This window comes from Sminthopsis crassicaudata, chromosome 5 (assembly GCF_048593235.1).
Source record: "Sminthopsis crassicaudata isolate SCR6 chromosome 5, ASM4859323v1, whole genome shotgun sequence".
Lineage (NCBI taxonomy): Eukaryota > Metazoa > Chordata > Mammalia > Dasyuromorphia > Dasyuridae > Sminthopsis > Sminthopsis crassicaudata.
The window spans coordinates 237823204-237895292 of NC_133621.1; the positions used below are offsets into that span (position 1 = coordinate 237823204).

Genomic DNA, 72089 nt, shown 5'->3' on the forward strand with positions numbered 1-72089 from the left:
ATTAAATATAAATATCTTAATATTATATTCCCTGATACTCTCTCTCATACCCTGCTCCTATGCTCTAGTCTTTCTCTATCTTTGACCCTTCTTTGGACTCTCTTTACTCTACCCCTCTGGGCTAGCTATTGATGAGGGAGAATTCACCATTATTAGCCTATTCCATCTTCATACTATGCTGTGCTTGGTTATTTTCTTCTTCCCCCTTTCGCCCCTTGCTCTGGGGATAATATTGAAAGCAATACTACAGTGGATCGGAATGAATATTAATACTAAGAGTTAAGGGTAAACATACCCCTCCCCTCCTCAGATAAAGAAACATTTGGGACCAAAGAAACAGAGCAATGGAGTTGTGTCAATAAAAATCTCTCAGGCTATGATGGGTAAGATTCTCCTAGGGTCTTACTAGACCCCAGGCTCAGAAAACAGTCACAACATTACTCCTAGAACTTCACTCACCATCTCTGTAAAATGTCTGACCACAACAGTCATCTTTGACCACCCCTTTGTCCTCTGTCTTTTAGAATACAAGCTCCTTGAGGGCAGGTATTGTCTGACCACAACAGTCATCTTTGACCACCCCTTTGCCCTTTGTCTTTTAGAATACAAGCTCCTTGAGGGCAGGTATTGTCTTGTTTTTTTGATTTTACACCACCAAGATTGCTTGGAACAAAGAAAGTGCTTACTAACTTTTTTTTTTTTCATTTATTCATTCATTACTCTAGGACCATTTCTATTTAATGCCATTGAGCATAAAGAAAGAAATAATTTTTTTCAATAATTTAAATTTATACTTTAAATTTTGAAATACTTTTTATTCACTGGATTTTCCCAACAACCCTATGAGGCTGGTACTACAGGTATTGCTATCCCCATTCTATAGATGAGGAAACTGAGGCTCAGAGAGATTAAGGAATTTGCCTGTGTCATTCTATAAGTACAAGTTATGGGATTTGAATTCTGGTCTCCCAAAACCCAACTCTCTAGCAACTCTATTCATCATGTCATGCAACAAAATCCTTTTCATCTATTGAGATAATCACATGATTTCTATTAGTTTTATTACTAATATGATCAATCATGTTGATAGTTTCCCTAATATTGAACCAGTTCTGCATTCCTGGTATAAATTCTAGTTGGTCATAGTATATTATCCTTGAGAGAAATTGCTATAATCTTTACTAATATTTTATTTAAAACTTTTGCATGCATTGGATAATTTTTCTATAATTTTCTTCTTCTGTTTTGGATCTTCCTGGTTTAATGATCAGAAATATATTTGTATCATGAAAGGAATTTGGCAGGACTCCCCTTTACCTGTTTTTTTCCAAATAATTTAAATAGTATTGGAATTAATTATTCTTTAAATGTTTAGTGCAATTCACTTGTAAATCCATTTGACCTAGAAATTTTCTTCTTAGAGAGTTCATTAATGGCTTATTCAATTTCTTTTAATATAATAAGTTTATTTAAGAATTTTATTTCATCTTCTGTTAATCTGAGAAATTATGTCTAAAAATTGCTTTGGCTGAATCCCTTAAGTTTGGGTATGTTGTCTCATTATTGTCATTCTCTTGGATTAAATTGTTGATTTTTTCTATGATTTGTTGTGTGTTCCATTCATTCTTTAGGATGAAATTAATTAATTTACAATTCATTTTTGGTCTATCTTTCTATGGTTCTTTATTACATGCAATTTTTATTGCATCATGATCTGAAAAGTATGCATCTAGTATTTTTGCCTTTCTGCTTTTGATTGTGAGGTTTTTATGCCCCAATACATGGTCAGTTTTGTATAAGTGCCAAGAAAAAGGTATATTCTTTTCTATCCTCATTCAATTTTCCCTAGATGATAGACCTATCATATCTAATTTTTTTTTTAAATTGTATTCATCTCCTTAGCTTCTTTCTTTTTTAATTTGTAATTAGATTTATCTAGTTTTGAGAGAGGGAGGCTAAGATTTCCTGCCTGCCTCCCAGTATAGTTTTGTTTTTTCTTCACGTAATCCACTTAATTTTTATAGAAATTTGGATGCTATACCACTTGGTGAATATATGCTTAGTATTAATATTACGTCATTGCCTATGGTATCCTTTAGTAAGATGTAGTTTCTTTCCTTATCTCTTTTAACTAGATAAACTTTTGCTTTTGCTTTGACTGAGACCTAGATTGCTTTTTTTACTTCAGCTGAAGCATAATATAATCTACTCCAGTCTCTTGACTTTATTCTGTATATGTCTCTCTGTTTAATGAGTTTCTTGTAAACAACATATGGAAAGACAATAAACACTTTACCTCTATTGTATGGGAGGTGATGTATTATGTATTTCCCTCTATCCTGTTTTTCTCCATTTGTACTTTTCTCTCTCCTTCCATCCTGCTCCTCCTCAATTTTCTTGATCCTCACCTCCTTCAATCTGTCTTCCATCACCTTTTCTATCCTCTTTCCCCTCCTACTTCTATCCTATCTTCCATCAACCTCCTTCCTTAAAGATCCTATAGGGTAAGATAAATTTCACCAAAAATGTCAGAACTAATAAGTTGGAAAAATATCAAATGTTCATGGGTAGGCCAAACAAATATAATAAAAATTACAATACTACCTAATTGAATCTATTTATTGAGTGACATTCCAATCAAACTTTCAAGTTTGTTCCATTCCATTCCATTGTTTAGAGATAGAAAAAAATAATAACAAAGTTCATCTGGAAGAATAAAAGGTCAAGAATTCAAGGGAATTAATGACAAAAATGCCAATGAAGATGGCGTACTTGTGCCAGATCTAAAACTGTATTACAAAGCAGTGTTAATTAAAACCATTTGATACTGGCTAAGAAATAAGAGTAATAAATCAGTGGAATAGGTTAAGTTCACAGGACAAAATAGTCAGGGACTATAGTAAGCTATTGTTTGACTAACCCTTAAACCCAGCTTTTGGGATAAAAACTTTGCATCTGACAAAAAGTGCTGAGAAAATTAGAAACTAATATGACAGAAACTAGGCATTAACCCACACCTAACATTGTATAACAAGATAAGATTGAAATAGCTTCATGATTTAGACACAAAGAATAATATTACAGGACAAAGGATAGTTTACCTCTCAGATCTATGGAGAAGGAAGGAATTTTGACCAAAGGTGAATGGGAAATCATTATTGAATTTAAAAAATAGATAATTTTGATTATATTAAGTTAAAAAAGTGTATAAACAAAACCAATGTAGCCAACATTGGAAGAAAAGCAATAAACTAGGAAAACATTTTTACATTCAAAGACTGTGATAAAGGCCTCATTTCTAAAATATAGAGAGAATTGACTCAAATTTATAAGAATTCAAGCCATCCTCCAATTAATAAACAGTCAAAGGATATGAACAGACAATTGAACAGACCAAAATGCATCACTGGAATTTGCCAAAAAGGGCCCAGGCATAATTCCCATTTTGTTTGGAGATTCCCAGGAAGTGGTCACTCTGGGTTTTTTGTTGTTGTGTTGTTTTGTTTTGTTTTCCTTTTTGCTGAGGCAATTGGGGTTAAGAGACTTGCCCAGGGTCACACAGCTAGGAAGTGTTAAGTGTCTGAGGCCATATTTGAACTCGGGTTCTCCTGACTTCAGGGCTTTATCTACTGCTCCATCTAGCTGCCCCCTCTGCTTTTTCTTTTTACTGTTTTTCCTTGAAGGTGGGTAGGTGTGAAGTGAGTTAGAATATTTTGTATCTATGTTTGAAATGTTTCTACCCTATACTTATATACCCATTACCCTCTTTGTTTTGGCAACTATTATTATCCCTATTTTACAGATGGTGAAACTGAAGCAAACAGGAGTTAAGTATCCTGGGCAAGTCATTTACCCTATTTGCCTCAGTTTCCCTATTTGTAAGACAGGATAATAATATTGCACTTAACTTTTCAAGGTTGTTAAGATCAAATGAGATAATTATAAAGCACTAGGCATAATGCCTGACAGTGTTACAATTATTGTACGTACTATCCACAGGATATTAATAATGAATAAGACAAACTGATAGAAGACTCTCATAAGAATGTGACCTAGAGGGGGCAGCTAGGGGGCAGCTAGGTGGCACAGTGGATAGAGCACCAGCCTTGAATTCAGGAGGACCTGAGTTAAAATCAGGTCTCAGACACTTAACACTTCCTAGCTGTGTGACCCTGGGCAAGTCACTTAACCCCAGCCTCAGGGAAAAAAAAAAGAGAGAGAGAGAGATCACATAAATGACCATTGCTGTCATAACTTAAACCATATAAAAATTGTGTGGTCCAAGTAATTAACATACCACTTTGTTTCTATATACCTACGCTTCCCATATTTGTAAGAGACTCTGTCTCGATTGAGAGGAGTATCCTGTACCTAATACTATCAGTAAACATCTTTGCTTTGAACTTATAATTGTTTATTTGAAGTAAATGAACTGGAAGATGTATGTGGAGGAAGGGGGGAAGCACACACGACCTTACACGACTTGTCACGATGAAGGGTGGTAGTGTTAAGAGTCTGAGATCACATTTGAACTCGGGTCCTCCTGACTTCAGGGCTTGGTGCTCTCTCCACTGCGCCCCCTAGCTGCCCCTAGTGTTAAATTTTAAAATAACGTAAATGATTCTGCCTAAGCTTCTAGATCTATAGGTACTAAAAAGGGGAGAAGGGCTTTTTCTGTAATCTTTTGGATCCTTCGCAGACTTTAAAACTGGGTAACTTTCAAATTTTCACTCCTTCCTTTATAACAGTGATTGAGAGAACAAGAACTCAGGTTTCATTAATCACTTTCTCATTCAGAGAAAAATAGCTGTGAGACATGGTTTCTGGTGGCTTTTCGACAGTTTGGCAGTTGCCAAACCATCAGCTCCTGCCAAGTCTACATCCCCACATTGGGTGGCCAGGCTTCTCAAGGGGTCCTCGCCTGCACCACCGTAGCCAGAATTTTTGGAGAACCTGGTGCAGCGTAGCAGCCAGGCTGGCTCCCTCACACTCAGGCACTGAGGTAGTGTGACGCAAGCTATAGGGCGTGCAGTTCCGCCACGCAAAGGGGAAGAGGGCGCGGAAAGGAAGAAGAGGGAGGAGGAACTTGTGGCTGCGACTGCGCATTGGCGTTCGGCTTTCAGCTCGTCAAAGTTGGGCGACTGGTGGCCGCTGTAGAAGCAGCCACGGCGGCCACTGCGGGCCAGCTGTGGCTGGAGGGAGACATGCGGCGTTACCTACGAGTGTTAGTGCTCTGTCTGGGTTGCGGCTTTTGCTCGTTGCTTTACAGCCTCAATCAATTCGCTGTGTCTCTGGAGGAAGAAGAGTCCGGCGATGGCGGGAAACTAAAGGCCGCAGCTGCTTCCTGGCTCACTGTTAGCGAAGGGATAGCTGGGAAAGGAGCGCGAAGCGTAGGCCCTAAGGAGAGTCCCGGCGGGTCCCACAGGTAAGCTGTTTGTTGTTTAACTTTTCTTTTCTTACGTAAGAGACCTCGCCCTCTAGAGGGTTGAAGGAAGTTAAGGACTCTCTTCCTTTGGACTGGGCTGGTGCCTTGTTGGGTTCTGCGGCAACGCCCCTCTTCCGTCAGTATTGTGCTGCTGCTTTACTCCCCTTCTTGTCCCAGCCGCACAGCGAAGCACCGGAGTCAAGCCTCAGATTTCGCTCCCTTGGCTGAAGTGTTTTCCAAACCTCTGCCCAGATGTGATCTTTAATACAGCCCCCAATTCGTAGTAGTGATTTTCATGGATTTTCAAGTAATTAAAAAGAATTCAAGTGAAGAAGAAAAACGTAAGCACAAGGTAGTCATTTTCAATTTCATTAACTGAAAGGGAGTCCCAGATGTTTTTATGTTATGATTTTCGAGCCCAGGCCTCTTTAACATTGCTAGTAATTCTACAGTCTGAATACTTTACATCTGTTTTTGTACTGTTGTTGCACTTTTAAGTTTAATAATATTTCCCAATTGAAAAACTTCCCCTTTGATGTTGAAAACCAAAATAATGAACAAATCCATGTATTTAATGAGTGAATTTTAAGAAAACTGCATTTTAAAGATAAGTTGTGGTGTGTGTGTGTGTGTGTGTGTGTGTGTAAATTGTTATATTAACTTGAATTTCCTGGAGACTTAAAACCAAAATAATCACTTCTACTTTAGTATAATCCAACTAGTATTTATCCAGAAAGAATTTAACTAAACCATATGCTTATTGGTCTTTTGCCACAATCTCTTGGGAATGATGGAGGTTATTCCTAGACGGGGAGCAGAGTTTAAAGTTTGCATAAAGAAGCTAGGCAGCTCCTTTGTCTGATGAATTCCTATGATATCTGAAATCTCCCTGCTTATAAGTGTAAAAAAAAAAAAAAAAAACAACCTAAAGCTAAAGAAATGATTTTTGGACCTGTAGTATAGATACTTTGTGCAGATATGAATATTATGAGGAATGATATTTGAGGGAAAATATACCATATTTCTACGTCATAATAATAAAACATAAGCAATAATAGAGATGAAAATATCATTACCAAAAACTACAAAATATATAAAATAACTAGGAATCAATCTTCTGAAAGAAGATTTATATAGATTAATTGGTAAAGCATTCCTTAAATAACAGCCTAAATAGCTGGGAAAAGATTCAGCAATATAATAAAAATGACAATACTTTCAAAATTAATTTATACTATCTATGACATACTAGTCAATGCTATGCCAACAGAATCCTTTAGAACAGTTCATTTTAGAAAACCAAAAAATTTAGAATATCAGAGGGAATGATGAAAAGAAAAAGGCATCAAAGGGAAATAAAATATCCAGACAGCAAACTTTATTATAAAGCAGTATCTGGTTTTGGTTAAATAAGAGTGAGATTGCTTAATGGAATAGATTAGACTAGGGAGATTAAAGGACAATAGAACTAAATTATTCAGTTTTTGATAAAGTAGAAAGACTTTCCTGTTTGATAAAATTTGCTAGAAAATACAATAGTCTGGCAGAAATTAGGCTTAGATTAATAACATACCACATTCCACAATACATTCGGAATGGTTTTGTGATTTTAATATTAAAGATTTTGATGTAAAAAGACTAGAAGAGAAATAGATCACAGCTATTGGGAAAGAGATCTATTCTTAACCAAACTAGAGATACAGGCAATTTTAAAAGATTAAGTGGATAATTTTGATTACTTACTTGAATCTCCTTCCTACACAGCATTAGTGCATTTAGGATAAGATGAAAAGTGTTGACAGGGGGAAAATCATGTCAAATATCTCTGATAAGGATTTAGTATCCAACATATAAAAATTGTATATATAATCAATAATAATTTCCCAGTAGAATAATAATCAAAGAATATGAACAAATAGATTAAAAGAACTGCAAACTGTTCACAACCACATGAAAAATTACTAAACCTTAAAACTGTCTGCATATTAAGGGGGAATGGGGGAAATCTGACAATCAAGTACAAAAAATCAGAAATATTAAATACATCCTTTTCAGATCATATTGCAATAAGAATTACATTTAAAGAAGACCATGGAAAAATATATTGAAAATTAATTGGAAACTAAATAATCCTAAAAAATGAGTCGTAGAAACAATCCATGATTTCATTAAAGGAATGGTAATAATCATATGGCATACCAAACTTTATGGGATACAGCCAAAGCACTACTGAGGGGAAAATTTATATCTCTAAACGTTTACATTAACAGTGTTTAAAAAAATAATAATAATAATCAGAACAATGATTTAAACATACAACCAAAATAATCTAGGAAAAGAGCAAATTAAAAATTCCCAATTAAATACCAGATAGAAAATAATTAAATGAAAGGAGAGATTTAAAAAAATTGAAAGTAAAAAACGAAACATTGAACTAGTTGATATAAAATTTTAAAATAAAATTCTAGCAAGTGAGTACCGCAATATATCACTAGGATTATACACTATGATCAGATGGAATTAATGCCAGGAATTTCCAAATTCAATATTAGAAAAACTATCAGCATAATTGACCTTGTTAATAACAAAATCAGTAGATATTATATGATTATCTCAAATAGATGCTGACAAAACTTTTTACAAAATACAGTACTAATACAAAAATGATAGGGAGAATAGGAAGAAAGGAACCTTTCTTTAAATGATAAATAATATCGATCTAAAATCATTAGCAAGCCTTATCTGTAATGGGAATGTTAGAAGCTTTCCCAGTAAGATCAGGAGTGAAGAAAGAATATCCATTATCACCACTAATATGTCTGTATTATACTAGAAATGTTAGCTATAGCAGAAAGAGAAGAAAATGAAATGAAAAGAATTAGAATAGACAATGAAGAAACAAACTCATTTTTGTAAATATGATGGTATTCTTAGAGAACCCTAGAAAATCAACTTTAAAAAAACCTAATTGAAATAAATAACACCTTCAGCAAAATTGCAGGATATAAAACAAACTCACAAATCGTTAGCATTTTTGTATTATTATCTACAAATCTCAGCAGCCAAAGATTAGAGAAACTCCATTATAATAGCTGTAGAAAATATAAAATAGTAGGGACATTCCCTACTGAGACAAAACCAGGAACTATTGGTATACAATTACAAAACAAGTTTTCACAGTTAGATCTTTAAACAACTGTAAATATATAAATCGATATTGAGTAGGACAGTCCAGTAGAATAAAATAAAAATTACAAGTTCTACCTAAATCATTTTACTTCTATAGTGCCATATCAATCATACTATCAAAAATTATTTTATAGAGTTAGGAAAAATAATGAAAAAATTCATCTGGAAGAACAAATGGTTAAGAATATCAAGGAAATTAATGGAGAAAGAATAATCAAAACAAAATGGCCTAGCTGTTCCAGGTCTCAAATTATATTATAAAGTGGCAATCATCAAAACAATCTAGCTAAGAAATAGAATAGTATATCAGTATAATGGCCAGGTATACAAGACATAATAATCTAGTGTTTAATAAACCCAAGAATTCCAGCTTCTGGGATAAGAACTCGCTATCTGACAAATTGCTGGGAAAATTAGAAAAGAGTATGACAGAAATTAGGTCTAGACCAATATTTTACTCTAAATATCAAAATAAGTCTAAATAGGCACATCATTTAGATACAAAGACTGATACCATGCAAAAGTAGATTGGGAAAGCAAGGAAGTTTATTTGTTAACTCTATGGCACAGGGAAGAATTTTTGGTCAAATGAGATAGAGAGCATCACGAGATGTAAAATCAATTACTTTGATTATATTAAAAGTTTTTGATTTAAAAGAAATTAGAAAGGTGAGGAAAATTTTATTACTCTTAAGTATACCTCATAAAGGCCACATTGCTCAAATATATTGAGAAATGAATCAAACTTATCAGAACAGAAATCATTCTCCAATTAATAAATGGTCAAAGGACATCACGTGGTAGTTTTCAGATGAAGTAATCAGAGCCTCTTATAATCATATGAAAAAAAATTCAAATAACTTTGACATTGCATTTCAAACCTATCAGATTGGTTGATATGATAAAAAAAGCAAAATGACAAATTTTGGAGAAGATGGAAAATTGGGACGCTAATACATTGTGGATGGAACTGAAAGGTTATTTGTCTTGGATACATAGCTAGCATATGAAAGTCAGCAGCTAAATCCAGGGATTCTTGACTGCAAGGATCTTCTATTTACTATGCCTAACTGCCTTTACACAAACATACATATCTATCTGCCTAACATTTTTGTGGGCTGGTGAAATTGAAGTTTAATTTTTTTTTTTATCTAGAAAAATATGTCAAGTTCATTTGTTTTTTTTTTAAATCTTTGGGAGGTCAGAAAATACCAGGCTCTCCAAATTTGTCCCACAAACTAGACAGAACATTTATCCCACTTCAAAAAGATTATATACTGGGAGAGATAAATAAAGTCAGAGTAAAGTAGTTGTCCTCCTGAGACCTTTTGGATAGGACTTTTCCTAGGAAGGACCTAACTTTCTTAGACTAAGGCATAACTCAATGAAGTCTTACTCTGCCCAGTCAACAAGTCCTGAGGACAACGCTAGGTCAATGGCAGCTTGGACTTCTGGAACTTTAATCTCACCAGACCCTGTGGAAGTAGAATGGTTTAATTAGGGGACTGTTGAAGGACTCTCCATTGTTTCAGGATGCTACCCAGCTTGTGATCAGATGAGGTCCCAGGCTAAAACCATGGATAAGAAGAGGAGTGAGTACATGCTTGGTGAGTGCAGTAGCAGAGAGGAAAGAACCCTGCTGGCTAATGGCATCTGCAGAAGAACAAAGTCCTTGGTTTCATTTCCAAATCAGAGTAAAGAATTGAAGTTTACAATCCAGAAAGGATTTCAGAGAGGAATAAGAGTATTTTGGGGGACAGTATGGTTGGGGGCCCTGACTATGGCTTAAAGGTAGAGAGATCTGTCAGAGATTGCCACCCCCCACCAAATCCCAAAGAGCTCAGAAAATAACAGTAAGAAGGACGTGAGACCTGGTTCACCATTCCCTACACCTCAAGATAGAATTCAGTTATAATAATAATAAGCTTCTAAAACTAGAATAAAACAAAATGAAATAAAAATGAGTAGACAAAGGAGAAAGAACTTTACCATAGGCAAGTACTGTGGGCTTAGAGATCTGTTCATACTCAGAAGAGTATGCAGTTAAAAAAAAAAAATACTCCTACTTGAAAGAGAAATACCAAATGGTCAAAAGCCCCAAAAGAGTTCTTAGAAGAACTTTAAAAAGACTTCAAAAATCAAATAAGAAAGTTTGAAGAAAAATTAGGAGAAAAATCCCCTTAAAAATCCAAATAGATCATTTTTATATAACACTAACAAAACCCTACAAGAAGAGATGGTAAGGAATACCTCATTTAAAATAATTGTGAACAGCACAAATTACCTGGAGTGTACCTGCCAAAACTAATCTAGGAACTCCATGAACATAATTATACTTTTTATATAAATAAAGCCAAATTGAAATCATTGGAGAAATATTAATTGTTCACAGGTAGGCAAAGCCAATATAATAAAAATTAAGGTTTACCTAATCTATTTATTCAATACTATCCCAATCATATTACCTATATATATATATATATATATATATATATATATATATATATATATATATATATATATATATATATATATATATATATATATATATATATATATATATGTTTTACTGAGTTAGAAACAAATAATGCCATAATTCATTTGGAAGAACAAAGGGTCATTGTTTACCTTAAAAACAAACAAAAAAACCTATGACAGTTTCTTTCAAAGCTCATTTGCTTGCCTATGCTTCCTTCTGAACTTCCTTCTTTTAATTAATTAATAATCCTTTCATTTAATTTTTTTCATTCAGTAACATTTATTAAGTTGAATATTGGAGAGCATACAGAAATAAATTGTAGTAATTTACCTCAAGGAGTTTATAATCTGATAAAGGAGAAAACATACACAGATAAATATACAAATTTCAAAGAGAATAAAGACATTATAAAGTAGTGTGTGTTTGTTTATTTTCCTCAAATCAACAAATATTTATTAAGCACCCACTACTACTATATGCCAAGTAGGTACAGGGGACACAACAGAAATTAAGTAATTCTCTGCCCACAAGGAGTTTATATTTTATCAGGGGAAACAATATGTACATATTTAAATTTACATTGACTTACTTTAGTCTCACACCAAGTTTTCTTCAAATATGTTTTTCTCTCTGCTGCTGAATTAGGTCCCTTCCCCTCTTTAAGATTATGCAAAATAAGTTCACATTCTGAATTGCTCTTGCTCTCAGTTGTTATATTTGTTCTTGGCAAGGGGATCAAGTGTTTTCTGACCATGGCAATTTTCTATACTGTTTAAGCTTCATAGTTGTGGCAGTTCATTTATATTGGTTAAACTCATGTGGAAAATGGTCATAGTTTTATGCTAATACTTTTTCCTTTATCCAGTTTCTATTTTGGTCAGTTGGTAGTTTTTTTTGAATAAGCCAAGTTGAAAACATTGTAATGGTACATAGTATTTTTTTCTCATCTTTATCATTTCCTTTAGTTTGGTTCATTTTAATCTCTAATGGATAACAAATAATCTGACTACACAAAAAAGCTGATCAGGAATTGATTCCCACATTAGTAATTTTGTTAGTTTAGTAAACTTTCAGATGAGGAAATTTCCTCAATAATATAGTATAAAGTGTTATGAGATCAGAGGTCTTACTTAAAACAACAAGAAGACACATTTCAGGGGCTGCTGCCTTTTTTTTCACTCTATCCAGATTCTCCTTTCTTGTTTCTCATTTGAGTTGTACATTGCATTCTAACTTTTCAAATAAATTTCTTAGTTTCTTTGAACTCTTGTGTTTGAATTTTTAAATTCCTACTCAACTTTAGGCTTAAAAACTTAAAATCAAGAGTGCATAAAAGTCTTCATTTCCATTCAAAATCCATCTCCTGCCCATCAATTGGAGAATGGCTGGGTAAATTGTGGTATATGAATGTTATGGAATATTATTGTTCTGTAAAAAATGACTAGCAGGATGAATACAGAGCGGCTTGAAGAGACTTACATGAACTGATGCTAACTGAAATGAGCAGAACCAGGAGATCATTATAGACTATATGAGGATATATTCTGATGGAAGTGGATATCTTCGACAATGAGAAAATCCAATTCAGTTCCAATTGATCAATGATGGATAGAACCAGCTACACCCAGAGGAAATGGGTGTACACACTGGGAAATGAATGTGGACTCCTTGCATTTTTCATCACAGGTTATTTTTACCTTTCTGAACCCAATTTTTCTTTTGCAACAAGAGAACTATACGGATCTGCACACATATATTGTATCTAAAATATACTTTAACATGTTTAACATGTATGAGATTGCCTACCATCTAGGGGAAGGGGTAGAGGGAGGGAAGGGAAAAGTTGGAACAGAAGTGATTGCAAGGGACAATGTTGAAAAATTACCCATACATATGTTCTGTCAATAAAAAGCTATAATAATAATAAAAAAAAAAAACTCGAGCCCCTCTCCCCCCCATAAAAGTATAGCTAGCTTTTCAGGGTAAGTTGTTCTTGTTTTTAAGCTTTCGACTTTTGGATAATATTTCCTTTCATTTTTAGTAGAATTGGTTACCATGTCTTGTGTGATATTGATTGACCTTTCTTGAAGTCCTCCTTTTTGAATGGTTGTGTTATTTTTTTCTTAGTACTACTTTTACATTTCTTTTTAGGAGGACATCAGTAGATTCTATCCCTACCCTCTGGTTTTACTGAATTTGTGCAGTTTTCACTGATCATTTCTTTAAATATGGCGCCCAGGCTTTTTTTTTTTTTTTTTTTTAACCATTGTCTCAGAGAATCTGATTCTTAAATTACTACTCACTGACTTGTTTTTTAGATCAATTAAAAATATGTCAGACATTTTTCCCATTTTGTTCAATATTTTCAGTCTTTTGATTTTGTTATATTTATTACTGCCTCTTTGGTATATTGTAATTATTCAGATGAGGTTTATTACTTTCTATTCTAGTTATATTTATCTTCCAATTTTTCCTTCTGAGTTTTTAGTTTTTGATTTTTGTTCCTTTTTTGGAGGGGAGAGGATTTTCTTTGGGGGAGAAATCCTCTTTTCATTTGAGTCTCTGCTTGCTGATGTTGTAGTTACTTTAAAGAAATTCTTTTTTTAAAGTTTTGTGTTCCAAGCTCTATTCCTCTTTCCCTCCTCCACCACAAGGTGGTAAGCAATCAGACAGACATAGGCTATACATATATAATTATGTAAACCATTTCCATATTAGTCATTTTTTTACATGAAGACTAGAATAAAAGAAAAAATGAAAGAAAATAAAAAATAGCATGCTTCAGCCTGTATTCAGCCAGTATCAATTCTTTCTTTGGAGGTAGGTAGTATGCTTCATCATTAATTCTTTGGGATTGTCTTGGATCATTACATTGCTATGAAGCTAAGTCACTCATAATTCATTAAACAGTATTTCTTTTACTATATACAGTGTTCTCCTGATTCTTTTTACTTTACTTTGTTGCAATTACTTTTGCCATCTTTTGAGGATTCTCTAGATTTACAACACATTTTGATTACTGGTTAATGTCTTATTTACTCATCTCTGGGTTCTGTACCTCACAATAGCAGCATTGTGCCAGAACTATCTTGCTTCCTGGTTGCTTTTGTGGGTAATTATAGGCTCTCTATAATTTCTTCTTTGGTACTCTGGGTACTGGGTCAATCCAATCTCTTTTTCCTGAAGTTAGATTCCATGGATTATTGATATTCAGAGTGCTAGATCCTTATAGGCAGTGTTAGGGACCTTAGAGCCTGTGGGCCTGAAATAACTGAATACCTTCATATTTCAATAATTAACTGGTACTTCCTCAGGCTTCTAAGGTTCCCTCACTGGGGCTTTATGACAATACTGGGACATGAATATCCCAGAGTATTAAGATTCCTTTGCTCTGTGTTTTTTTTTTTTTTTTTTTTTTGCTGCCACAGTCATTCAGGCTATGTGCATCCTTGATTACTCTGGGAGCCTTTCATTTTGTTTGCCAGTACTGATACTAGTTTTCCTAATAGACCACCTTTCTGTGGGTTTTTGATGGAATTTTTATATAGTTCTCTTGTCAAAGAAGACAGTTTTTTTTTAATTAAAACTTTAATTTCAAAACATATGCATGGATAATTTTTCAACATTGACCCTTGTGTATTAAACATGTTAAATCCAGCATAAGTATGCATATTTATACAATTATCTTGCTACACAAGAAAAATCAGATGAAAAAGGAAAAAAAAAGAGAAAGAAAAGAATGCAAACAACAACAAAAAGAATGAAAATGCTGTGTTGTGATCCACACTCAGTTCCCGCAGTCCTTTTTTTAGGTGTAGATGTCTCTCTTCATCACAAGATCATTGGATCTGGCTTCAATCATCTCACTGTAGAAAAAAGCCATGTTCATCAGAACAGATCATCATATAATCATCTTGTTGCTGTGTAATGATCTCCTGGTTCTGCTAAGCATCAGTTCATGTAAGTCTCTCCAAGCCTCTCTAAAATCATCCTGTTGATCATTTTTTATAGAACAATAATATTCCATAGCATTCATATACCATAACTTATTCAGCCATTCTTCAACTGATGGTCATCTGCTCCGTTTCCAGTTTTTTGCCACTACAAAAAGGGCTGACACAAACATTTTTGCACATGACATCTCATTTTTTCTTTCTTTCTTTCTTTTTTTTGGCTGAGGCATTTGAGGTTAAATGACTTGCCAAGGGTCACACAGTTAGGAAGTGTTAAGTCTGAGGCCATATTTGAACTCAAGTCCTCCTGATTTCAGGGCTGGTGCTCTATCCACTGTACTACCAAGCTTCTCCGACACCTCATTTCTTAATGAATTCCTTGATTCAATGTGGTAGGAATATCAGATTTTTGATAGTATAAATATGTGAGTGCTGGGTGGTCCATTTCCTATTTTGGCAGCCCTGTTAGCTGGGAGTTCAGGTCAATTCTTTTTTAAAAATAAGAGAAAGATCAGTTAATATTAGGAAAATATTTTTGATGGGATAAATATCTGATTACATTTTTGTGATTTTATATGAAGAAGTAAATATAAAATTTCAGGCAATTATTTAGGACTAAGTATTCAGGACTATAGAATGTATTAATTTCTGATTTATGATAGTAATTTATTTTTGAACAATTTGTTCTACCACTGTAGTTTAAATAAAAGTGAAAATTACCCAATTGCCTAACTTTGTTATAAGATAAAAACAATAAATCATTATGTTACTATTTAAATTCCCTAAATAGCAAATGAAAATATATTTATAGGACTTTTATTTCTGTCTTATTTTGTTAGGTATAATAAGGATGTATCTCTCTCTTATTGGAATCCCTATTGGATGCTGCCCTCTGATGTTTGTGGAATGAACTGCTTTTGGGAAGCCACTTTTAGGTAGGAACTTAAAATTTTAGTAATAAAAAGTAGGTAAGAGTAGGCAAGAACATATAATAAAAACCTGAACTACGGAAGGGAATTATTTTGATAATTTTTCCTCAGTAACTTAAACATTTTCTTTGAAGTACAATTAATGATTTTTCTGTTTTAGCTCCATTCTTTTTTTCCTTTGCTCTTTAAATTCAACAAATATCAGGTTCCTGTTACCCCAGTACTTCACATAACATTTTATATGTAACATTGATGTAACAAAGGCTTACTAAAATTCTCATTGTCTATTTAACAGATCCTGTCTGATTACCACGAGTAAAACATTCTGCTAAATTCTCATTCGTAGAAAGACAGAGTCTGTGCTTTAGGAATTTATAATCTTACATGATACAGGTGTGAAATATGATAAGATACAAATATATAACAATTCTATTTTTAAGGTGACTTACTTTTGCTTTTTTCATATTTCCTTAGCTACTATCCTAGTAATCCTTTTGTCATTATCAACTGGTAAATCTTCATTCCTAACACCCTATCTCCAATCTGAATTTTCTCTACTTTTTCCCGAGCCCTCAAATCAAACTCTTGGTGATAGACTACAAATTAAAATGGCTTACATTTTAGGCATTTTACATTGGTGGCAATGTAAAACCATTTTTATTTATTTATTTATTTTTTTGCTTGACTCATTTGAAATTTTTGGGGGGGGAAGGGAGGAGTGCCAGGGTTTGAGTTCCAAACTCTTAATCTTCTGTAACGTGCTCTCTTGGCAGTTACAATTACTAGTCTGTCCTAGACCCAACAGAGTACCTTTGACCACTGACCTTTGCAGTGTCAACTCTACCCGGCTCGCCTCCTCTGAGGCCTTCAAAGGTCTCTGGCCATGCCCTCTTGAATCTATAGCTTAATAACCAGTAGCGCACTCAAGAACAGCCATGTGTAATCTTAAAAGCCTTTATTATACCTACTCACATAATGCCCTGACTGTTGCCCTGACTTGTTGGTTCCCTAGTGAACACCTGGTCAGAAGACCCACATGTTCACTACCAAAATCCTTACCTCTTTTGGCTATCCATCTTGGCTTGGCCACCCAGGCTAGGGAGCCAGGGTGAAGAGCGCCAGGTTAAAGAGAACGACTGCTGCCTGCAGTGGGCTTATAAAGGGCTTGTGAGGTCACACACACAGCCAATCAGTGAGAGAGTCACCCATTACGAAGTTATCTCATCGTGGCCAAGATCCCACCTACAAGGCAGTCCTAATATCCACAGAAATTACTTCTGGGCCTCAATCTCCCAATGCACTGTGTCCGCCCATTTAAAGGGCCCTTACAATCTTCCTCCCAACATTATTAGAAAAAGTCAACATTTAATATAGTTGTATATGTGAAACTATGCAATGCATAGTTTCATTTAAGTTATTTTTCTGAGGTGGGTAACCTCTTTCTTCATAAGTTCTTTGTAGTTGATTTGAATAATCATATAACTTAGAATAGCTTAGTCATTCACATTTATTCTTCAAATAGTATTGTTGTTACTTTGTATAACATTCTCTGGATTCTCCTTGTTTTATTCTTCATTAGTTCATGCAAGTTTTTTCATGTTTTCATAAAATCAACCTCATAATTTCTTACAGCCCAATAATATTGCATCATATTCATTTACCACAACTTGCTCAGCTATTTCATACCAATTAATAGGCGTTCAGTCAGTCAGTCAGTTTCCATTTCCTTGCCACCAGAAAGAGAACTGTTCCAAATATTTTGGAAATTGTAAGTTTTTTTTCACTTTTCCTTGATTACAGATTACTGCAGGAAAAATACCTAATTCTGGTATTGCTGGATCAAAGGATATATACAGTTATAATTTTTTTTTTTTTTTTGCTGAGGCAATTGGGGTTAAGTGATTTGCCCAGGATCTCACAGCTAGGAAGTGTTAAGTGTCTGAGACCAGATTTGAACTCAGGTCCTCCTAACTTCAGGGCTGGCGCTCTATCTCCACTGCACTATGTAGCTGGGCAGTTTTATAATTCTTGAAGCATAATTCAGAATGCTTTCCAAAATGGTTCAATCATTTCACAGTTCCAACAGTGTATTTAGTGTCCCAATTTTTTTCTACATCTTCCTCAATGTTTTTTATTTTCTCCTATCATTTTTAGCCAGTCTGAAAGGTATGAGATAGTATCTCAAAGTTGTTTTAATTTGCATTTCTCTAATCAATAATGATTTAGGAGATATTTTTTCATATAAGTATATTTAGCTTTGATTCTTCTTTCAGAAACTGCCTGTTCATATTCTTTGGCCATTTATCCATTGGAGAATGACTTCTATTCCTAGAAATTTGTCAGTCTTCTATATATTTGAGATACAAGACATTTAACTGAGGAACTGTCTCTAAAATTTTTCTCCCAATTTTCTGCTTTCCTTCTAACTTTGCCTATATTGGTTTTATTTGCCCCAAACCTTTTTAACTTAATGTCATCAGAATTAGTCATTTTATATCTCACAATGCAATCTCTTGTTTATGTTTATTTATATTTTTCTCCTATCCATAAATCTAATAGGTAATATATTCTATGTTACTACACAAAATATATTTTTTAACACAAATATTTGCTATAATTTTTTTTCCTTTTGTTTTTCTCTTTGTAATAAATCTGATTGACAGTGTCATAAATTTCTTTAGTTAATAAATTGTTGATAATTGATAACTATTTATTAATAAATTTTAATAAATTATTTATTAAATATTAATTTTATATTTAAATATAAATTATAAATATTTTATATTTATTTAATTATAAATTAATATATTAATAAATTAAATATTAAATATTAATTAATAAATAATTGTTAATAAAATAAAGTAATAAAGTACTTACAAAGTGCCAGGCACTGTGCTAAGTGTTTTATGATTATTAAGTCATTTAGTTCTCACAATAATTCTGGGAGGTAGGTGCTGTTATAGTCTCCATTTTACTGATGAAGAATATTATACAAACAGGTTAAGTGCCCATGTTTACATAGCTATCAAGTGTTTCTTTAAAATCAAATCTTTCTGACTCCATGCCCAGGACTCTGTCCCCTATACTACCTGTCTGCCCCATGAAGCACATGAACGAGGACATAGAATGTTAATTGAATGGTTAGGATTCACTGTCTGTACTTTCTTACTATCTAGTGTCTCTTCATCATTTTTTAGTTGAAAATATAACATAGGATTTTAGGTCTTATTCTCTTACCCTGTCCTCTCACTCTATCTCTTTGCCTACATTGGGCTTTCAGATGCCCTATTTTTCCACATTGAAAACATCGATGAGTCTCTCTAGAAGTCCCTTACCAAGAAGGACCGTGTCTTCCCATGTTCATCATAGTCTGGATATAAAAAGCATTTGTGCCCACTGTTGCACAGCATCTTATGATCTCCTCTAAAGGAGCATCTTTATGTAGTCCCCATATAATTCTTCTGCAAACCTCATTAGCATTTTTCTTAGCCAGTTGTCTGATCATTGTTCTTGTAGCTACATTTTCTCCAATGGTTCTTGTTACAGCTGTCTGCAGAAGTCCCACACAGCAAAAGGTTCATTGGGACCTTGCTCTGTTTTTGTGAAGGGCTTTCCCCTTGATCTTTTCCTGGGGGGGAACCCCATGCTTTGATTGCAGCAGCAGCCAGTTTGCTCATATGCTGCTATAGGTAATTAATCTGTGCTGAAGTGTCTGTATACTGACCTTTACCTTCTAGTTAGTCAAAGGTAATTTGTATATTAACTCCTGTTTGCTTATTTTGTTGGGCTTTTTTATTCTATATAGTTCACTATACTCAGAAAGCCACAAGAAGTTTTGTCCAGGTTCTAAATATGTCTCTGCTATAGATTTCTAATCACTAGGGTTTAAAATTCCATAAGCCAAATTCTCTAATACCATCTTAACATAAGATGATATATCCCCATAAAGAGTGCAACCCTTTTTTAAATCTTTAATTTTTTCCAGATGAAAAGGAGTATGTCTTCTCCTTTGTTGACCTGAAGAATCAAATTCTTCGATTGAAGAGGGTATGCATTCATTAAATCAGATATATCCTGTCCTTTTTTTTTTTTTTTTTTTTTTTTTGCTTTAACCAATGCCTTTTGTAATCTTGTCATAGGCTTCTTCATAGGCGGTGCTGATTGTGTCACTGCCTCTCCCCCTCCTCCTCCCTCCACCCATGAAGAGTTAGTTGAGGGGGAGGGTCATGAGATGGCCAATGCCTTAATACCTCCTGCTGTGAAGCACTACACGCCTTAATTTCAGCAGAATTGTACTTAACACCTTTCTTGTCTAATTCTTCATACTTTTCACCTAGTTTGTCTAGATCCTTCCCCTCCTGCTCTTTCTTATTTTTTCTTATTCTAATACTTATATAATTTCTTAAAGCCAGTTATATTAAATTATATGTATAAAGTGTTTCTTTAGAAATTGAGTCAGGTCCATTATCATTGTACTATTTACATAGTTGCTCTTCTACTAATTCTTTTTCCTTAGAGAACCAAGGAGATGTGTACTGTACTGTTTCTAAAAGTTCAATGATCTGCTCCCAAGTTACAATCAAACCTTGTTTTTTTATAAGTTTAACCAAGCTTTCTACACATTTTCCTTGAATTGGAAAAGAAGGCTGTTCTCTAAACATCTATCCCATTTCAGCTGAAGCACTAGTTTAGCCCTTTACAAAGTTTCCTTCTTCTACTCACCCTAATTTCTGGGTCATGGAGACTTTTTCCACTGAACTCAGATTCATGTCAGCCCCATGTTGGGCACCAAAATGTAATGTTCTTTAGTTTGGTTTTCTTGGGGTCTCTGGGGCAGCCTTCTTTTCAGTTCAGTAATCGTCACAAGAACAGCCAGGTGTTAAAGTCCAGATCCTTTATTATCTCCTTCAAAGTCTTGTCTCCTTTCCTGGGACCAGGTTAGCTTTCTTAAAGGCCTTCTGGAGTCTTGGTTTCAGTGGAGAAAATGCAGGAGGAGAGATACATAAATCCATCAGGAGGCTGACCAAAGATCAAATGAATCTCTCCTTGGTTCTGCGAGCTTCAGCTCCTACCCTCAGTCCTTTGTCTTCTCTGCCTCTGAATGAATCTAGCTGAGGCTCCCAGCTTATATGTTCTACACTGAGTATAAACCAATCATTGTATCACTAGGAAACCATTATTTGTTGTAAACGATTAAATCAATCATACTGGACTTAAAGAACTATTAAGCACCATGCTAAACCAGATAACCATTGTCTCATCAATTCCACTTAGTACTTGTAAGAATCCTTGTTTCAAGTTAAGAGTTCTGAACACATCCTCTTCTGAAACATTTTAGTTTCTTAATTCTATAGCATTTTAAGAAAAAATAAGATTAAATCTTTTAAAAGTTTAAAAACATTTTAGAAACACTTGACAAGATTAATAATTTTATTGTTTTAGGGTAGTGAAGGAAAGAGATTTTCTTTCTTTTTTCTCCCTCTTTCCTTCTTTGACTGCATCCTGGATGGGTGGATGGGAGAGAAAAAGAAAATATACTTAGTATTATGAAGATTAGTTGAGATATGATGGTAAAAGCAATTAGGAAAAGATAAGAGAAGTGTCAGATCACATGAAAACAAACAAGATTATGCACTTTTAAAAGGGCTTTGTATATTGAAAGGAAAATGAGAAAGTTTAATCTTGTAGGAATGAGAGAAGCATGAGGAGAAAGGGATTTGAGAGTTTGGAAACTTAGAAGGGACAGTAAATTCCCTTTCTTTTTCTTTTTTTCTTTTTGTTTGTTTGTTTGTTTGCTGTCCCTTGAAACAGTTGCAGCAAATTATTAGGAAGGAGGTTTCTGAAAGCTGTCAATGAAAAACTCATATCTTGAAATAGAACTGACCCTTTTTCCTGGCTCATAAATAAAAAAAAGGTTTGTGTGAATTGGGAAACGACCAAAAAAAAGTAATAGAGCTTGGCTGGGACATGTAGATAGAATTTAGGCAATCTCATAGCTAAAATTAACACTAGTTAATTTTAATGTGACTTTTAAAATTGGGGTGGGTGTATATGTATATATGTATATATGTATGTATGTGTGTGTGTTAAAATTAGAAATTGGATTATAAATTATGTGCAGCTCCCACCCATTTTGTAAAAGATTGTTATATTTGAATTTTAAGAATTATTTAAGAATATGTATTATTTATATATTTATATTATTTAAGAATTATTTTCTTTCTAAAGCAAGAAGGAAATTTATTTAAGAGAACAAGAGGGAGAAACGAGAATTCTCAGAGCTTCAATAGCTTGTGAAAAGAAAATCATACCAGTTGAGTCCACTATTGAGTGACAAATTCTGATTGATAAAAAATGGATTCTTTCTGAGATTGTTGAACTCAGATTTGCCTTGTCATTCAGTAGCCTGGATGAGATTTATCAGTTAAGCTATTTTATTAGCCTTACAAACTCTGTTTCATAATTTTTTGTAAATGCAACAAAAGGATTTGGGTGTTTCCACCTTTGTGTGTAAGTTAAGAGAAAATTACAACTAAGACAATTTGGCTACCATTTATGACAATTTTTAACTAAATTATTTGGAGTTATTATGATCAAATTGGTAATTACTGTGTGTAAAAAGAAGGAAATGAGATAAAAGATTTATTTGAATTGGTTCTGCTTATACAAAGGAGTCCACCTTGGGATATGAAGGTATGCAGCACCCTTCCGCCTTACTCCCCTTCACAAAGTGGGAGCAGGTGTCAAAGAGCATAGCTAGTGGCAGCCCTAAGATTAGATGAGGTGGGCAGGCAGGAACAGCAAGCTCAGACCCTTCTTTAGAGTCCCCCCTTAATTTGTAAACTTATCAGGTTTCTTGAAACCATTGGTGTAGTCAGGATCATCAGTGTTTAGGTTATATAATTCCCAAATAAGAAATGTGTTTCTTGAAAATCTACAAGTTTGTTTATTATATAGAAATGAATTATAATGATTAGTTTTAATACTAGGATGAGTTTAAATTCAAGAAGAAGAAAGGAAAAAGAAATGAAAGATATTAGGTAAAATCTCTTCTGTAATACTGAACTTAAATGATATGCTTAGATATCAAGATAAATTGTGAATTTTCTGTGTAAGAGTATTACATTATTATTTTTTAGGCTATGTGATCCTTGAGAGATAAACCTACTAGAAGCTCTGCTTAATGACACTTGCTATTTGAGATGAAATCTCTCAGGACTGTAACTGATGCTGTTTTGAGTAATGCAGCATTGAGAGAAATGCCACTAGATACTTAGAGGGGTGTGATCCTGAACTGTTACAGGTGAAGGTCTGTATCTGAGCAAGAGCTGAGAATAACTTTGGCTTCACTTAAAGTGAGCTCACTTTCTGACTCACTTTCCCAATTGTGTTCCTTTGAATAGGAATGTTTCCCACCTAATTATCCTTGAATCTGTCTGTGAGGTGGATTGATTATCAATTATGACTCTTACTTGAAGTCAAACAGAGCTAAGGATGCTTTATCACCATATATTTGCTAGTAGATATGAACCTGAAGGACCAATTTGATGACGTTATAATTGTGTTCCTGCCTTTTTTTCCTCTTATAGCAAATAATCAATGCAAGTGGTCAGTAGAAGATATGAGCACAATATAAGTATGTAAAAACTTGCTGTTTTCAGTATGAAAATACATAATCATTCTACCCTAAACAATCAGGTAAATTTGTAGGGATTTGAGGAGACAAAAAATAGAATAGGGTAAATTACATCTTGGGATTAGGATCAGCATGATTGGTAGGAGGCTAATAATGACCCCTTTCTTCTCTCATGAAACTAAGAAGTGCTCATTGTTTGAGTTCAGGTACAAGATAGCATCCCAGACTTTTGTATAACAAACTATTTTTGTATAACAAAGCCTTAAAGGAAGGCTGTGTAGAAAAAAGGTATCAGGCCCAACTCTCTTTCACACATTCTCTAAGGGTGTGCTACATTTCTGAGTTGAGATAGTCTGAGGACTGTACTACATCATTTCCAAGGCCAGGTAACCTGAAGTTTATTGAAAAGTATTGGGGTTTCTACTATTATTGGTTTTCTACTAAATCAATGTCATTTTTAAAAATCAGATTTGAGATAATGTCAGTAATATAAAGAACACTGATCTGTCAAAATTTTCATGCTTCAATATTAGATGTGAAGCCATTTATATTTGATTCAGGGTATACTATAATTGAATTTTTTTTTAAGTAATTTTTTTTTTAATTAAAACAGTTATAGGTTTCTGATTATATCTCCCTTCCTTTTGTAACTGTTGTTCCCCTCCATCTATACCAAGAGGAAAGAAGTATGTTTCATCATTTGTTTTCTAGGAACAAAGTTATTGCAGTTAATCAGTGTTCAACTGTATAGAATTATAGGATTGGATGTAGAGGTAGAAGGAACTTCAAAGGCCCTGTAATCCAAACCCCTCATTTTATAGATGAAAATACTGAGGCACGCACATAGTAATTTCCCCTAAGAGATCCTTGGTAGAATCAAGAGTTAGACATAGGTCTATTTCAGGTCTTGGGCTCTTTCCATCATATTATATTGACTTTTAGTTTTGTTTTTGTTTACATTATTATAGTTACTGTGTATATTTTTCTGAATCTTTTTGTTTTTGTTTTTAATTAATTCATAACCTTAAATTCTGAATTTGTCTTTCTATTTTACTGATGGTTCATTGTTATGGAGTTGTTCATCTGCTAAATTATGCTAATTTTCTAAAGCCATATTGAAAGTTTTACAACTTTAAATGTTCTCTTTGTTACTAGGTATAGACTGATGAAAACACAGCCCTCTGACACAATGCACCTCGCTGTGGTAGCCTGTGGGGAACGACTGGAAGAAACTATAACTATGATAAAATCAGCTATTATTTTCAGCATCCAGCCTCTTCAGTTTCACATTTTTGCTGAAGACCAATTGCACCATAGCTTCAAAAACATAGTAGGTATTTGGGATAAGTTATAGAATTATATTCTTTTATAGCATACAAATAGCAAATATGTTGATATAAAATAAGCAGTAGTTGAAGCTTTTTAGATAATAATGCAGTGTCACTGATAGTATAAATCTTGGAACATAACAAATGGTTTAATAAGTACTTATTGATTTATGAGAACTAAATCAAGATTTAACTGATGAGTAGAAATTTATCAGAGTGAAAAAAATTTTAATCACACCAGAGTACAGACTAGAAAAGCAGATCTCCCTGGAGATCTTCCAGATTCTTGAAAGCACCAAAAACTTCCAGAATCCCAGAACCAGCTCTGAAAAGAAGCATAAAAAAGCCTGAAGTTTTAGACATTGCCTCTCATCCTCTGATGAGCAGAGCCCAATTTTAACATAAAATTCAAAGTCAAGAAATAAGCTAGAAAAATGAACAGATTAAAAACTTGACCATAAAAAGGTACAATTGGTGACGAGGAAAACTGTTATAAACTGAGAAAAAGACAACAATGTCAAAACATGCAAAGACTCAAAAATAAATGTTAATTGGACATGAGTCCAATAAAAATTCTTGAAGTTAAAGAAAGAGCTGAGTGGTAGAGAAAAAAATTGGGGAAAAAAATGTGATGCAAAAAATTAATAATAAAAAAGAGAATTAAGAGGCAGCCTAGATGGCACAATGAATAGAGCACCAGTTCTGAAGTCAGGAGGACCTGAGCTCCTCTGGTCTCAGACACTTAACACTTCCTAGCTGTGTGACTCTGGGCAAGTCACTTATCCCAATTGCCTCAACAACAAAAAAGACAGAGAGACAATTAACCCTTGGTAGAAGAGATAAGTTGGTAAAAACAACAACAACTACAAAAGAAACAAAGGCAAAACTGGAGAAAGTTGCTTTTTTAAAAAACAGAATTGGCCTCCTGATAAAAGGCATAAAAATTAACTGAAAAGCTCCTTAAAAAAAAGAATCACTAAAAGAAAAAAAAGGTACAAAAACTTACTGATGGAAATGATTCCATGAGAGTTCAAAAAATAAAGCAAAATCAAAAGAGGAAAATATTAGATATCTTATTGGAAAAATAATCAGTCTGGAAAAACCAAAGAGAGATAATTTAAGAATTATTAGCCTATCTGAAAGCTGTGAGGGGAAAAAAAAAAAAAAAAGAGCCTGGACTAAATACTTCATGAAATTATAAAAGTAAACTGGCTTAATATCTTAGATCCAGAAAAATAAGCATTGAAAGACCCAACCCCGAAAATGAGAATTCCCTAGAATGTTCTAGCCAAATTCCAGAGTTCTAAGATTATATAGAAAATATTGCAAGTAGCTAGAAAGAAACAAGGCAGATATGAAACTACAGTCAGGATAACATACAATCTGACAACCTTTACATTAAAGGATTAGAGGGTTTGGAATATGGTAGAGCTAGGATTTTAATCAAGAATAATCTACCTGGAAAAAACTTTAGGGGGATAAAAGGGATATTTAATAAAATAGAGGACTTTCAATTATTACTGATGAAAGGAACTGAGCTGAATAGAAAATTTGACAAACATGAGATTCAAGCATAAAAAGATAAACATGAAAGAAAAATCATAATGTAACCTCTATTATTAAGACAGAATTTATTTAGAAAGGACATGGATGTGAGTCTGTCATGTTGGGATGATCTAAAAAAATGAAGAGGTGAAAAAGAAAAAGAGGAGAAAATGGGGAAAGGAAGAGTTAAAATGGTAAAAATTTTCTCAAAAGTTTTATGAAAATTTTCTTACATAAAAGAATGTTGCATTCTTCTCTCTCCTCAGACCACACCCAGGAGTAGTTGAAATCTAAACACTTTCCTTCTACCCAAATAGGCTAAAACCAAACCTTTTTGCTAATTTCACAGAAATCTGAATAGGTTTTAATTGCTGAATTGTCTCAGGACACTCTGCAAAACCAATTTATGTCACCCTTTCTCCCAATTTTATTGGCCCAGTGCTACTTTTTGAGAGAATATCTCAGTGCTACTTCTGACCATTTTCTATTAAAGAGGAGTACTCCGATGCCACATGCTCTCATTTGCCCATCCCAAACTCTTGGAATTTGTGATTTTTCTCTTTTAAAAATATTCCTATTTCTCTCCCATTTTTTGCAAGATAAGATTTCTCCATCATTATTTATAATGGAAAGCTATTCATTAAAAATGACTTTCCTTTTCTCTTCTGGTTATGCAAAATATTTTATCCTACATATTTTACTTAAGAAGTTTTTCTTTAAAAAAAAAAAGTGTGAAATTACTCTTAATTGATGCTACACTGTAGGTGCTGGTGAGTTAAGTCCTCTTTCCTATCATACCATTGAAAAAAGTCAGGAATTAACAGGTTTGCTGTTCTTTAATATCTTCCTGGGAATCTTTAGAAAACAGATTTTTTTAGGGACTACTATCTGTGCGAGGAAGTGACTATTTTTTCTTCTTCACCAAGTGTACTTCGTGTGATAATAGCAATATTAAACTTGGGTGTTATTTCAATACCCAGGAATTAATTAAGCTGCCTGGTAAAAGTTAAAAGAGCTACTTAATGGCTTTCATATTGAACATCAAAATGAATCAGATAAAAAATTATCAAAACCAGACAAACGTACTCAACTTCAACAAAAGGAGAACATTTGCTCTAAATAAAATTCAAATCCTTATCTTCAATACTCTCTAAAAGGGATACATAGTAAGGAAAAAAAAGTTATTAATCCAAACCAACAAGGGAAGAATTTTTACAGTGGAGGGTAAGGGTGATGATAGAAAGATAAATGATACTCTCACTAGAATTGGTTCAAAGAGAAAAAAATATATACACCCTCAGATAGGAAAATCTGTCTTATCAAATAGAGAAATAAAATTACTCAATAGGAAAATAAGAGGAGAAGGGGATTAGAGAAAGGTAGGAGGAGGTCTTGATAAAAGGAAGGGCAAAATTAGGGAGGTAAGGTCAGAAACAAAGCAGCCTTTTGGGCAGGGACATTATAAAAAGATAAAAGGATAAACTAGAACATGTGATGAAGAAAATTGGCAATTTGTAAAAGTTAATTATAATAACCATGAATGTGAGTGTAAATGGGATAAAAGCAGATAGCACAATGAATTAGAAACCGGCATTCAACAATGTTATTTTAAAGGCACACACTTAAAACAAAAAGACACATACTGTGTTAAAATAAGAGGTTAGAACAATCTATTATGGGGTAGATGAAGTAAAAAAAAAAAAAAAAAAAGCAGAGATAGCATCTTGGACAAAGCAAAAGCAAAGATAGACTTTATTAAAAGATAATGAGGGGAAACTGCATTTTGTTAAAATGCAAAAACTAAAAAATGCCATTGACAATGAAGTATTATCAATAAAATTTACATTGTTTCCTTGATAAAGGCTTGGTTTCTCAAATGTAGAGAGAACTAAGTAAAAGTTATAAAAATAAGAGCTGATTGACTAATTCTCTAATTGACAAATGTCAGAGGATATGAAGGCAGTTTTCAGAAGATTCAAAGCTGTCTATAGTTATTTCACACCATATGAAAAAATTCTCTAAATCCAAATGATCAAAGAAATACAAATTAAAAGAACTCTGTGGTACCCTCAAAAATTGAAGACAATGGTTTGAATATAAATGGCAAAATGCTGGAGGGGATGAGGGAAAAGAGGTACACTAATGAATTGTTGATGGATTGGTGAAATGGTCCAGCCATTCTCCAGGGCAATTTCAGTTTATGTCCAAAGAAATCTAAAACTGTGTATACCATTCAATCCAGCCATATGACTGGTAAGATCTATACCCCAATGAGATCAAAGAAAAATATAAAGAATGTATATAGACATAAATATTTACAGAAGCTCATTTCATGATAACAAAAAATTAGAAATTGGGGAGATGCTCGTTAATTAAGGAGTAGCAGAAGTTGTGATGTATGATTGTGATGGAGTACTACTGTTCTGCAACAAATGAGGAGGGGAATGGTTTCAGGAAAACACCAGAAGACTTGGAAATAAAGCAAAATAAAGTGAGCAGGAGAACATTTTACACAGTAACAATAATAGTGTAATAGATTAAATTAAATTAAGTGAAAGACTTAGCTTCTTTCTGATGACAAAATGCTATCCACCTCCAGAGTGGCAACTAGAATTATTATTTTTGAGTTAAATGAAATTTGGTATTGCCATAATAATTATTATTTGTCATTTTATTATGAGATATTTGTAATGATAATTCTTTTAGATCATTGGATCAGTAAACTAAATGGTACCATGGTGTTATGAAAATAAATTAATTTTCCTAAAAGGCCATAAGTTTAGTTAGTATAGATTTGACTCCAGTACAAACTTAGAACTTGTATAGCATTTTTTTCCTTCATTGTTTCAGGGGATTCAAAGTGATTGTAAAAATATGCCAGACAAAAAATATAAAATTAATCTGTCACCATCTAATGCCTGTACTTAAATTCTTTGTGGATTCTAATTAATGTATTGTTATTGAATTAATAGAAAAAAAGTTTATGATTGTGTTTTAAATGCTGACCTGACCAGTTGAAATTTTAATTATATCAGTAGAGAATGTTTTGAGCTTTGAATTGATATTTGCATATCTGGCTAGCCGAATAATTTAATACAAATTGATTTAGTTGGAATTTCAATGATCAGAACTTTATTTTAATTGGCACTTCATATCTTTACAAAATCTACAATGGTAAGAGAGCTAAGAAAGATCTGGCATAAGTGTCAAATTCAGGGTCTGTGGGCCAATTACTTGGGCTTCAGGGATCTGTTTCTATTTCATTTTGATACCATTGGTGTATTTCCCTGACATCTGGATCTAATATTTCCTTTCTTAATAAATTCTTGTACTCTTATTTACTTTTATCATTTTTTATTGTTGGCATTTACAACTCTTCACAATCTGGTTCCAATTCACTTTTCCAGCCTTATTATTCTTTACTTTTTCTTCATTCTAGCCAAATTGACCTTTTCCTAGTTCTATACACAGCTCTACATTTCTCATCTTCATGCTTTAATACTGACTGTCCTTGATGCCCAGACTGAACATTCACTCCACTTCTCAATCACCACCTGTTAAATGAATTCTTTTCTGATCTCTCCAGCTGCCAGTACCCTTCCCACCATTATCTTTTAACATATATATTGTTTTATATGTTGTCTCTGCTTGCCTCCTAAAAGAATGTAAGCTCCTGGAAGCCAAGAATAGTTTCAATTTTGTCTTTGTATTCCTCACACCTAACATAGTTCCTTGTGCATATTTGGTAGTTAATAAATTTTTGCTTATTGATAGTGTTCAGAATAGTTTGTCTTAAGTATTCTAATTCTTCAGAATTTGGTAGTTTTATTTTTATTAGTTGTGAGTATAGAGTATAAACTTTGAGATCATAAGTATCACAAAATATGCTTAAATTATTTTTTAATGTCTTATGGATGCTATAACATTAAGAAATTGAATAAAAATAAGCAATAATGAGTTGTTATATGATTTATGCAAAATAATACTTTATAAACGATACATTTTTATATTTAAAATTACTCAAACCCTCTCTAGTTCCTTGAAAAGTACAAATTCATTTGAGGAAGTCTAATATTGAACTGTTTCACTTTTGTCTTTATATTTTCCAATAGTTTCTTGTGCTTGATAAAAGTTTGTTGATTCATTGATCTGGTTTTAAAAATAAAATAGAAGACTAAACTTTTTTCTCCTTTGCTGCTATTGTTTTTATCTTAGCTCGATGGCTGGAAATTTCTGCAGACATTTAATTACATTATATATCCAATAACTTTTCCGACTGAGAATGCAGCAGAATGGAAAAAACTCTTTAAACCATGTGCTTCACAAAGATTGTTTTTGCCAGTAAGTTCTTTAAAAAGAGACAATGCTGAAAAGCTGTTTTATAAGCAATTTTTTTTAATCAAGTTATATTTTTCAGTGTTACTCAGTATTAGAAATTGAACATGTGAGTAGGCAATAGAATCACACAGGAGAACTCTCAGTTTGCTCATCTGTAAAATAAGTTTGGCCTCAGTTTGCTCATCTGTAAAATAAGGGAGTTGAACTTCTACAGTCTAAGAATCTCTTTCAGCTCTTCTAGATATACATTTGTGATCCTGTGATCTTAAACAGGATAAAAGATATCACAATACTGATATAAAAAAAGAAGTTGGGTTTTGTTTTGTGAAAGCGATGGGTCCAGTAGTCATGCATCTCTATAATCCCTACTCATGGAGAGACTGAGACTGGTGGATTTGTTGATCTTCTGTACTCTGAGTTAGTTAAGTGGCCTTACTAGGCTTAGCATTAATTGGTGAGTCCCCAAGAGTAAGGTTGGTAGGGAGGAAACCAAGCTGCCAAAAGGAATTATCTGGTGCAGGCCAAAAATAGTGCAGGTCAAAGATCTTCTGTGAATTAGAGTGGAATTTGAAAAGCTCCTGTACTTCAAGCCTGACTGAGATAAGGAGATCTAATCTTTGAAAAGACAAAAAAATAGCAAAAGACTGTATACCTGCTTCATTAATATCCATAAGGTACAAAAGAGATATAGAGGAAGGCCTCCAGCACATTGATAATGGGAAATTTATGGAAGAACATGGGACTAGAGTTGTTCATGAGTAAACATTTGTGATTTGCCATCTGCACCAAATGTTGAAGTGGTAAAAATTTAAGAAAATCAACATCTTCAAGAAAGCATCTGATTATGGCAATTAAAGGTCTTAGGCTCAAGAAAAGAAAGTGCCTATTTAAAGAGGCCCTTGTCAGACCTTGTTAACCAATATTGATATGGAAAATAATGTCACCACAAACACAAACACAAACATGTGCAGTGGAGTTACATTAAATGAAAAAGAAATTCCATGTCTTTGTGATTCCTAATTAAAAGAATTTTATTATTAACATAATATGTTTAAGACCAAAATCTATTCCACTTTATAACGTATGAAATAGTCTGATCTTTCTCATCCCTCTTCAGACTTTTTCCCATGTCCTCCCTTGTTCTTCCCATTCATCAAGGGGAATATAAATTAAGAGTTTAGAAATAACAAAAGGCTTACTCAAAATTTTGAGCAGTGTTTCGTTACAAAGTGGTATAAATTCTCACTTAATTTTACACTTTATTTGTTACAACTTTTATTTTTATTACTCTAAAGTTGCCTTGAATTAATTATGTTTTCATATCTGTTCCCCCTCCCACGACTTAAAAGTTCAATCGATTCTTGTGTAACATAAAATTCTTTTACTGATGTAATTTGTTTCATATCCTAAGATTACTGATGTAATCTGTTTCATACCTGTATCGTGAACATGCTTCCTTAAAGTTTCCTGGATTCGTCTTTTATATTCACTATAACTACATCTATTTTTAACTAGAGTTGGATGTAAAATAATCCATGCTTTCCTGTATGATAACCCTTGGATAAAGTTTCTCTAGTTTTCAGAAAATGAGATGAAAAGTACTAATCTTTGTGGGGGGAGAAGAGAGGGAACCAAGACAAAACAACAAACTGGTAATTTTTTTTTCAAAGGCACTCTCAATGCTGAAATAATTATCTTAATTTCTGGTTATTCTCCCTTCAATCATAAACTTTATGTTTGTCTCCAGTTGATTGAGTGGATGGCAATCTCTAAACACTTAACAGTATATTATTGTGTAAAAATGGAATTTTCAAAATCAAAATGAAAATTGGAGTTATGAAGGAATAGCTTAGTTAGGCCCTCAGCCTGTTCTTGCAATTGTTTTAAGATTTGCAAAGGAATTTCCTCATAAATTATTCATGAAATGTTAGTATAAATCTTCTCATTTTACATATGAGGAAACTTATCTTTTTAAATATATGATCCAATGATAAATCAATCTTTGATATTTATGTTTCTAAATTGAATGATCTACTTTAATGGTTTAGTTTTTCTTCCTCATTCTTTAAATCATTATCAAGTAATGCATAGCAATTATAGATTATATGAATGAATAAAAGAAAGCTGAAATAAAAGTGACCTGAAATGTGTTCACTTTTAGGTATCAAAATAGAAAAATCAGAATTGAGAGTGCTTTCAAAGAACTCATACTTTTAATTGGAGGAGACAGCACAAAGGAGAAAGTTTAACTGAAGAATGGATGGCAAAGGCCAGAATTACTAAGGATATTTTGGTAGTGCAGATAATGAGGCCCAGAGATCTTATCTCACTTACTACCTGTGTAACCTTGAAGAAATTCGTTAACCTCCTGAGCCTCAGTTTCCCCATTTGTAAAGTGGGACTAACTGGCTTATTCTGAAGACCTTTCTAGTTTTAAATCTATAATGCTACTTATATTTCACCCCCTGTAATCCTTCCAAAAACTCTGGAACACTGGACAATTTTTAAAATATTTGTTTTTGTTGAGAATTACTACATTTAAAAAGTTTGTAATAATATATGTGTGTAATGATTAGAGTGAAAAAAATTAGGTTTTGAAAAAATCTGTGAGCCAGATTTTCATTCTTTTTCCTTAAGGTAATATGAATATATAATTGAAATTTATATATGATCAAAACAGAACATTTTTCCCTCCAAGCAAATAGGAATTATAATTAATTCTTCAAATATCTTTTTTTACAGTTAATCCTGAAAGAAGTTGACTCACTACTATATGTTGACACAGATATTCTTTTTTTGCGCCCTGTTGATGATATTTGGTCACTGCTAAAGAAATTTAATTCCACACAAATTGCTGCCATGGCACCAGAGCATGAAGAACCTCGGATTGGTTGGTATAATCGCTTTGCCAGACATCCATACTATGGAAAAACTGGAATAAATTCTGGAGTTATGTTAATGAATATGACTCGAATGAGAAGGAAATATTTCAAGGTAAATTAGTCACACGAGTAGTTATTGGAAATGTCACATTGTTATTTCTTGAAATTTTGTTTCTAAGGTTTCTTTTTCTCTTAAAATATTAGACCAGAAGAACAGAAGTAGGAAATGCCTTTAGTGGACTAAAATCCTATGATTCTTTCCTTATCCCTAAGGCTCTCTGATTTATTCACAGCTCTAACTTCATGCTACATGAAACTCACTACTCTGGTTATTCAAGTACTTCTCTCTTGGAGATAATTGACTTGGCATTCTTGGCCCCTCTGTTCTACCTTAGAAGGCTGAACTTATAGCTTTTAACAAAAGCCCTTATATTAGGGATGGGAAATTACTTCAGTAAATAAACTTTACTTTCCAAGTTCTCCATGCTCACTGGGTCAATTTGGAAAGAATGAAACCTTCTTTTTTCTAATGATTCCCCTGTTAATATGGTCCCCAAAATATGGACCTTCTCACCACTCCTTTCTGAGGTTTCTATCATGAATTGTAAAGGATGCCAGACTGATAACTCATACAGTCCTGTGGGAATCAATTTGCTGGGGGTTTATCCCTCTGATTCTAGTTGGCTTGTAGATCTCACTGGCCCACTGTTTATTCCCTAGCATCTACAGTGGAAATTTATCCATTCTCTCCATCCTTTATTTATAGTGACCAGTGACAACATAACCTTATCTCCTATTGGCCCTGTCCTGACAATCCTAATTCTGTAAGGATAGTCCCCCTTTTACTGTTTCAGTAGAGGGAGATTACCCTAAATCTCACCAACTCCCTTTTTAAATACTCAAATTATGTAACACCTTCATGATCGGAAGATTTGTACAAACCTTACAGATCTCTCCACTGAGCTTGGTAACTTGGGATCCACCTTTCTAAACATATATGCACCAAGTGGTATAAGCATCCATATTTCTAGAAGAGAAATTAAGAGAACTGCAAGTAGAAGATAATTAAACTACTGGAGATATCTCAACCTCAATTAGAACTAGATAAATTGAACCACAAAATAATTTTTGTTTTTGTTTTTGTAATTTTTTTTAAATTAATTTTTATAATTATAAGATTTTCTTTGACAGTACATATGCATAGGTAATATATATATATATATATATTTTTTTACATTATCCCTTGTACTCCTTTCTGTTTCAAATTTTTCCCATCCTTCCCTCCACTCCCTCCCCTAGATGGCAGGCATTCCCATACATATTAAATATCTTATAGTATATCCTAGGTACAATATATATGTGCAGAACCGAATTTTTTTGTTGTTGTTGTTGTTGCAAAGGAAAGATTGTATTCGGAAGGTAAAAATAATCTGGGAAGAAAAACAAAACAAAGCAAAACAATGTTCACAGTTTACACTCATTTCCCAGTGTTCCTTTTCTGGATGTGGCTGATTCTGTCCATCATTGATCAATTGGAATTGGATTAGCTCTTCTCTATGTTGAAGATATAAAATTCCATCAGAATACATCCTCATACAGTATCATTGTTGAAGTGTATAATGATCTCCTAGTTCTGCTCGTTTCACTCAGCATCAGTTGATGTAAGTCTCTCCAAACCTCTCTGTATTCTTCCTGTTGGTCATTTCTTACAGAACAATAATATTCCATAACATTCATATACCATAATTTACCCAACCATTCTCCAATTGATGGACATCCATTCATTTTCCAGTTTCTAGCCACTATGAAAAGGGCTGCCACAAACATTTTGGCATCTACAGGTCCCTTTCCCTTTTTTACTATTTCCTTGGGATATAAGGCCAGTAATAGCACTGCTGGGTCAAAGGGTATGTACATTTTGATAACTTTTTGAGCATAATTCCAGATTGCTCTCCAGAATGGTTGGATTCTTTCACAACTCCACCAGCAATGCATCAGTGTCCCAGTTTTCCCACATCCCCTCCAACATTCATCATTATTTGTTCCTGTCATCTTAGCCAATCTGACAGGTGTGTAGTGATATCTCAGAGTTGTCTTAATTTGCATTTCTCTGATCATTAGTGATTTGGAACACTCTTTCATGAGTGGAAATAGTTTCAACTTCATCATTTGAAAATTGTCTATTCATATCATTTATCAATTTGGAGAATGTCTTGATTTCTTATAAATTAAAGTCAATTCTCTGTATATTTTGGAGATGAGGCCTTTATCAGAACCTTTAACTGTAAAAATGTTTTCCCAATTTGTTACTTGCTTTCTAATCTTGTTTGCATTAGTTTTGTTTGTGCAGAAACTTTTTAATTTGTTGTAATCAAAATGTTCTATTTTGTGATCAATAATGGTCTCTAGTTCTCCCTTGGACACAAACTCCTTCCTCCTCCACAAGTCTGAGAGGTAAACTATCCCATGTTCCTCCAATTTATTTATGATTTCATTCTTTATGCCTAAATCTTGGACCCATTTTGATCTAATCTTAGTATGAGGTGTTAAATGTGGGTCCATGCCTAGTTTCTGCCATCACAAAATAAATTTTTTTAAAAAAATTAAGGAGGTAAATAAAATTTTAGGAAAAAAAAAAGTTAAGGGTGTAAATAAAAGTTGAGAAAAGTCACCTTTGGAGAAAATTGAAAGAGGACAGAAAGGAATATACTTTTTTTCTTGGTGATATATGGAACCTACACAAGAATTGACCCTATATTAGGGCACAAACCCCTCAAAATCAAATGCAGAAAGGCAGCAATAGTAAATGCATCTTTCTCAGATCATGATGCTGTAAAAATTATATGTAGCAAAGAGCCAGAGAAAAATAGACCAAAAATTAATTGGAAACTATATTATCTAATCCTTTTTGTTTTTCATTTGAATGAAATTTTTTTTTATTAATTAAAGCTTTTTACTTAAAAACATATGCATGGGTAATTTTTCTTTTTTTTTTAATTAATTTTATAATTATACATTTTTGACAGTATATATGCATGAGTAATTTTTTTATAACATTATCCCTTGTATTCATTTTTCCAGATTTTCCCCTCCCTCAACTCCCTCCCCTAGATGATAGGCAATCTCATACATTTTACATGTGTTACAGTATAACCTAGATATAATATATGTGTGTAAATCCAATTTTCTTGTTGCATGTTAAGTATTGGATTCCGAAGGTATAAGTAACCTGAGTAGATAGACAGTAGTGCTAATATTTTACATTCAATTTCCAGTGTTCCTTCTCTGGGTGTAGTTGTTTCGGTCCATCACTGATCAGCTGGAAGTGAGTTGGATCTTCTTTATGTTGAAGATTTCCACTTCCATCAGAATACATCCTCATACAGTATTGTTGTTGAAGTGTATAGTAATCTTCTCTGCTCATTTCACTCAGCATCAGTTCATGCAAGTCTCTCCAAGCCTTTCTGAATTCATCCTGCTGGTCATTTCTTACAGAGCAATAATATTCCATAGCCTTCATATACCATAATTTACCCAACCATTCTCCAATTGATGGACATCCATTCGTCTTCCAGTTTCTAGCCACTACGAAAAGAGCTGCTACAAACATTTTGGCACACACAGGTCCCTTTTCCCTCTTTAGTATTTCTTTGGGATATAAGCCCAGTAGTAGCACTGCTGGATCAAAGGGTATGCACAGTTTGATAACTTTTTGGGCATAATTCCAGATAGCTCTCCAAAATGGCCGGATCCTTTCACAACTCCACCAGCAATGCATCAGTGTCCCAGTTTTCCCACAGCCCCTCCAACATTCATCATTATTTGTTCCTATCATCTTAGCCAATCTGACAGACATGTAGTGATATCTCAGAGTTGTCTTAATTTGCATTTCTCTGATCAGTAGTGATTTGGAACACTTTCATATGAGTGGATATAATTTCAATTTCATTATCTGAGAATTGTCTGTTCATATCCTTTGACCATTTATCAATTGGGGAATGGTTTGATTTCTTATAAATTAGGATCAATTCTCTATATATTTTAGAAATGAGACCTTTATCAGAACCTTTAACTATAAAAATATTTTCCCAATTTGTTACTTCCCTTCTAATCTTGTTTGAATTAGTATTGTTTGTACAGAAACTTTTTAATTTGATGTAATCAAAATCTTCTATTTTGTGATCAATAATGATCTCCAGTTCTCCACAGGTCTGAGAGGAAGAGTATCCTCTGTTCCTCTAATCTATTTTTGATCTCATTCTTTATGCCTAAATCATGGACCAATTTTGATCTTATCTTGGTATATGGTGTTAAGTGTAGGTCCATATCTAATTTCTGGCATACTAATTTCCAGTTTTGCATGGGTAATTTTTCAACATTTACTCTTGCAAAAGCTTTTGTTCCAAATTTTCCCCTCCTTCCCCCCATCCCCTCCCCTAGCTGGTAGATAGTCCAATACATGTTAAATGTGTTAAAATATATGTTAAATCCAATTGGGTATACATATTTATAGTTATCTTGTTGTACAAGAAAAATCAAATCAAGAAGAAAGAAAAAACTGAGAAAGAAAATAAAATTCAAGCAAAAAATGGAGAAAGTAAGAAAGCTATGTTGTGTTCCACACTTAGTTCTCACAGTCCTCTCTCTGGGCGTAGATGGCTCTCTTCATCACTGAACACGTGGCACTGGTGTTAATCATCTCATTGTTGAAGAGACCACATCTTTCAGAATTGATCATTTTATAGTCTTAGTGTTGCTGTGTATAATGATCTCCTGGTTTTGCTTATTTCACTTAGCATCAGTTCATGTAAGTCTCTCCTTGCCTCTCTGAAATCATCCTGCTGGTTGTTTCTTTCAGAACAATAGTATTCCATAAAATTCATATACCATAATTTATTCAGCCATTCTCCAATTGATGGGCATCCACTCAGTTTCCATTTTCTTGCCACTGCAAAAAGGACTGCATAAACATTTTTGCACATGTGGATCCTTTTCGCTCCTTTAAGATCTCTTTGAGATATAATCCCAATAGAAACACTGCTGAATCAAAGGGTATGCACAGTTTGATAACTTTTTGAATATAGTTCCTGTGATGACCACGTTAGAACCCTGGATACCTTAGAATCAGCCAGAATAAGGATAAGCAAAAGTCCCTGGTTTTTTTCCTTAGTCTTTAGCGGTAGAAGTGAAGGGAACAGATGTGCAGGATCTCCGCAACCTCTCCTCTTCATTTCCCGGCCAGAAGTGACCCTGGCTAGTCTTACTCCACCCCCTAGTCCCTCCTGCAATTCTCTATATACACCAAACGGTTGGGCCAGCACAGGATAGTGGGAAGGGTCATTTTCCAAGCATATTCCAATAGAGTATTGTCCAATCGGTAATTAGCCTTAAGTGTTCGGTTGTCTGACTTCAGTGCATTAACTGAAGAGTTTCAGCCCTTTACAAGTTAAAAATTGCTCTCCAAAATGGTTGGATCCGTTCACAGTTCCACCAACAATATATCAGTGTTCCAGTTTTCCACATCCCATACAACATTGGTCATTTTCGTTTTCTGTCATCTTAGCCAACCTGAGAGGTGGGTAATGGTATCTTAGAGTTGTCTTAATTTGTATTTCTATGATCAATAGTGATTTGGAACAAATAGTTTCACAAAAAAACTATTTTCACAAATAGTTTCAATTTCTTTTTCTGATAATTGTCTATTCATATCCTTTGACCATTATCAATTGGAAAATGGCTTGAATTATTATAGGTGATCATTTTTTTAAAATCAATTTTATAATTATAACTTTTTTTTTTGACAGTACATATGCATAGGTAATTTTTTTTACAACATTATCCCTTGTACTCCCTTCTGTTCCAAATTTTTCCCCTCCTTCCCTCCACCCCCTCCCCTAGATGGCAGGCATTCCCATACATATTAAATATCTTCTAGTATGTCCTAGGTACAATATATATGTGCAGAACCAAATTTTGTTGTTGTTGCAAAGGAAGAATTGTATTCGGAAGGTAAAAATAATTTGGGGAGAAAAAACAAAAAATGCTCACAGTTTACACTCATTTCCCAGTGTTCCTTTTCTGGATGTGGCTGATTCTGTCCATCATTGATCAATTGGAATTGGATTAGCTCTTTATGTTGAAGATATCCACTTCCATCAGAATACATCCTCATACAGTATCATTGTTGAAGTGTATAATGATCTCCTAGTTCTGCTCGTTTCACTCAGCATCAGTTGATGTAAGTCTCTCCAAGCCTCTGCATTCATCCTGTTGGTCATTTCTTACAGAACAATAATATTCCATAACATTCATATACCATAATTTACCCAACCATTCTCCAATTGATGGGCATCCTTTCATTTTCCAGTTTCTAGCCACTATGAAAAGGGCTGCCACAAACATTTTGGCACATACAGGTCCCTTTCCCTTTTTTACTATTTCCTTGGGATATAAGGCCAGTAATAGCACTGCTGGGTCAAAGGGTATGCACAGTTTGATAACTTTGGGGGCATAATTCCAGATTGCTTTCCAGAATGGTTGGATTCTTTCACAACTCCACCAACAATGCATCAGTGTCCCAGTTTTCCCACATCCCCTCCAACAATCATCATTATTTGTTCCTGTCATCTTAGCCAATCTGACAGGTGTGTAGTGGTATCTGAGAGTTGTCTTAATTTATATTTCTCTCATCAATAGTGATTTGGAACACCTTTTCATATGACTACAAATAGTTTCAATTTCATCATTTGAAAATTGTCTATTCATATCCTTTGACCATTATCAATTGGAAAATGACTTGAATTATTATAAATTTGAGTCAATTCTCTATATATTTTTAAAATGAAGCCTTTATCAGAACCTTTGAATATAAAATGTTTCCTCAGTTTATTACTTCCCTTCTAATCTTGTCTGCATTAGTTTTGTTTGTACAAAAACTTTTTAACTTAATATAATCAAAATATCTATTTTGTGATCAATAATGAACTCTAGTTCTACTCCTCCATTAAACTGAGAGGTAAACTATCCTATGTTCTTCTAATTTATTTGTAATATCATGCTTTATGTCTAGATCATGAACCCATTTCAACCTTATCTTTTAAATGGTGTGAGGTGTGGGTCAATGCCTTGTTTCTGCCATACTAGTTTACAATTTTCCCAGAAGTTTTTGTCAAGTAGTGAATTCTTATCCCAAAAGCTGGAGCCTTTGGGTTGGAGGAATACTAGATTGCTTATAGTTATTAACTTATAGGTTCACAGAACCTAACATATTCCACTGATCAACTGTTCTATTTCTTAGCCAATACCAAATGGTTTTGATGACCACTGCTTTATAATATAGTTTTAGATCTGGTACAGCTAGGTGTCACCTTCATTTGTTTTTCTTTTCATTAATTCCCTTGAAATTCTAGACTTTTTGTTCTTTCAGATGAATTTTGTTATTTTTTTCTAGGTCAGTAAAATAGTTTCTTGAAAGTTTGATTGATATAGTTTAGGTAGTATTGTCATCTTTATTTTATTTGATCAACCAATCCAATTTTTTCCAGTTGCTTAGATGTGACTTTATTTGTGTGGAAAGTGTTTTGTAGTTTTCTTCATATAGTTTCCCTTGGCAGATAGATTCCCAAATATTTTATAGTATCGACAGTTATTTTAAATAGAATTTCTCTTTGTATATCTTGCTGTTGGATTTTGCTAATGATGTATAAAAATGATGATTTATGTGGATTTATTTTGTATCCTGCAATTTTGCTAAAGTTGTGGATTATTTCTAATAGCTTTTTAGTTGATTCTCTAGAGTTCTCTAAGTATACAATCATATCATCTGCAAAGAATGATAATCTGGTTTCTTCCTTACCTACTCTAATTCCTTTAATCTCTTTTTCTTCTCTTATTGCCAAAGCTAGCATTTCTAATACAGTATTGAATAGTAATGGTGATAGTGGACAACTTTGTTTCACCCCTGATTTTATTGGAAAATCTATCCCCACTACATATGATGCTTGCTGATGGTTTTAAATAGATGCTACTGACTGTTTTAAGGAAAAGTCCACTTATTCCTATACTCTGTAGTGTTTTCAATAGGAATGGGTGTTGGATTTTGTCAAATGCTTTTTCTGCACCTATTGAGATAATCTTGTTTTTTGTTAATTTGGTTGATATAGTCAATTATGCTAATAATTTTCCTAGTATTGAACCTGCCCTTCATTCCTGGAATGAAAAAAAAGAGCTTAGACACTATTTTTCAGGAAATTGTGAAAGAGAACTGCCCTGATGTCATGGAATCAGAAGGTAAAATAGCCATTGAAAGAATTCACTGAACATCTCCTGAAAAAAGATCCCCAAATTAAAACCCCATGGAATATCATGACCAAATCTCAGAGCTGTTAGACCAAGGAAAAAATATTACAAGCAGCCAGAAAGAAAGAATTCAAATATGGAGGAGCTACAATAAGGATTACTCAGGATCTAGTAGCTTCCACTTTAAAGGATTGAAGGGCCTAGAATCTGATATTCTGAAAAGTGAAGGGACTTGGAATGCAGCCAAGAATAAATTATCCTTCTAAACTGAGCATTTTCTTTCAGGAAAGAAGATGGACATTCAATGAATTAGGTGAATTCTATTTATTTCTAATAAAATGACCAGAGCTAACAAAAAATTTGACCCCCAAATATAGAACTCAAAAGAAGCATAATGATGATTTCCTGAAAAATAGTGTCTAGGCTCTTTTTCTCATCATGGTCTTCAGGGAGTCCAATAATCCTTAGAGTGTCTCTCCTAGATCTGTTTTCCAGGTCACTTGTTTTCCTAATTAGGTATTTTACATTTTCTGTTTTTTCATTTTTTTGGTTTTGCTTGACTGATGCTTATTGTTTCATTCATTTCCATTTGTTCAGTTCTGAATTTTGGTGATTTTTTTTTTCATTTACTTTATTTTTACTTTTTATATTTGTCAGTTGATTTTTTAAAATGAGTTGTTTTGATCTATGAAATTTTTTTCCATTTCCCAGATTCTGTTTTTAAAGAATTATTTTCTTTTTCTGCTTCACAAGTTCTGTTTTTCTGGGAGCTGTTTTCTTTTTCCATTTTTATCAAATCGTTCTTGTAATGTTATATGCCTTTTCCAAACCCTCTTACACATTTTCATTTCTTTTCCCCTTTTTTCTTCTAGCTGTCTTTTAACATCCTTTTTAATTTCTTCTAGGAGAGCCTTGTGTGATGGAAACCAGATTATATCTCCTTTTGGGCCTTCATCTGGAGACGATCTGCTTTTAGTCTCCTCAGGATTTGAAATCTGTTCTTCTCTTTCATTATAAAAACTTTCTATTGTCATAATTCTCTTTGCTTGTTTATTCAAGTGTTTTTAAAATTGAGGTCTGTTTTTAGGGCAGAGAGGTTTTTCAAGCTTCCTCTATACACAGCCCTCTAGGCTGAGTCAATGCTGACTCAATCCCAGTGCTGACGCTTTCCCGATGTTGAGTGGACATGGCCAGCTTCCCATGGGATTCTGATGTTTTGGGGTCCTCTGTTTACTATTTGTGTTTGTGTTGGATGTTTAAAACTTCTCTGCTGATCTACTGGCTTGCAACGAGGGCAGAATAGCCAACACTGCTGCTGTAGATTCCTCCTTGTAGATTCTCCACCTCCCCAACTTTGTACTGTTTGCACTGGCATCTGTGCTCAGCCTGCTTGTCCTTGGCCTCCACCCTCCATTTTTGCACTCCCAATATTCATGGATTCTGCTGATCCAGAGCTAATTCAGAGGCTGAATTTGCTAATTGGTCTGAGGGTTGTAGGAGAAGGTCAGAAAGAAATGTGTGTCCTCTGCCATCTTGGCTCCATCCCTGGAAGTCCCTAAATTATCTAATCCTAAAGAATGAGTGAGTGAAACAGCAAATTATGGAAGCAATCAATGATTTCATCCAAGAGTGATAATAATGAGACAACATACCAAAATTTATGGAATGCAGCCAAAGCAGTTCTTAGAAGAAATTTTATATCTCTAGATGCTTAGTTGAACTAAAAAAACTAGAATAATAAATTAACCCTCCCCCTAATTAAATATCACATTTGAAATTCTGAAAATGAAAGAGAAAATTAATAAAATTGAAAGTAAGAAAACTATTGAACTAATAAACCAAACTAAGAATTGGTTTTATGAAAAAAACCAATAAAATAGATAAACTTTTAGTTAATTTGATTAGAGAAAGAATAGAAAAAAATCAAATTGCTACTATCAAAAATGAAAAGGGTAAATTTTCCATCAGTGAATAGGAAATTGGAACAATAATTATGAGCTATTTTGCCTAACTGTATGCCAATAAATCTGATAACATAAGTGAAATTGAGGCATACTTTAAAAATATAGATTGCCCACATTAACAGAAAAGGAAATAAATAAATTCAGTAGTCCATTTTAGAAAAATAAGTTGAACAAACTATTAATCAATCCTCTAAGAAAAATCTTCAGGGCCAGATACATTTACAAGTGAATTCTGCCAAACATTTAAAGAATAATTAATTCCAATACTATGCAAATATTTGGAAAAATAGAGAAAGGAATTCCTTTTAGGATACAGATATGATATTGATAATTAAACCAGGTAGGGTTAAACTGGAAAGAAAATTATAGACCAATTTCCTTAATGAATATTGATGCAAAAATCTTAAATAAAATTTTTTCAAAAAAATTACAGGAAATTGTTACCAGGATAATACACCATGACCAAGTAGCATTTATGCCAGGAATGCAGGGGTGGTTCAATATTAGGAAAAGTATTAATGTATTTGACTGTATCAATACCAAACTAACAGAAATCATATGATTATCTCAATGTAAATGCAGAAAAAGCATTTGAAAAAATCCAACACCCCTTCCTATTAAAAACACTAGAGAGCATAGGAATAAATGGAGTTTTCCTTAAAATGGTGAGTAGCAGTAAGAATCATATTTAATGAGGATAACTTAGAAGCATTCTCACCCCAATAAGATCAGGGATGAAACAAAGTTGCCCACTATCATCATTACTGTTTTATATTGTATTAGAAATATTAGCTTTAGTCTAATAAGAGAAGAAAAAGAAATTAAAGGAATTAGAGTGGGTAATGAGGAAACCAAAATATCACTCTTTGCAGTTGATATAATGGTAGACTTAGAGAATCCTAGAGAATAAACAAAACACTTTTCACACAAATAAAATTAGATCTTAATGATTGGAAAAATATTAAGTGCTTATGGATAGGCTAAGCTAATATAAAATATAATATGATAATATATATAAATATATAATAATAATATAATCAAAATGACAATTCTATCTAAATCAATCTATTTATTCAATGCCATACTAATCAAATTGCCAAGAAATTACTTTACAGAGCTAAAAAGAATACAAAGGAAGTTCATCTGGAAGAACAAAAGGTGAAGAAATTCAAGAGAATTTATGGAAAAAAATGCAAATGAAGGTGGCCTAGTTTTACCAGACCTAAAACTATATTATAAAGCTGGTCATAAAAACCATTTGGTACTGGCTAGGAAATAGAGTAGTCAGTACAATAAGTTAGGTTCACAAGATACAGTTGTTAATGACTATAGTAATTTAGTGTTTATAAACTTAAAGACTCAAGCTTTTGGCATAAAAACTCACCATTTGACAAAAATTGCTGAAAAAATTGGAAAATAATATAGCAGAAACTAGGTATTGATACCCTATACCAAGATAAAATAGGTTCATGTTTTAGATATAAAGGAGGATACTATAAGCAAATTAGGAGAAAAAAAGGATAGTCTACCTCTCAGATCTGTGGAGAAGGAAGGAATTTGTAGCCAAAGAAGAACTAGAGAACATTATGAAATCTAAAATGGATAATTTTGTTTATATTACATTTAAAAGTTTTTTTGTACAAACAAAACCAATGCAGACAAGAGTAGAAGGGTAGCAGAAAACTGAGCAAAAACTTTTACATGCAAGAGTTCTGATAAAATTTCTTAAATATATAGAGGATTGATTCAAATTTATAAGAATATAAGACATTCTCCTATTGACAAAGGGTCAAAGGATATGAACAATTTTCAGATGAAATTAAAACAATTTCTAGTCATATGAAAAAATCCTCTGATCGCCATTGATCAGAAAAATACAAATTTATAACTGAAATACCACTACCCACTTCTCAGATTGGCTTAGATGACAAGAAAATATAATAAATGTTGGAGGAGATACTGGAAAACTGGGACACTAATAAATTGTTGGTGGAGTTGTGAACTGATCCAACCATTCTGGAGAGTAATTTGGAACTATGCCCAAAGGGCATCTGAAAATTTTTCATACCTAGTTTTTGCCATATCAAAACGAATGATTGTAGTCCTAGCTCCTTTGTCTTCCTTAAATATTATGTTCTTTGGCTTCTAATCCTTAAATGTTTAGCTACTTCATCCTGTGTAATCCTGATTATGACTCCCTGATATTTGAATTGTTTTGTTATTATTTCATCTCTTCTTTTTGCTGGTCTACTTTTCCAGGATTTGTTTTTGGTGCTGTTTAATGTTTATTTGGAGGTGAATATGGGATGGTTACTATGCTTTACTTATTCCCTGGGACAGATTATAGGACATTTATTTAACAATATATTACAGAGGCAAAAAACCCTAGAAACTTACTCTTTTTTTTTAAACCAGAATTTCCTTTTCATTTTTTTTTTCCTTTTAAAATAAATTCACAAACAAGCATTGTGGACTTAATTCAAAGAACTGAGGTAAATAGGTCAGACCACCCTCATTTTAAATTGTGACTTGATTTGCTTTCAGTCTACTGTATTAAAATGAGTTAAAAAGTCAGTTTTTAGAAGAAAACAATAATTTAAGCATTTGACTTAATGAAAGTTTTTTAAAATAACCCAACTAATTACAAGTATACTCCAAATTTTCCAAAATAAAATATAATAGAACACTTCATTATGAAGTTATTAAATTTTTTCCATTTCTCTTTGTAAAATGTTTTTACTTTTCACTTGAATTCTTTGTTTTTAAGGAGGAAAATTTTGGCTTGAACTTCCCCCCTCCTGTGAATTTTTGCTCTTCTCTTTTGTTGACTTTGTTGTACATGAAATCTTTGTCAACAATTCTCATTCTGTTCTTCTAGTCATTTTGACTTGTGCCTCTGAAATTTTTCAATTATTTCTTTTCACTATTAGCTCCAGTACCTTGGGGTGTTTTTTTTGTTTTGTTTTGTTTTTTCCCTCTTTAACATTTTGTTTGCAATAAAATCAGCCTGTTTGTTGTTTGAGTTACTCTTTGGAAAACTCACCCAATTTCATCCTTGCTTTTCTCTACCTTTTCTACTGGTTTTACCACAAATTCTTGAACTCTTTATTGCTGGTGAAAAGTTCAGTGAATCTTTTTCTCCAATCCATAATTTTTTTCCTTTCTTTTTCTAGACTGCCATACTTTTTTCAAAAGATAATTACTAAAATATAGCAACTATTTAAATATTAGTTTTGCTTGTTTTATTTATTTTGAAAATCAATAAGCTTGGAAGGAATGTTTACTGCTTTGTGGAATATCCGTAGTGAAATAAAACTCAGTGTTGAAGTTGAAATAATTACTTAACTAAACTTATGCTCTCATTTCATGTCTTAATATTAACTAAAATTGGAAGGGACCTTACATATATTAACGGGAGTAAATTTGAGATGAGCATTTTAATATTTGGCTCTAATAATTTGCTCAAAACATTCAAAAGTAGGTTCAGTTTCTGAAGCTAATGGGAGAATACTCAGAATTTATTGATTTTTTTTTTCAAATGGTATATTTGCTTCCAAAACATAACATTTGCTTTTCCTTGTCTCTTAACTTTCTTTTCTATATCTTTAGTCAATGTCTCCTTATTCTTTTGTTATTTAATCAGACAAATCCAAATTAGCTAGGTGGCAGAGTTGATAGAGTGCTGAGCTTGGAGTCCGGAAGACCTGAGTTCAATTATGGTCTCAGATATTTCTTTTTTTTTTTTTTTTTTTAATAGTTTTTTATTTTCAAGATATATGCATAGGTAATTTTTCAGCATTGACAATTGCAAAACCTTTGGTTCCAACTTTTCCCCTCCTTCTCCTCACCTCTTCCCCCAGATGGCAGATTGGCCAATACATGTTAAATATGTTAAAGTATAACTTAAATACAATGTATGTATACATGTCCAAACATTACTTTGCTGTACATAAAGAATCGGACTTTGAAATAGTGTACAATAGCCTGTGAAGGAAATAAAAAATGCAGGTGGACAAAAATAGAGGGATTGGGAATTCTATGTAGAAGTTCATAGTTATCTCCCAGAGTTCTTTTGCTGAGTGTAGCTGGTTCAGCTCATTACTGCTCTATTGGAACTGATTTGATTCATCTCATTGTTGAAGAGGGCCTCATCCATCAGAACTGATCATATATAGTATTGTTGTTGAAGTATATAATGATCTCCTGGTCCTGCTCATTTCATTCAGCATCAGTTCATGTAAGTCTCTCCAAGCCTTTCTGAATATGACTTATAAATAAATTAATTTATGTTGTGTTGTTATTTTTTATTATTTTGGCTCAGCCTACCCATAAGAAATTAATGTTTTATCTTATTTAGGTCAGTCTTTGTGTAAAAAAGTGTTTTGTAGTTGTATTCATGTAGTTGCTGAGTATGTCTTGGCAGGTAGACTTTCAAGTGTTAAACATTCTGTAATTAATTGAAAGGCTATTTCTCTTACCTCTTTTCCCCTGCTGTATCATATGCAGAAAGACTAATAACTTATGTAAGCATATTTTAGATTCTCTGAGACTTTGTTAAAGTAATATTTCAATTTTTTTTTTCTTTTAGTTGACTGTCTAGGATTCTTTAATGAAACTGTAAAATGATCTACAAAAAGCATGAATTTTATGTCCTCATTGCCTGTGCTCTTACCTCAATTTTTTTTGGTCTTATTTTGTCTTCTTGCTTATAGGGGTAATAATGGATATTCTTTCTTTGCCCTTGTTTTTCTTGGAACTGTCTAATTATAATAACGCAATGTACACTGTATGCCTGGAAGTAGATAGAGTATTGAGCTCAGAAAGATCTGAATTTAAATATGGTCTCAAGACATTTCCTACCTGTGTTACCATAGGCAAATTGCTTAGTCTCTGATTGACTGACAGAATGGATCACAGGAGAAAGACTCCACCCCAAGCCATTTGAATATCTTTGCCAAGAAAACCCTGAATAGGGTCACAAAGGGTTGGCTGTAACTGAAATGACTGAAACCCAACAGAAATGTGTCAGAAACTGAGCTAAGCATTTTACAAATATTATTTCATTTGATCTTTCAGCAGCCCTTAGACAGATGCTATTATTATCCTCATTTTATAAATGATCAACAAGACAGAGAGGCTAAATGACTTACCTAAGATCATACAAAGTAAATGTGTGAGTTTGTATTTCAAGTCATCTTTCTAAATTCCAGGTCTACTGCTCTTTCACCTAAACAGCCCCTAGTTTATTGCCATTGCATTCAGGGTTGCCTCTGGGTTTAAAATAGATGCTATTTAACCATATTAAGGAAATGATCACTTATTCCTATGTATTCTAGTGGAAATGAATGTTGTATTTTATCAAGTTTTTTTTTTTTTTTTTTTTTTTTTTTTTTACCCATCAATTAGTTAATTGATGGGTAAATCAATTAATATATTGATCTTTGATGGTAATTTAGTGGTATTGATCTATTATTTCTATTGCTTTCCTAATATGAAACCAGCTTTTACATTCCTGGTTTATTCTAACATGGTCAGAATCCATATTTTTACTATATTTCTGTAACCTCTTTGTGATATTTTACTTGAAAAAATTAATGTTGATCTTCATGATCTATTGGTCTATTGTTTTGTTTTGTTTTGTTTTTTTCCTCTCTTTGACTCTCCTTGGTTTAGGTTTCAAGACAGTAGTGTTCTGTTATTCTAAGCATCTTAAAAATGTTTAACAATATTGTTTAAGCTGTTGGAATTTATTTAGCATGTAGTTGGGAAAAAACAATTTCTAATACATTTAAAAGAATCTATTCTTCCTTAATTATTGGAAGTTCTCATTTTCACCTTTTAATACTGGTTATTTTATTTATTTTTTCCTTTTAAAAATCAAATTAGCTAATTGTTTGTTTACCTTATTGGTCCATTAAAAAAAAAACTAGTTTTATTTTCTAACATGGTAGGGTTTTTTTAAATTTCAGTTTTGATTGTTTTAATTAAATTTGATTTTCAGAATATATATTTTGTTGTTTAATTGGTGCTTTACATTTTTAATCCATTGGTTTTTTAAGTTTATTTAATTCATATCCAACTTGTTGATAAAAATATTGATAAAAGATAAAAGTTGATAAAAGTTAAAGACCATTTTGAATGAGTCTTAAAATTTTGACATTTCTTTGAAATTATGCATTGTTTCTATTGTTCTCTAGCATGGTAATTCATTAAGATTGTTATTCTTCAATTGATTTTTAATCAATTCACTGGTCTTTTGACTGAATATATGTGTATTTTGGTTATGATGTCTTTTTTTTTTTTTTTTTTTTTTTTTTGCATTTGTTAACTTTTATGCTAAAAAATGGTCAGGTTTTATAAAAATATACAATATGTGCACCTTTCTCTTCCTATTTAATAATTTCCAGAAACATGTCTAATTTTTCTAACATGCTATTTAGACCTTTAATTTTGGGGAGTAGATTTGTCTAAAAAGAATGTACTTTGAGGTCCTCAATGTATTATTGTTTTACTTTTTATTTCTACCAGCAACTTATTATATTTCCTGTAAGCATTTAGATGCCATACTTTTTAGGGTATATATATTATGTATTTATGTAAATGAATATTAATTAACAGTATTTTCTCTGATACCTTCCTGAATAATTTAGGTAACTCTTTATTTCTCTGAATTAAGTCTAGTATGATTACTCTTTGTCTTCAGCTTAAGCATAATTAGTTTTGCTATAAACTTTTATGTTAGAATTGTGTGAATCTTCTTGTTTCAAGCTTTAGGTAACGATTTCAGCAATTTTTTCCCTCAAGTTTCATCTTAGTTGCCATGTCTATGCATCATTTTCTGAATCAATTTCTTATTCTTCCTTTCTCAGATTTTTCCTCTTATCTCCCTGCCAACCATCATATCCAATCTTGTATTATGTTTATCTGAGTACATGTTGTATTTGTGTCTCCTTATACCTGGAGGGGGTTATTATAATTGCCCGAATAACAAAGTTATAACCCTTTTCATGATGCCCACAGATGATATTCAGGTTCTTTTTTGAAAAATAGTAAATACAGGTAATTTCATGCCTTTTGTTGTGCTCAGTTCCCAAAAATCTGCTGTTTTATGATAACCACATTTCACCTTCTGCCCTTCTAAGGGTAGTAACATGAATTTTTAATCAGCTTCCTGGTTTCTGCTGGTGAGATTGAATGTTATATTTTATCAAGCTTTTTTTTTTTTTCATCAATTAATATAATCCTGATCTTTGATGGTGGTTTTATTAATATTTTTAATTATTTCAAATATGGAACCAGCCCTTACATTCCTGGATTATTCCAACATAGTCAAAGTATATATTTTTGATATAGTGCTATAGCCTAGTGAATAATGGTGATTGATCAGAAATGAAAAGAGCTTCAAATCTAGATTGTTGATTGCTTCATACAGGACTGACTTTGAGAGCTTTTCCTTACAGTGTTCTTCCAAATTTATAGAAATTTGGTACCTGTTTTGTAAGCTTTTCTGTTGTGAGCATGATAGTGACCAAAATGCACAATTTCAAAATCATGGGGGGAAAGCTATTTCCCTTTCAATTCCTGGACTTAATCTTATGGAATAATATGATGCTTTTTATTTTTTGTATTTCAGTTAGGTTTATTAAAGTCACTTTCTTGATACCAGAGCATGATAGTACTTTGTTAGGTTATTTAAGCCAATATAAATTTGTATTGATGAATTAGAAAATTCTTAAATGAATCAGATATTTAGCAGTAATTGAAGACATCAGTAAAATGTCTCACAAAATGAGGCATAAAACATATGAGATATATTATGGCTTTTTGTCTTAGCTTTAAGGGGAAGTTTTTTGAAATATGTTTTCAAAGGGAAAGTTAAACTACTTATAGATATCGTAAAATTTATGTATTGTCCTGATTAACTATATACTCTCCTACAACTAGCTTTAAGTGTTCCAGCAGTCCAAATTAGTGTTGTTTCCAACACCAATATTGGGTAAGGAAACTATTAGTGCAAAACTGGAACAGTAAATATATATGTTTGATATTTAATACATTTTAAACATACATATTTATATATACTCAGAACTTATAGACATAAATTCCTAAGATAATTTTGCAAATAAATTTGACACTTTCTTTTGAAATGTATTATACTTAAATATAATCTGAATGTGTTTTTTTCCTTACAGAATGACATGACAACTGCTCGTTTACAATGGGGAGAGATACTTATGCCATTACTTAAAAAATACAAACTTAATATCACATGGGGAGATCAAGATTTGTTAAATATAATGTTTTTTCATAATCCAGGTAATTAGATGTTTTCATACTTTTAAAGTCAGATAGGCAATTTATGAATTGTCATGGTTTTCAGTGAGTAATTAAACTTATTTTTATTATCATTACTTTTAAAGTCATATTCTAAATGATACATTTTTGTTTTCATTTTGATTAATTTGGTTATGTAAAAATTCTATGTTAAATATTAAAATCCTTCCCAAATATTAATTCTGTAGAAAACTCTTTGTTTTTAGAGTTATGCTCATCTCTAAACCTTTTTTGTGATATGTTTTTCTACATTTAGAAAGCCTTTTTGTTTTTCCATGTCAATGGAATTATCGGCCTGATCATTGTATATATGGAAGTAATTGCCGAGAAGCTGAAGAAGAAGGAATCTTTATTCTCCATGGAAACAGAGGTGTTTACCATGATGATAAGCAGCCAGTTTTTAGAGCTGTTTATGAAGCACTGCGAAATGTAAGCATTTGCTCTTTTAGTCATTATTTTCAGGAAAGTAGAATCTTAACCATTCTATCTTCTCCAAATTCTCTTCTATTCATCACACTTTCTTCACTCCAGCCCCATCCATTGTAATTAGGGTGAGATATGTTTCCCATATATCAAAGCATAAAATGTGAAGTAATTTAATTTAGGATGAATTGTGAATAGTTAAAGGAAAGCTCCATAATCTTTCAAGTATCTCCTGACATACTGCTTAGTTGTGTAAGTTCTTGTAATATCATTTGAAGTGCAGGTACTGAACTGTATTTGCAAGCATATAATTGAAGTGGCACTTTTCCTTAGGTGACTTAAGTAGCATTCCTTGTGAACCTGTTATTTTAAGGCTCTATTCTAAGTGCTATGGAAAGATTTAGAAATGATCATGAGGACATTACTATCCTCTAGGGTTTTAAGAGTACAAAAGAGGAGATAAAATATATGTATCAATTAATATCCAAAGTGGAATATCATAAACATTATGGAATAGGTAGGAGCAAAGTGCTATTTGGAAAATACAAGATGCTGATATTCCATATTCAGAATCCAGGTAAGATTTTATGGAGTAGTGGTTTTTTTTTTTTAACCTGTAGGTTGAATTTTAGATAAATATAGATGGGATTTGCAGAGACAGAGACTTTATAATAAAAGAAATAGTGTAGGCAAAGATAGAAAAGATTATGAAGCATATCTTAGAAATGATAAGAAGTCCAGCAGTCAAAGTGTCAAGTTTGTAAAGGGTAACAGTGAGAGAAAAAACTAGAAAGAGATAGAATTCTGGAGTAGAAGGGGCCTAAAAAGTGTCTGATCCCAAAGGTATCTACTTTTCTTTGAATATATCTAGTATTACAATGGAAACACTATTTTTTTCTATTTGTTTATTATTAACATTCATTTTTATTTTTATTTTTATTTTTTTTTTTGCTGAGGCAATTGGGGTTAAGTGACTTGCCCAGGGTCACACAGCTAGGAAGTGATAAGTATCTGAAACTAATTTGAATTCAAGTCCTCCTGAATTCAGGCTGGTGCTCTATCCGCTGCACCACCTGTCTCTGTTAACATTCATTTTTTTAAAATTTAACTTCCAAATTCTCTCTCCCTCATTCCCCTCTTCTACCCATTGAGAAAACAAGCTATATAATATTCTAATACATGTTGAAGTAAATGTAAAACAATTAGCCATGTTGGGGGAAAAAAAGACAAGAAAAATAAAGAAAATGAAAAAAGTGTACTTCATTCTCTATTCACAATTTATCATTCTCTGGAGATGGCTATCATTTTTCAGCATGAGTCCTTTGGAATTGTCTTGGATCATTGTTTTTATAAGTGTAACTAAGTCTCATAGTTGATCATTGCTACAATATTGCTGTTACAATAAACTTATGTATTAGTCCATATGTTTCCCAAGTTGTTTTGGTAACCACTTGACTTGTCATTTCTTACAGCATTACAGTATTCCATCACAATCACATTTTACATGTTGTTTGGCCATTCCTCAATTCCTTTAATTTTCTATTGCCACCACAAAAAGAACTGCTGTAAATATTTTTTATACATGCAAATCTTTCCCTTTTTCCTTTTCTTTGATCTCTTTGAGATACTTGAGTATTGTTTGGTCAAAGTATATGCACAGTTTTATAGAACTTTGGACATAGTCCCATATTACTTTTTGGTATAGTTGAATCAATTTACAATTCCGCCAACAGTGCAAAAGTGTCCTCATTTTCTCATATCCCCTCCAACATATTTTATTTTCCTTTTCTGTCACATTAGGCAAGACAAATCTTTTTTTAAGAGCAGCTCATTTTAATTTAAGAAAGCTCTAATTATTTACTTAGTTTTATCTAACTCTCCATATGGAAACATGTCTAGTCAGCAGGGTCTGACTTCATTTATACTGAAGTATCTTGTGGGTGATTCATGTGGTTTTCAGAAATTTACCTAATTGGTGGGACTATCACTGAGCATGGATGGAACTTTTTATGCCCTTAAGTAACCAGGAAGCTGCATCAGGGAAGTCAGGGTCAATCAGGTACCCAAACCACTTTGTTAAAACTAATCCTTCTTACTGGAACAGGAAAACCAGATCCTAATGATGTGGCTAATACAGCAGCTAATTATTGTTATTGGGGCTAATAAGCTACCAAAAAATAAATGATATATATAAATGATAAAAGCCACCAAATGTTGAAGAATTCACCGTAACCATTCTCTTTGGCAAAATATAGGTTTATTTAGAAGAGTTACAGAGAAAATGAAGAGATACAATAGACACTAGGAATAGTGGATATGAAATAGAGTTGGGAGAGCATAGAAAGGTGGTTTTAATAATTAATGATGATAAATATATAATATAATATAATACATATTATATAATTAATAATGATAATAATTAATGATGGAAAGGACATATTCCTTAGTGGGACTCAAAATTACCCAGGAGAAAGAGGACAGCTCATGAGGTTGTGAAATCTTAAATTTCTAAAGGATTTAACATCCTAAAAGAGGAAACTATTAAGGAGGAAAAGTAGGGTCTGAGAGGAGAAATACCATAAGGTATAGTGGGATAGGAGAGATACAATGTGGCTTGGTGAAGAGGAAAGACACTATGAGACAGAGTGTTGTAGTAGACTGACCCCTGACCCAAACAAATGCAGCAAACATGATATGGACTATTAGTAAATTTATAGGGAAAATTTAACCTCGGCAGTTTGACATAACTTGGATTTCTGACTGAATGATCTCCACAGAGGGTAGGAGCTAACTTGATCTCTATCAGAGCCTTTTCCCTGCCTGCCTCAGGGAACAGTTTCATCTTCAGTTTCTCTATGCCCATCACATCTACAATTCGGGTACTCATCACTACCACATTCCTTTTAACTCTAGTTTAGATTTTCCTCCCTTAAGCAGGATCCTAGCTAACTTTGCTTTTTCACCATCTGACCTTTTCTTTTCACTTTTACCAAAATAATCATCTTTCAGCACAGTCCTTATCTGTTCTCTCTCTAACCAATCTTATTTCCATTATTGCCTATCATGAATATTCTGCCATATAATAGGCAGTTAAGACTAAGTTGAAAGACTAAACTGTCTTTTAGTCAGAAAGACCTAGGTTCAGGTCCTATATCTGGCATTAGTATTTTGGTGTCCTAAGTCATTGTCTAAAAGTATAAACAGCTGATGAGTTGCTTTTCTGCATTTGTTGAAGGTGGTTTACACACCATCAAAATCATAGGTCTAGACTTTTATATTCCCCCTTTATATGTCTGACCAAAAAAAAAAAAAAACCCAAAAAACAAAACAAAACAAAACAAAACAAAAAAAAAAAAAATATATATATATATATATATATATATATATATATATATATATATATATATATATATATATATAAATAAATAAAATATAGGTAATATCTAGGATGAACAAATTCCAGTGAGTAAGATCAGATTTGAATTTCTTTGTGGAAAATTTAGAATTCTTCACATCCTGACCCCTTGTTACTTTTCCAGTCTGCTTATCTTATTGTTTCTCATAAACATTCCATTTCTATCTCATTACATTTGTGCATTGTCTGTCCTTCATTCCTGGAAGGCTCTTAGTCTTCATTTATACTCTTAATATCTCTAGTTTCCTTTGAGATACAATTCAAGCACCATTTTGTAAAGGGGTCTTTCCTGATTTCTCAGAGTTTACTCAGTATATTTTATATGTAACTATGTATTTTTCTTTCCCTTTAGAATATAAATTTTTTAAGTCAAGGACCTTTTTATGCTTTTTATATTCTCAGAGTTTGCACAGTATCTGGTATGTATAGAAAACATTTAAATGCTTGTTAATTGTTTGCTATTTAATTTATCACGGAAAGAGTTATTTACTACTTCACTGGTAAGAAGACAAATACTATCTTCATAATATTAGGTCTATAGCAAATAACAATGTTATCTTTAATCAAACCATAGGTTACTCTGTTTTTAACTGACTTTCCTTTTTTTCTTCTCACTTTTAGTGCTCTTTTGAAGATGATAAGGTGCATTCTTTGTTACACCCATTAGAACTGGAACTACAAAAGACTGTACATACTTATTGTGGGAGAATACACAAAATATTCATGAAACAACTAACAAAAAGTATAAGAGATAATTATGTCCGATCATCAAAGGAAAGGTGAACCTTGTTGGTGAAGACTTACTACCAAAAAAAAAAGTGTGAATGATTTTCTTACACAATGTATAAATGTTTAGGAAGGTATTATTTATCATTTATCCAGAAAAACTTTACCAGAAAGAGTAAATTGCGGAATGTTCTATTCTTATGAAGAATAAGTTGGAGTTTTATATATGTAACTACTCAGACATTTCTGATACTGAAGTTTTGTTTATCATTGCTATCTTTCAATCCAGTATTCTGGACTCTGATAAATAGTTTTAGGATATGTGATGCTGTTAACTGTCGTTCTCCAATGGGCGAAAAAAATAGGATATGTAAGTGAAGAGCTATGTACCTCATATGTAATTTTTTAAATATGAAACTGTGAATGTTAGCTATATTTTTTAGTCAGCACTAACCTCACTTTAATTTTGTGAGAATAAAGTTTACAGGGACAAACATTTTGTCTCTAAGGAAATGTGATATTAACCATCGACAATCTACATGTGCCTTTTGATGTTTCATCTTTGACATGTTAAAATATTTTTTGTGACAATCATTTTAAAAATCTTTGAGTAAACTACATATATGTATTTTAAAGCAAGCTATACAAAATAATAGAAATTTAGTATAAACTTCAAGACATTATTAATAATGATTTTATGTGAAATAGCATCTTTTCACTTGTTTTAAAGCTTATATAACTGTTTTTCTAAAAATCAAATTTTGATTTAAATATGATAAAATATATTTGGGGCAAAATTTTTATTTGTAGCTTTGCTGAACATCCTGGAAGTGAAAGATAGCTATTCTGATTTTAGAATTTTGGTGAAAGTCTTAATAGCATATTAGTATGGCATTATAGTATTAGTAAATGTAGTGGACCAAATTATAGCTATAAATTTCTTATAATCAGTTAGTTCAGTCATTGTATGATTGAAATATGTTCCTGAAATGGAAAGTTGAAATACTTCTTTCTTCTACCTCAAATTTTTTAGTTAGATATTTTTAGAATAAGAAAGTTGACAGAGCATCATCATAATTTTTATAGAAAAAATCTGTCCATGCATAGTTTGTAATTCAGGGGAAATGTTTTGGTTCAGCTATGGGGGAAAAACCCCCATCAAAACTTGTTTCCATAAATTGCATATCCTTTTGAAGTGAGGAGAACTGAATTTTTTCCTTGACTTTTGAAGACTAGATAGTTTCTTTAATTCTTGGTTTCTTGTCTTGTTACTCATAATTCCCACAGCCAGTGATGATGGCTCTTAGAACAGTATTTGTTCCTGTGAATTGACTAAGTTTCATATTTAACTATTTCCCTTTTTTTTTTTTTTTTTTTTTGGTTTGGTATTTTAATTTCTAAAGAAAGAGAAGTGGAATCATGTGGTTAATGTTTTATTTAAATGGGGAGAAATTTGTTTGCTTTATGAAAACAAAGTGCTCTTGTTGAAACAGAAAGGAGATAGTCTCAGGGGTTGATTTTCCTGAAGTGGTTGGCATGGTGGTGAGTTATGAGAGGAGAAGAGTACTAATGAGATAATGGGAAGCAAGTCAGGGCTCACTAACCTGCCTAATATTTACCATTTCAAGGTGGATTTTGAGAGTAGAAGAATTAGTGTGTGGAATATTGATGTGGATGTCAAGGAACTAGTAGTTCCTTTGAGGGTGGGAATGTTTTCATTTTGTCATTTTTATCTCTACCACCTATAATAATATCTGACACATAGCTTAATAGAAGCATATTTTACTTACGAGAGTAAACTTGGAAAGACACTTTAGAGAACATTTAATCCTACTTCTTTATGATAAATAATCACCCAAGAGAGATTAAATTACTTGCTCCAAAACATACAAATAGTGTAGTATGTTTTGTTTTTTTTTCCCTTTGAATCTCTCACCATTTACTGAATTAACAGTAATCCAATATAGTGCTATCTTCATTTCCTTTGGTACATTACTATTTTTATATAGGTGCAAGGAGTCAGAGCTGTACAATGCACTTATACATGGTACAATGCATGTACAATGTATTTATGTGGCCATATATGATAAATGTGTAATATTGTGAGACTGGGAAGAATGTAGAGTCAAAAGATAAATCATCTCTAAGAAAATCTCAGCACAATCTGAAGAAAGAACAAATAAGAAAACTGACAGCCACCCCTTCTTTGGTTTCTATATTGATTCAGCCTTACATAATTCCAATCCTTCCAAAAGGAATTAATCTTGGTGGGGAAAAGGAAAGTTTTCCTTCAAAATTTGAGGAAGAAAAAGTACAGGATACTGAAAATTACATGTTTATGTGATAATTGCTTGTAAGCTGATATAGTCTTTCCCCAGAAGCCTATATCAGTCTTGATAGTTGAATTTAGTATATATTAATTCTAAAATTTCATACATGACAAAAATATTAAACACCAGGTTTCCTTTTTCTTACATGTATGGCCTTAGGAAATTTCCTCTAATTTGATGAATTTCCATTTATCTGTATATTGATGAACTTGGATTAAATACTGTATAAGTATAAATCATATTATTGTCTAATATATAGATATAAATATAAATATATTTTATATTAAATATAAATATATTCTTTATATAAATATAAAGAAGCGATACTATAGCTTGTTTAGACTGAAAACTCTTAGTATGTATTGGTTTTTTACTTCATTAAATTGAATTATACTTTATTAGGATGATTGTCACTGAAGATACCATTCTGTTTGTTTAGATTTGTTCTAGTTACCATTTATGTCAGTAGAATAAGTGGAGTTTTTAATTGTATTAGAAAAAAATTAGCTCATATTTCAGTAATGTAAGTATTCCTTTGTCAATTGAGAGAGTGTACACCCAATACTTTAGATAAATCAAACAAACATTAAGTGCCTTCTGTGCGTTGTAAAGCATTGTTTTACAAAAAAGAAAAAAAGATAATCTTTGTTCAGAGGAGTTTACAATCTGTTTATAGAGTATATGAAATGTATACATATAGATATGTTCTTTGAATGAGGATATTTAGCAGCCATGTGAACCCCTGTATGGCCTGATAAGCCAAAGTACATTAAAAACACTTGGACAAAGTTCTATTGCTTCATTTTTAATACTGGAAAAATATAACGCAAAAAATAGAAAATTCATATTGTGATTGAAAATTATATTTTATGAAGTAATATTAAATTTTATTTTTTAAATTATCAAACATTTTTTTCTCCCCACCATAGAATAATCCTTTTAACTATAAACATACTCAAGCAAAACTAATATTATCCTGTGTTTCTCATTTTGTGTATTAGTCCATTAGTATTTGTCAGAAGGTAAGTTCTTCATTATTGGCCTTCTGGAGTCACGTTTGATCATTGTTTTCAATGATTATTAAGAACATCAGAGTTCTTAAGTCTTTCAAAGTTATTCATATTTCTATGCTAAAATTATAGTATAAATTGTTTTCCTGGTATTTAATATTATATCAGTAAAAGTGTTCCCATATTTCTCTGAAACTCTTCCTTCCATAATAGTACTCCTTTACATTTATTCATTCAATAACTCATTCAGCTATTTCCCAATTGATGGTTTCCAAATTACTTTCCAGAAAGCAAAATCAATTCACAGTTTCATTAAAAGTGTATCATTGTGTATGTTTTCCTATAGGTTCTACAACATTTGTCATTTTTCTTTTTCATCATCTTGGCCAATCTGATGAAAATGAAATTGTGAACCTCAGGATTTCAATTTGTATTTTTCTAATTAGTAAGAAGGTATTTTAAAAAAATGCTTGTTTTTCATATGCAAGGAAGGAATCAAGTACTCTACTAAAGTTTTGTAAAAGTTGCTTTATCAGATAAAAAAAGCAGATAAAAGTATCTTTCAATGAATTCATTTCTATTTTTTTATTTAGTCCCTTGATTATCCTTATTTTTTTGTCACAGAAGTCTTTCTCAAACAAAGCCATATTAGATAATATTATTATAAAAGAAACCATATTATAATAGAAAACTATTCTTAGAATTAGGATACCTACTTTTTTTTTTGTTTGTTTGTTTTTTTCATTTGCTATATACATATATATATATATATATATATATATATATATATATATATATATATATATATATATATATATATATATATATATATATATATATATATATATAGTTTTTATTTACCAGATATATACATGGGTAATTTTACAACATTGACAATTACCAAACCTTTTGTTCCAATTTTTCCCTTCCTTCCCCTCCCCCCATGACAGGTTGACCAATACATGTTAAATATGTTAAAGTATAAATTAAATACAATATATGTGTACATGTCCAAACAGTTGTTTTGCTGTATAAAAAGAATTAGACTTTGAAATAGTCTGTGAAGGAAATCCAAAATGCAGGAGAACAAAATTAGAGGGATTGGGAATTCTATGTAGTGGTTCATAATCATCTCCTAGAGTTCTTTTGCTGGGTGTAGCTGGTTCAGTTCATTACTGCTCTATTAGAACTGATTTGGTTCATCTCATTATTGAAAATGGCTACATCCATCAGAATTGATCATCATAAAGTATTGTTGAAGTATACAACAATCTCCTGGTCCTGCTCATTTTACTCAGCATCAGTTCATGTAAGTCTCTCCAAGCCTTTCTGAAATCATCCTGTTGGTCATTTCTTACAGGACAATAATATTCCATAATATTCATATACCACAATTTATTCAGCCAATCTCCAATTGATGGGCATCCACATAGTTTCCAGTTTCTGGCCACCACAAAGAGGGCTGCCACAAACATTCTTGCACATATAGGTCCCTTTCCCCTCTTTAAGATCTCTTTGAGATATAAGCCCAGTAGTAACACTGCTGGGTCAAAGGGTGTGCACAGTTTGATAACTTTTTGAGCATAGTTCGAAATTGCTCTCCAGAATGGCTGGATGTATTCACAATTCCACCAACAATGTAGGATACCTACTTTCACGTGAGTTTTAAGATTGTCACTTTAATTCTTCATGCCTCAATTTCTCATCCTTTAAGTATGAATAATATTTGCTTCACATACCTAACTACATATCTAATTATGAAGAGAAAATGAGATAATGAATTTTTTAAAGAATAAAGGTTTTATTCTTTCCTTTTCCCCTTATGCCTCTCCCTTTTTCACCCCCAATTCAGCAAGCATTTATATAGTACCTATTACATTGAAAGAACAATGCTAGGTGCTGGGACTACAAAGGAAATAAAAAATAGTTTAGACCCATCAACAGAGGTAAAGTGAAATGTCAGTCAACATACATTTTCTGGGACCTTACAAGAAGGACACGTACATGACACTCATACACACAAGTGCCAGAGATTGAAAGAAAGGTTAAAATATGATTTTTGGCCTTAAGGAACTTATCTTTTGTTTTGTTGATTTTTTTTTTAAACATTCTCTCCCTCTTATCTTTTCCCCACAAAATCCTAATTGAAAAAGCAAAAAAAAAAAAAAAAAGGTATAATTAGTACATCAAAACAAATTACCATCACATTGACCATGTCCAAAAAAATTATGCTTCACCTCTTAAGTGGGTAGCCTAGTTCATCATGAGTCCCTGAAATTTCAGTTGATCAGAGTCCCAAAGACTTTCAAAGTTGTTTGTCCTTAGAATAATATTATTTAATTTGGGAGTCTACCTGCCTAGACAAAGTCTGGAAGTATATGAACATAATTACAAAACACTTAACACAGATAAAGTTAAATCCAAACAATTGAAAAAATATCAAATGCTCATGGATAAATCGAACTAATATAATAAAAAATGGCAATTTTACCTAAATTAATCTAATTTAGTGCCATACTAATCAAACTGCCAAGAAATTACAAAGTTAGAAAATAATAACAAAATTCATTTGGAAGAACAAAAGATCAAGAATTTCAAGGGAATTAATGAAAAAAACTATATTATAAATTAGCAATCATCAAAACCATTTGGTACTGGTTAAGAAATAGAATAGTGAATCAGTTGAATAGATTAGGTTCACAAAACATAATAGTCAATGACTATAATAATCTTGTGTTTAATAAGCCCAGCGACCCCAGCTTCTGGGATAAGAACTCACTATTTGACAAAAATTGCTGGGAAAATTGAGAAATAGTATGGCAGAAGCAAGACTTTGACCAACACCTAATACCCTATACAAAGATAAGGTCGAAATGGGTTCATGATTTAGACATAAAGGGTGATAATATAAGCAAATTAGGAGAACATAGGATAGTTCACCTCTCAGATCTGTGGAGAAAGAAGGAATTTGTGAACAAAGAAGAATTGGAACTCATAATTTAATACCAAATAGATAATTTTGATTATATTAAGTTAAAGGTTTTTGTACAAACAAAATCAGTGCAAACAAGATTGGAAGGGAAGCAGAAAACTGGAGAAAAAATTTTATACCCAAAGGTTCTGATAAAGGCCCTATTTCTAAAATAAATAGAGAATTGACTGAAATTCATATCTTCAACAAAGAAAGAACCCCATTAATTATATATACTTATATATATTAGTTTTATATATATATGTATATATATATAATACATATATATTATATCTTCAACAAAGAAAGAACCCCATCATTGAAACATTTCATCTTCAGAGAAGGACACTTTAGTTAAGAAAAAGATTCTATCCCAAAGAGTAATGTGAAATAGCTCCCTACCCAGAGAGAATTTATAGAAGAACTCAAAAAAAAAAATTTAAATCAAATGAGAGACATTGAGGAAATTTTTTTTAAAAAAAAGAACCATCCAAAAAAAACCAATAAGCTTATGAAAAATTAACCTATTATGAAACCAATTATGAAAATTAGAATTGGGCAAGGAGAAGCCAGTGAAACTATGAGAGATGGAGAAATACAAAACAGATTGTAAAGAATGAGAAAATAGAACAGAATGTGAAATATAAGAAAAATGACATCTGGAGAACATATCAAGAAGAGAACATTTAATTGGACTGCCAGAAAGTTGTGACCAAAAAGAGGACACAATAATGCAGGAAATAATCCAAGAAAATTTTCCTGGAATGATAGAATATGAGGGAAAAATAGAAATAGGAAAAAAAAAATCCGCTGATCACCATCTCAAACAGCTCTTTTGTGAAAAACAGGTATATTGCCAAATTTTGAAATCCCCAGATCAAAGAAAATTTTGCAAGAAACAAGAAAACAATTCAAATATGCTAGAGCTACATTAGAATTTTACAAGACTTATCAGTAGATACAATACAGATCCTGGAATTGTTTCTACCAACATCAAAAGAACAGGCCTGCTACCAAAAATATATCCAGCAAAATTATCAATAATTTTGAATGAGAAAAAGTGGATATTCAGTGAACTTGTAGATTTTCAGGACTTTCTATCAACCAAATCTGAACTTAACAGAAAATTTACCGTGTAAGAGCCAATATGAAAAATCAGTTTTAAGGAACTCAATATGGACAGATTGTTTTGTTTTGTTTTATTTGTTTTTACATGGGAAAATTTATACTATATGTTTAAGATGCACATCAACAATAGAGAAGCTCAAAAGATTGGCAGAGATAAGGTTAAAATGCTAATCATGTAATACAAATGAGGTGCTGAGGAAGAATAGATAGGCATTAGAGGAGAAAGGATGGCTTGTGGTTCTGAAATTCACATTGGGAATGGGTTTAATAGGCAACACTACATATGTACCATGAAGAGTATAGCACCCTCCAAAATCTATAAAGAAATAAGGGGGGAGGGATGGACAGATTTGCCTGTGAAGCAGCCTAAGCCTATGACAAGATTAGAAAAAGCATTGGTTAAAGCTAAGAGAGAAGGACAGGATATAAGTGATTTTATACATGCATATCCTGTGATTGAAAATATTGACTCTGTAGGTCAAAAAAGGAGAAGATATGCACCTTTAGATTTGAATAAAATTAAAGATTTGAAAAAAGGTTGTACCCTTTATGGGGCTACATCAGCTTATGTTAAAATGTTACTAGATGGTTTGTCTTATGAAGTCCTAACCCCAAATGATTGGAAATCCATAACAAGGACATGCCTGGAACCTGGAGAAAATTTATTATGGCTTGCGGAATTTCATGAATTATGTAAAATTCAAGTCAGATGCAATTTGGAAATAGGAGTTAACACACAATTCACTTTTGAGCCCTTAGCTGGTGAAGGTCAGTATGGAGAGAATTCAGAACAGATTAATTATACCATGACAATATACGAGCAAATTGCTAAGGCTGCAATAAAAGCTTGGGGTGTCCTCCCTGGACAGAAAGATCGGGGAGAGGCTTTCACTAAAATAGAGCAAGGTCCCAATGAACCTTTTGCAGATTTTGGGGGACGTTTGCAAACTGCTGTCAAAAGAACTATTGGAGAAAATTCAGCTACAGAAATAATGACCAGACATCTGGCTAAGGAAAATGCCAATGAGATTTGCAAAAGAATTATATGGGGATTAGACAAAGATGCTCCTTTAGAGGAGATCATAAGATGCTGTGCTACAGTGGGAACAAATGCTTTTTAAACCCGGACAATGATGAACGTGGAAAGACAGGGTCCCTCCTGGCAAGGGCCTTCTAGAGAAACTCGGCGATGTTTTCAATGTGGAAAAATTGGGCATCTAAGAGCTCAGTGTAGATATGGAGATACAGTGAGAAGACAGGGTGAAAGAAGACCTAAAACCCCATGTCCAAAATGCAACAGAGGACTCCATTGGGCATCAGAGTGTAGAATAATTCAGGGAAATGGGATGAGGGGCCCAGGTCCAGGGCCCCAGGCAAAAAAGACTTGGGGCATTATGGCAGCTGATGTTATACCCAAAGAGCCTTTAGAAGGTCAGGACTCTGATGTGATCAACCAGCAGAAAAGCAATCACATGGCAGAAAGGGATTACCAAAAGGCAATCAGATTGCAAAAATGGATTACACTTGGGGAGAATACAGGGCTTTTAAAGCAACAGGGCTGTGTCCAGTGAAAATAATTCCAATGTAATTGCCAGATGATGAGAAGAGATTTAAAAAGTGGTAAATAGAAGGAACTAGATAGGTTAACTGCCTGGGGGAGAGGGTTTGCTTGTATTTCTTCAGCAGGAGAAGGAATCAGATGGGTGCCAACAAGTCGTATTCGCCTTGTCCATCAGAGAGAGACAGAAAAAGAGAAAGACCTCAAAATAAAGGAGAAAATCTAAGAAACATCTGGCACTGAAAGAGCATGGCTAATAAGAAGACTGTTAAAGAACTTTGAAAACCAGCAGGAATCATTGGACTTCCTCACACAAGATGAGACTAATGGACAATGGACTTATGGACATTTATAAATTTTCAATTTATGATTATTTGATCATGTTATTTGTTATATACTTCTAACATGTATTATGTTACTATGTTACTATGTGTTTATGTAATCTATGTAATTATGTGTAATACCTCCCATATTGATGGATTTATGTTTCAAGGTCATGACTATCCTATGTTCTAAATCAAAAGAAAGGGGGAGATGTTAGGATTACTAGGTGAGAACTCAGGTTGTCTTGACAGTTCTCTGGCTCAGACCTGTAAAGGGAGTTTACACCTTAGGAATCCTAGAAGGAGCAAGCTCATTGGTTGAAGTGGTTCTTCCCAGAAGCCCTTGCATTATCCCACGCCCATTCTCTGGGAGGATAAAAGAGGCAACATTGGGCCTGGAGAGCAGATTGGACTGGGGAAGGACAAGGGCTGGAGACGACAGCTTGCTACAATTGGTTTCAATTGGTAGCAAAGGGTGAAGGAAGAAAACCAAGGGTGGGATTCTTGGATGGGGGAAGGTTAATAGCAAGGCAAGTTATGGAGTAGAACTTAGTTAAAGTGGCAGCAGGGATAGGAAAGACAAGACGTGTGTGTATGTATATCTACATATACATAAATATATTTCTTAGCTTGCTTGGGAGTGGGGGGGGACAAAAGAGGGGAGAAAGGATAAAATAAGGTGCACAGCAAAGAACCAAAGAATAATTTGCAAGGAAATAAAAATGGATATTTATGAATATAATTTATATACACACACACACATGAATTGGTAGTTTGTTATATATTTTGAATCCTCCCTGATGTTCTGCTGGGCACATGATAATGTTCTATTTTGTATTTTCTGTTTTTCTTTTTTTCTTTGTTTCTTCAAATAAATTTTTTTTTAAAAAGGACAATCTTAAGCATAACTGATTGATACACTGAAAAACCTGAAAATATGCAATTATAACCTAAATTTATGAAAAGGGTATCCTCTCACATTTTTTCATTTGAGTATTGCTCTTTACAACTATTAAATTCTTTTTAAAAGTTAATTATCCCAAGTTTTCAACACTTCCAGAGGATAGTATTTTAAAATTTGTTGTTTTTTTTTTATATTCTATGTGCACATTCATTTTTAACATTCCTATGAGTTAATTGGGGAAAGAAAAATCAACAAAAAGATAAAATCATGAGAAAAAAAGGGGAAAAAAAAAAGCAAAAATCATGCTTCAATTGCATTCAGTTTTCTTAGGTTCTCTTTCTGATGAAGATGATATTTTCCATCACAAAGTTATTGGAATTATTTTGGGTAACTATATTGCTGAGAAGAGCTAAGTCTATCATAGTTGATCAACAAAATCTTAGTTTTGCTGTGTACAATGTTTTCTTGGTTCTTTTTACTTTTAATCATTTCTTACAGAGCAATAATATTCCATTATATTCATATACTGTAACTTATTCATAACTTGGAGAAAGCCCCAACTAATGGACATCCACTCATTTTCCAGTTCTTTGCTACCAAAAAAAACCAAACAAACAAAAAAAACTATTACAAATGTTTTTTGCACATGTGGATCCTTTCCCTTTTTATTATCTCATTGGGATATAGACTCAGTAGTAATGCTGCTAAATCAAGGGATATGCACACGTATAGTAATTTTTATTTTTTGGAAAGAAGAAAAAAAGCAACACAACCGAAAAATGTTTTTTTAAAAAGTTTAACTCTAAAAAGATCTCCACAAAGGGGTGAGCCAAGGATGTCCTCTCACATCTTTTCATTCTGGTCTTGCTTGATCTTTGCAATTTTGTGACATCCAATTTTTTTCATTTTTTGTTGCATAGTTTGCATTTATTTTGTTTTAGTTTTTATATTTATATATATTTATTTTATATACTTACATATATATATATATAAATATATATATACATATATATATATATATATGATTTTCTTTATTCCGATGACTTTCACTGTCGAATTCTTAACCCAAAAGTAGGGGTCTTTGGGTTTGTCAAACACTACATTGCTATAGTTATCAACTATTTTGTCCTGTGAACCTAACTTATTCCACTGATCAACTAGTTTATTTCTTAGCTAATACCAAATAGTTCTGGTCACCACTGCTTTATAATATAGTTTTAAATCAGATACACCTTTCTCCTTCCCTTCTTATCTTGGTTATGTTTGTTTTGTTGGGCAAAATTTTTGTAATTTAATGTAATGAAAATTATTCATTTTGTTTATCATAATGTTCTCTAGTTCTTTGACTATAAACTCCTCTCTTTTGCAAAGATCTGACAGGTAAACTATCCCTTGTTCTCTTAATTTGCTTATAATATCATCCTTTATATCTAAATCATGACCCCATTTTGGCCTTATCTTGGTATAGGGTATGAGATGTAGGTATATACCTATTTTATGTCAAATAGTGAGTTCTTATCCCAGAAACTAGAGTCTCATTTTATCAAACATGAGATTATTATAGTCACTGATTGTTGTTTTGTTTACCTTACCTATTCCACTGATCTATTTCTTACCCAGTACCAATTGGTTTTGATGATGACTGCTACTTTATAATAATTTTAAGTCCAATATAGTTAGGCCATTTTTTTTTTTTTTTTTGGCCTTCTCTTTCCTTCCTCCTCCCCTCCCCCATTAATTCCCTTGATATTCTTGATGTTTTTTCTTCTAAGTGAATTTTTATCTTTTCTAGCTCTTTAAAATAATCTTTTAGCAGTTTAGCATTGAATTAAGTAGACAAATTTAGGTAGAATAGTCAATTTTAATATATTAACCCAGCTTATCCATGAATATTTTTGCATTGGAATTATTGCAATGGAATATTTTTCCAAGTGTTTAGATCTGACTTGGTGTGAAAAGTATTTTGTAATTGTGTTCATATAGTTACCAAATTTGTCTTGGCAGATAAGACGCCCAAATATTTTATATTATCTCCAGTTATTTTAGAAGCTGTTACAACTATAACTATCATCTAGTAGTGATTGCTAATAGCTCAAACTCTCACTGTATACTTGGCTCATTTAGTATCTTCTTTTTTCAAGATAGATCAAACCTTCCAATGGAGAGCCTATTTCCATATGATATATAGCATACCTGCACAGAAATCTCCAATGTTTATCTTTTCATCAATCATTCTACATTCTTTTCTTTTCCTAATTTGGCCATTGGGTTCAGTTTATCTTTGTGCAATAGCTCTTGTTCCTTTGTGGTTTTTTGGGAAGTAATACCGTATATCATGGAAATGCTCTCTGTTGTGCAGTTTTTCTAGTACATTTTGTGCTGACTTGAAGATTCAATCTCCACTCTCTTTATAGCTATATAAATCTATACTCTAGATGTATTCTTACCATATCTGTTTTTCCCCTTTTGCACATGGAATCTGTATCATCCCATAGATATTGCTTAAAGCTCATATATTTACTGAAATTTTGGCCAATGTAGCAATGTAGCATCTTTTATGCCTTTCAATGTAGTTACAGCCTTGCTCAGATGAGCATGTTTCCATTGGATACAATGCACCAACGCAAAAATCTCCAGTGTTTTATCTTTTGATGCATTGTTCCCCATTTTTTGTTTTTTCTCCCCATGTGGAAATTGACTTCTGCTAATCTTTGTGCAAGATCTCCTTCCTTTTTGTTATTTTGGCAGGAGTACCTCTTTTCAAGGAAATCCTCATTACACTGCAGTCCTTCTAATACATCACATTCTAACCTGCAGAAATTGGGTTGAGTCTCCACTATCATTTGTGGCCAGGCCTCTCTGAAATCATCCTGTTGGTCATTTCTTAAAGAACAATAATCTTCCATAACATTCATATACCACAATTTATTCAGCCATTTTCCAATTGATGGACATCCATTCAATTTCCAGTTTCTACCCACTACAAAAAGGGCTGCCAACAAACATTTTTGCACATGTGGGTCCTTTTCCCTTCTTTAAAATCTTTAAGATCTCTTTGGGATGTAAGCCACAACTTAATAGTAGTAACACTGCTGGATCAAAGGGTATGCACAGTTTGATAACTTTTTGAGCATAGTTCCAAATCATTCTCCAGAATGGTTGGATTTATTCACAGTTCCATCAACAATGTTATCAGTGTCCCAGTTTTCTTACATCCAACATTTGTCATTATCTTTTCCTGTCATCTTAGCCAATCTGAGAGGTATGCAGTGGTATCTTAGAGTTGCCTTAATTTCCATTTCTCTGATCAATAATGATTTGGAGCATTTCTTCATATGACTAGAAATAGTTTCAGTTTCTTCATCTAAAAATTGTCTGTTCATATCCCTTGACCATTTATCAATTGGAGAATGGCTTGATTTCTTATAAATTTGAGTCATTTCTCTATGTGTTTTGGAAATGAGGCCTTTATCAGAACCTTTGAATGTAAAAATATTTTCCCAGCTTATTGCTTCCCTTCTAATCTTGTCTGCACAAAAAATTTTTTAACTTAATATAATCAAAATTTTCTATTTTGTTATCAATAATGATCTCTAGTTCTTTTTTGGTCACAAATTCCTTTCTCTTCCATAGATCTGAGAGGTAAACTATCCTATGTTTTAATTTATTTATAATCTCATTCTTTAATATTTTCCTTTTTGAAACATCACTTCTGGTTCATAGTTTGTTCTCCCAATTCAATAATTGGATTGAGTTAACCTTCTTTCAGTATACCTTGTTCATTTTTATTTTTATTTTTTTTTTGGCAGGAATAACTACCTTCAAGGAAATGTATTCTGCTAATCCTTCCAATACCTTAAATTCTATTGTCTTCTGCAGACATTTGATTCAATTTCAACTCTCATTTTTGCCAGCCCTTCATTGCTGTAGATGCATTATGGCTCTATTTATGTGTTTCCAAGTGCATTTCAAAACATTAGAGATATGGCTGCTTTCTCCCATGAAGAATACCCTATTTCATTTGTCTCACTAAAATTAATGTACTACAGTATTGTCTTTACCTATTTAGCTAGATCAAAGATTCCAAAAGAGAGTAGTGTTCTTAAGGAATCAATGCACCTACACAAGATGCTTTAATCTTAACTATTTATAAATGATGCTTTATGTTCTTACATTCTTCTCCCTATATTGCCATTGACTTGATTTTACCCTTCTTCCAGTATACTTTATTCATTATTAACTTGTTTTCTTCAGCAGGAATAACTCATTTTGAGCTAATGCATTCTGCCAATGCTAGGGGAAAGTCATTAAAGGAAAATCCAATTCTCTCTCTACTTCAAGGCTAACAATACATGAAATGTGAACATCTGCAGAATTTGGATGCAATCCCAACACTTATTTTTAGCATTGGAAAACACTTGTAGTCCTTGCATAAGGATTTTGCCTTTGAATGACTTGCTTGAAAGATTTAGGTGAACAAACTGCACAGATTAGACTTGATCCCATTTGGCTTGTTATTATTTTCAAAGCCTGAAATTATATTTCTGACTTTCATTTCAATACAATTGGATACATGCATTTTTTCCTTAGGTTTAACTTGGTATACTCTCTATCACTGAATGATTAAGTTTTGCAATGATTCTGAGTCTTTAATTTGCAGCCATTTTGAGGCTGTTCCTAAGGCTTCATTGCTATAGATATATTATAGTACTTTTTCTGTCCTTCCTAGCACATTTTGAGATGATACAGATATAATTGCTTTGTCTCATAGAGAGTGCCCAAATGTCATCCTCACTGGAAATTCATCCACTACAATGTCATCTCTGCTTTTCAATAAAGTTCAAACATTCCAAAGCTGAGCCCATTTCCAGAGGAAACAATGCACTTGCACAGAAATTCCCAATATTCTCCCTTTCTAAGCATCAATTCCAGTTCTTAGTTTCTTCTCCCAATTTGTAGTTGCTTTAGCTAATCTTCTTCCAATATACTTTGTTATTGGGG

The 72089-nt window shown here is 32.7% G+C and overlaps 1 protein-coding gene across 5 annotated transcripts; it reads left to right on the forward strand.

The window, feature by feature from the left end:
* Positions 1–5052: 5052 nt before the first annotated feature.
* On the forward strand, positions 5053–57360 carry GXYLT1 (glucoside xylosyltransferase 1). 5 transcript variants are annotated; one of them, XM_074270566.1, is made up of 8 exons: positions 5053–5425; positions 15886–15981; positions 24767–24941; positions 30700–30825; positions 33565–33816; positions 52159–52282; positions 52557–52729; positions 56760–57360. In XM_074270566.1, exons 1-8 carry the CDS (start codon positions 5205–5207, stop codon positions 56919–56921), a joined length of 1329 nt encoding a protein of 442 aa, XP_074126667.1. In that variant the 5' UTR covers positions 5053–5204; the 3' UTR covers positions 56922–57360. The 5 variants fall into 5 exon arrangements, with proteins under 5 accessions (XP_074126667.1, XP_074126669.1, XP_074126668.1 ...); XM_074270570.1 differs by lacking the exon at positions 5053–5425 and adding an exon at positions 5458–5777; XM_074270569.1 differs by lacking the exon at positions 5053–5425 and adding an exon at positions 14780–15053.
* The last annotated feature ends 14729 nt before the right edge of the window (positions 57361–72089 follow it).

What these genes read in the sequence shown, in the direction of transcription:
- GXYLT1 (XM_074270566.1), top strand. Translation starts at nt 5,205, where the DNA reads ATGCGGCGTTACCTACGAGTGTTAGTGCTCTGTCTGGGTTGCGGCTTT. An exon ending in TGAGAAGGAAATATTTCAAG is followed by an intron (nt 33,817 to 52,158) that starts GTAAATTAGTCA and finishes TTTTCCTTACAG; the next exon opens with AATGACATGACAACTGCTCG. An exon ending in AATGTTTTTTCATAATCCAG is followed by an intron (nt 52,283 to 52,556) that starts GTAATTAGATGT and finishes TTCTACATTTAG; the next exon opens with AAAGCCTTTTTGTTTTTCCA.